Here is a 72,089-nt window from a genome sequence, read left to right as displayed (position 1 = left end):
GAACTACAATGCATGACACGGGTAGCTATGCTGCAAAAAAGCATGACATTATGGATTGATGTTTGTATCCCACATATCTTAACAGTAGGCTTCAAAGAGATTGTGGAAGTCCTTTCTGCTTTTGGCTCCGATGTATGCGCTAAAATGTCACGTAAACGTTAAAGCCCACAGAATTCAACTTCGCAAAACCATTTTAGAGGAGAGGCGCAGCAGAATGGAATGCAGATTGAGTTTCGATAACTCGTTAAGACTATATTTTCAGGGATCATTTCTATAGTTCTTTGCTTGGAAATGTGTTTCGAAAGTGCTTGTCTCCCAACCCACGATGAAGAATCATGATGCTCTTTTCTGGGTGTGAATTGGGTGCAGAGCAGCGACTTTGGTTGTGAGCTCTGCGTTGTTGATGAACGTTCTGTATTGCTTTTTGCAATATGGAAGAAAGGAGCATGTTCTGAGTGGTGTTTGGCATTTAAGTCTCATTTTGGAGTTCTTTTGATTTTGCATCTGTAGATCCAATGCAGCAAACTTTGTTGATATTCAGAACTTTTTGCAATGATGTGGGACTGTATGTTGTGTAAGACAGCAGTTGCAGAAAGTGGTTTTTATGGTAAAAAGTGCTCTGGATGTGTGCACATTTCGAGGTCAGCCATTGCAAGTTTTTTAAGAGCGCAATCAACGTCAAGTTGCAGAAATGCCTCCGTTAGCGTTTGTTGGCAGGTGCGTGACTTTTTCATTGGACGTCAGCTCTGTGTCGTTTATGAAGGTTCTGTATTGCTTTTGTCGATATGGAAGAAAGGGGTATGATCTGAGCGTTGTTAGACATTTGTGCCTTTTGAGAAAGTGGATTTTTTCAGGAGCTTTTCTGGAATGCCTTGTGGCAATCCAATAATGGAAAGAGGAGCCCAGGACCAATGGAGCAGGTCCCGGCTAGGAAAAGTCATCAAATGGCACGTAAACGTTAAAGCCCACAGAATTCAACTTCGCAAAACCATTTTAGAGGAGAGGCGCAGCAGAATGGAATGCAGATTGAGTTTCGATAAATAGTTAAGACTATATTTTCAGGGATCATTTCTATAGTTCTTTGCTTGGAAATGTGTTTCGAAAGTGCTTGTCTCCCAACCCACGATGAAGAATCATGATGCTCTTTTCTGGGTGTGAATTGGGCGCAGAGCAGCGACTTTGGTTGTGAGCTCTGCGTTGTTGATGAATGTTCTGTATTGCTTTTTGCAATATGGAAGAAAGGAGCATGTTCTGAGTGGTGTTTGACGTTTAAGTCTCATTTTGGAGTTCTTTTGATTTAGCATCTGTAGATCCTATACAGCAAACTTTGTTGAATTTCAGGACTGTTTGCAATGATGTGGGACTGTATGTTGTGTAAGACAGCAGTTGCAGAAAGTGGGTTTTATGGTAAAAAGTGCTCTGGATACGTGCTCATTTCGAGGTCAGCCATTGCAAGTTTTTTAAGAGCGCAATCAACGTCAAGTTGCAGAAATGCCTCCGTTAGCATTTGTTGGCAGGTGCGTGACTTTTTCGTTGGACGTCAGCTCTGTGTCGTTTATGAAGGTTCTGTATTGCTCTTGTCGATATGGAAGAAAGGGGTATGATCTGAGCGTTGTTAGACATTTGTGCCTTTTGAGAAAGTGGATTCCAATAATGGAAAGAGGAGCCCGGGACCAATGGAGCCGGTCCCGGCTAGGAAAAGTCATCCATCATGAGCATTTCCACCTTCTCACCCTCCAAACTTGGAACCACCCACATCTGTAGCCAATGATGGCCTAATGGAGGTCACCATAAAACTGGGAACTCTGCTTCACTCAAGGCTAGATGGTCCTAAATACAGAATCCTTCAGTATGAGGTGCTGAAGCACACGTTGGTCAAGAGAGAAACCGGCTGAAGAGTAAGAAGACAGAGATAGACTTGCAACATCTTCTTTAATGATTTCTGCCTTTCTTCAGTTCTGTCTTCCCCCTTTAAGGTGGCCTAGCGTTGAAACAGATGCAGGGAACAAAGCCGCCACGGATACCACAGCCCGGGAGGAACCTAAGTTCCAGTTTAAATTCCTAAGTTCTTGGCTAAATAAAAGATCATTTCTGTTAACCCGGCTCCCGTCTCTCTTGTGGTTGTGTTCTGTGGCAGCTTAAACCTCTCCTCGTCTTGGGGCCCGTGTCACAGCGTCCTTTGTATAAAGCCAACATGGTCTCATCCAAGATACAATACCACATCACTGCAAAAACTTGAAATGTTTGCAGCGATGTGGTATTGTATCTCGGATAAGACAGCAGATACGAAAATCAGGTTTTATGGAAAAAACGGGCCTGACACGGGTTCATTTCGCATTTCCAAGTCAGCCTTAGCACGTTTTCTAAGTGCGCAAACCGACGTCAAGTTTCTGAAATGTCTACATAAAGAATTGTTAATGTGCGTGTGACTTTTCTTCTAAAAGATTTTCTACATTTAGCTCCAACGAGTGAACTACAATGCATGACACGGGTAGCTATGCTGCAAAAAAGCATGACATTATGGATTGATGTTTGTATCCCACATATCTTAACAGTAGGCTTCAAAGAGATTGTGGAAGTCCTTTCTGCTTTTGGCTCCGATGTATGCGCTAAAATGTCACGTAAACGTTAAAGCCCACAGAATTCAACTTCGCAAAACCATTTTAGCGGAGAGGCGCAGCAGAATGGAATGCAGATTGAGTTTCGATAAATAGTTAAGACTATATTTTCAGGGATCATTTCTATAGTTCTTTGCTTGGAAATGTGTTTCGAAAGTGCTTGTCTCCCAACCCACGATGAAGAATCATGATGCTCTTTTCTGGGTGTGAATTGGGCGCAGAGCAGCGACTTTGGTTGTGAGCTCTGCGTTGTTGATAAATGTTCTGTATTGCTTTTTGCAATATGGAAGAAAGGAGCATGTTCTGAGTGGTGTTTGACGTTTAAGTCTCATTTTGGAGTTCTTTTGATTTAGCATCTGTAGATCCTATACAGCAAACTTTGTTGAATTTCAGGACTGTTTGCAATGATGTGGGACTGTATGTTGTGTAAGACAGCAGTTGCAGAAAGTGGGTTTTATGGTAAAAAGTGCTCTGGATACGTGCTCATTTCGAGGTCAGCCATTGCAAGTTTTTTAAGAGCGCAATCAACGTCAAGTTGCAGAAATGCCTCCGTTAGCATTTGTTGGCAGGTGCGTGACTTTTTCGTTGGACGTCAGCTCTGTGTCGTTTATGAAGGTTCTGTATTGCTCTTGTCGATATGGAAGAAAGGGGTATGATCTGAGCGTTGTTAGACATTTGTGCCTTTTGAGAAAGTGGATTCCAATAATGGAAAGAGGAGCCCGGGACCAATGGAGCCGGTCCCGGCTAGGAAAAGTCATCCATCATGAGCATTTCCACCTTCTCACCCTCCAAACTTGGAACCACCCACATCTGTAGCCAATGATGGCCTAATGGAGGTCACCATAAAACTGGGAACTCTGCTTCACTCAAGGCTAGATGGTCCTAAATACAGAATCCTTCAGTATGAGGTGCTGAAGCACACGTTGGTCAAGAGAGAAACCGGCTGAAGAGTAAGAAGACAGAGATAGACTTGCAACATCTTCTTTAATGATTTCTGCCTTTCTTCAGTTCTGTCTTCCCCCTTTAAGGTGGCCTAGCGTTGAAACAGATGCAGGGAACAAAGCCGCCACGGATACCACAGCCCGGGAGGAACCTAAGTTCCAGTTTAAATTCCTAAGTTCTTGGCTAAATAAAAGATCATTTCTGTTAACCCGGCTCCCGTCTCTCTTGTGGTTGTGTTCTGTGGCAGCTTAAACCTCTCCTCGTCTTGGGGCCCGTGTCACAGCGTCCTTTGTATAAAGCCAACATGGTCTCATCCAAGATACAATACCACATCACTGCAAAAACTTGAAATGTTTGCAGCGATGTGGTATTGTATCTCGGATAAGACAGCAGATACGAAAATCAGGTTTTATGGAAAAAACGGGCCTGACACGGGTTCATTTCGCATTTCCAAGTCAGCCTTAGCACGTTTTCTAAGTGCGCAAACCGACGTCAAGTTTCTGAAATGTCTACATAAAGAATTGTTAATGTGCGTGTGACTTTTCTTCTAAAAGATTTTCTACATTTAGCTCCAACGAGTGAACTACAATGCATGACACGGGTAGCTATGCTGCAAAAAAGCATGACATTATGGATTGATGTTTGTATCCCACATATCTTAACAGTAGGCTTCAAAGAGATTGTGGAAGTCCTTTCTGCTTTTGGCTCCGATGTATGCGCTAAAATGTCACGTAAACGTTAAAGCCCACAGAATTCAACTTCGCAAAACCATTTTAGAGGAGAGGCGCAGCAGAATGGAATGCAGATTGAGTTTCGATAACTCGTTAAGACTATATTTTCAGGGATCATTTCTATAGTTCTTTGCTTGGAAATGTGTTTCGAAAGTGCTTGTCTCCCAACCCACGATGAAGAATCATGATGTTCTTTTCTGGGTGTGAATTGGGTGCAGAGCAGCGACTTTGGTTGTGAGCTCTGCGTTGTTGATGAACATTCTGTATTGCTTTTTGCAATATGGAAGAAAGGAGCATGTTCTGAGTGGTGTTTGGCATTAAAGTCTCATTTTGGAGTTCTTTTGATTTTGCATCTGTAGATCCAATGCAGCAAACTTTGTTGATATTCAGAACTTTTTGCAATGATGTGGGACTGTATGTTGTGTAAGACAGCAGTTGCAGAAAGTGGTTTTTATGGTAAAAAGTGCTCTGGATGTGTGCACATTTCGAGGTCAGCCTTTGCAAGTTTTTTAAGAGCGCAATCAACGTCAAGTTGCAGAAATGCCTCCGTTAGCATTTGTTGGCAGGTGCGTGACTTTTTCATTGGACGTCAGCTCTGTGTCGTTTATGAAGGTTCTGTATTGCTTTTGTCGATATGGAAGAAAGGGGTATGATCTGAGCGTTGTTAGACATTTGTGCCTTTTGAGAAAGTGGATTTTTTCAGGAGCTTTTCTGGAATGCCTTGTGGCAATCCAATAATGGAAAGAGGAGCCCAGGACCAATGGAGCAGGTCCCGGCTAGGAAAAGTCATCAAATGGCACGTAAACGTTAAAGCCCACAGAATTCAACTTCGCAAAACCATTTTAGAGGAGAGGCGCAGCAGAATGGAATGCAGATTGAGTTTCGATAAATAGTTAAGACTATATTTTCAGGGATCATTTCTATAGTTCTTTGCTTGGAAATGTGTTTCGAAAGTGCTTGTCTCCCAACCCACGATGAAGAATCATGATGCTCTTTTCTGGGTGTGAATTGGGCGCAGAGCAGCGACTTTGGTTGTGAGCTCTGCGTTGTTGATGAATGTTCTGTATTGCTTTTTGCAATATGGAAGAAAGGAGCATGTTCTGAGTGGTGTTTGACGTTTAAGTCTCATTTTGGAGTTCTTTTGATTTAGCATCTGTAGATCCTATACAGCAAACTTTGTTGAATTTCAGGACTGTTTGCAATGATGTGGGACTGTATGTTGTGTAAGACAGCAGTTGCAGAAAGTGGGTTTTATGGTAAAAAGTGCTCTGGATACGTGCTCATTTCGAGGTCAGCCATTGCAAGTTTTTTAAGAGCGCAATCAACGTCAAGTTGCAGAAATGCCTCCGTTAGCATTTGTTGGCAGGTGCGTGACTTTTTCGTTGGACGTCAGCTCTGTGTCGTTTATGAAGGTTCTGTATTGCTCTTGTCGATATGGAAGAAAGGGGTATGATCTGAGCGTTGTTAGACATTTGTGCCTTTTGAGAAAGTGGATTCCAATAATGGAAAGAGGAGCCCGGGACCAATGGAGCCGGTCCCGGCTAGGAAAAGTCATCCATCATGAGCATTTCCACCTTCTCACCCTCCAAACTTGGAACCACCCACATCTGTAGCCAATGATGGCCTAATGGAGGTCACCATAAAACTGGGAACTCTGCTTCACTCAAGGCTAGATGGTCCTAAATACAGAATCCTTCAGTATGAGGTGCTGAAGCACACGTTGGTCAAGAGAGAAACCGGCTGAAGAGTAAGAAGACAGAGATAGACTTGCAACATCTTCTTTAATGATTTCTGCCTTTCTTCAGTTCTGTCTTCCCCCTTTAAGGTGGCCTAGCGTTGAAACAGATGCAGGGAACAAAGCCGCCACGGATACCACAGCCCGGGAGGAACCTAAGTTCCAGTTTAAATTCCTAAGTTCTTGGCTAAATAAAAGATCATTTCTGTTAACCCGGCTCCCGTCTCTCTTGTGGTTGTGTTCTGTGGCAGCTTAAACCTCTCCTCGTCTTGGGGCCCGTGTCACAGCGTCCTTTGTATAAAGCCAACATGGTCTCATCCAAGATACAATACCACATCACTGCAAAAACTTGAAATGTTTGCAGCGATGTGGTATTGTATCTCGGATAAGACAGCAGATACGAAAATCAGGTTTTATGGAAAAAACGGGCCTGACACGGGTTCATTTCGCATTTCCAAGTCAGCCTTAGCACGTTTTCTAAGTGCGCAAACCGACGTCAAGTTTCTGAAATGTCTACATAAAGAATTGTTAATGTGCGTGTGACTTTTCTTCTAAAAGATTTTCTACATTTAGCTCCAACGAGTGAACTACAATGCATGACACGGGTAGCTATGCTGCAAAAAAGCATGACATTATGGATTGATGTTTGTATCCCACATATCTTAACAGTAGGCTTCAAAGAGATTGTGGAAGTCCTTTCTGCTTTTGGCTCCGATGTATGCGCTAAAATGTCACGTAAACGTTAAAGCCCACAGAATTCAACTTCGCAAAACCATTTTAGCGGAGAGGCGCAGCAGAATGGAATGCAGATTGAGTTTCGATAAATAGTTAAGACTATATTTTCAGGGATCATTTCTATAGTTCTTTGCTTGGAAATGTGTTTCGAAAGTGCTTGTCTCCCAACCCACGATGAAGAATCATGATGCTCTTTTCTGGGTGTGAATTGGGCGCAGAGCAGCGACTTTGGTTGTGAGCTCTGCGTTGTTGATAAATGTTCTGTATTGCTTTTTGCAATATGGAAGAAAGGAGCATGTTCTGAGTGGTGTTTGACGTTTAAGTCTCATTTTGGAGTTCTTTTGATTTAGCATCTGTAGATCCTATACAGCAAACTTTGTTGAATTTCAGGACTGTTTGCAATGATGTGGGACTGTATGTTGTGTAAGACAGCAGTTGCAGAAAGTGGGTTTTATGGTAAAAAGTGCTCTGGATACGTGCTCATTTCGAGGTCAGCCATTGCAAGTTTTTTAAGAGCGCAATCAACGTCAAGTTGCAGAAATGCCTCCGTTAGCATTTGTTGGCAGGTGCGTGACTTTTTCGTTGGACGTCAGCTCTGTGTCGTTTATGAAGGTTCTGTATTGCTCTTGTCGATATGGAAGAAAGGGGTATGATCTGAGCGTTGTTAGACATTTGTGCCTTTTGAGAAAGTGGATTCCAATAATGGAAAGAGGAGCCCGGGACCAATGGAGCCGGTCCCGGCTAGGAAAAGTCATCCATCATGAGCATTTCCACCTTCTCACCCTCCAAACTTGGAACCACCCACATCTGTAGCCAATGATGGCCTAATGGAGGTCACCATAAAACTGGGAACTCTGCTTCACTCAAGGCTAGATGGTCCTAAATACAGAATCCTTCAGTATGAGGTGCTGAAGCACACGTTGGTCAAGAGAGAAACCGGCTGAAGAGTAAGAAGACAGAGATAGACTTGCAACATCTTCTTTAATGATTTCTGCCTTTCTTCAGTTCTGTCTTCCCCCTTTAAGGTGGCCTAGCGTTGAAACAGATGCAGGGAACAAAGCCGCCACGGATACCACAGCCCGGGAGGAACCTAAGTTCCAGTTTAAATTCCTAAGTTCTTGGCTAAATAAAAGATCATTTCTGTTAACCCGGCTCCCGTCTCTCTTGTGGTTGTGTTCTGTGGCAGCTTAAACCTCTCCTCGTCTTGGGGCCCGTGTCACAGCGTCCTTTGTATAAAGCCAACATGGTCTCATCCAAGATACAATACCACATCACTGCAAAAACTTGAAATGTTTGCAGCGATGTGGTATTGTATCTCGGATAAGACAGCAGATACGAAAATCAGGTTTTATGGAAAAAACGGGCCTGACACGGGTTCATTTCGCATTTCCAAGTCAGCCTTAGCACGTTTTCTAAGTGCGCAAACCGACGTCAAGTTTCTGAAATGTCTACATAAAGAATTGTTAATGTGCGTGTGACTTTTCTTCTAAAAGATTTTCTACATTTAGCTCCAACGAGTGAACTACAATGCATGACACGGGTAGCTATGCTGCAAAAAAGCATGACATTATGGATTGATGTTTGTATCCCACATATCTTAACAGTAGGCTTCAAAGAGATTGTGGAAGTCCTTTCTGCTTTTGGCTCCGATGTATGCGCTAAAATGTCACGTAAACGTTAAAGCCCACAGAATTCAACTTCGCAAAACCATTTTAGAGGAGAGGCGCAGCAGAATGGAATGCAGATTGAGTTTCGATAACTCGTTAAGACTATATTTTCAGGGATCATTTCTATAGTTCTTTGCTTGGAAATGTGTTTCGAAAGTGCTTGTCTCCCAACCCACGATGAAGAATCATGATGTTCTTTTCTGGGTGTGAATTGGGTGCAGAGCAGCGACTTTGGTTGTGAGCTCTGCGTTGTTGATGAACATTCTGTATTGCTTTTTGCAATATGGAAGAAAGGAGCATGTTCTGAGTGGTGTTTGGCATTAAAGTCTCATTTTGGAGTTCTTTTGATTTTGCATCTGTAGATCCAATGCAGCAAACTTTGTTGATATTCAGAACTTTTTGCAATGATGTGGGACTGTATGTTGTGTAAGACAGCAGTTGCAGAAAGTGGTTTTTATGGTAAAAAGTGCTCTGGATGTGTGCACATTTCGAGGTCAGCCTTTGCAAGTTTTTTAAGAGCGCAATCAACGTCAAGTTGCAGAAATGCCTCCGTTAGCATTTGTTGGCAGGTGCGTGACTTTTTCATTGGACGTCAGCTCTGTGTCGTTTATGAAGGTTCTGTATTGCTTTTGTCGATATGGAAGAAAGGGGTATGATCTGAGCGTTGTTAGACATTTGTGCCTTTTGAGAAAGTGGATTTTTTCAGGAGCTTTTCTGGAATGCCTTGTGGCAATCCAATAATGGAAAGAGGAGCCCAGGACCAATGGAGCAGGTCCCGGCTAGGAAAAGTCATCAAATGGCACGTAAACGTTAAAGCCCACAGAATTCAACTTCGCAAAACCATTTTAGAGGAGAGGCGCAGCAGAATGGAATGCAGATTGAGTTTCGATAAATAGTTAAGACTATATTTTCAGGGATCATTTCTATAGTTCTTTGCTTGGAAATGTGTTTCGAAAGTGCTTGTCTCCCAACCCACGATGAAGAATCATGATGCTCTTTTCTGGGTGTGAATTGGGCGCAGAGCAGCGACTTTGGTTGTGAGCTCTGCGTTGTTGATGAATGTTCTGTATTGCTTTTTGCAATATGGAAGAAAGGAGCATGTTCTGAGTGGTGTTTGACGTTTAAGTCTCATTTTGGAGTTCTTTTGATTTAGCATCTGTAGATCCTATACAGCAAACTTTGTTGAATTTCAGGACTGTTTGCAATGATGTGGGACTGTATGTTGTGTAAGACAGCAGTTGCAGAAAGTGGGTTTTATGGTAAAAAGTGCTCTGGATACGTGCTCATTTCGAGGTCAGCCATTGCAAGTTTTTTAAGAGCGCAATCAACGTCAAGTTGCAGAAATGCCTCCGTTAGCATTTGTTGGCAGGTGCGTGACTTTTTCGTTGGACGTCAGCTCTGTGTCGTTTATGAAGGTTCTGTATTGCTCTTGTCGATATGGAAGAAAGGGGTATGATCTGAGCGTTGTTAGACATTTGTGCCTTTTGAGAAAGTGGATTCCAATAATGGAAAGAGGAGCCCGGGACCAATGGAGCCGGTCCCGGCTAGGAAAAGTCATCCATCATGAGCATTTCCACCTTCTCACCCTCCAAACTTGGAACCACCCACATCTGTAGCCAATGATGGCCTAATGGAGGTCACCATAAAACTGGGAACTCTGCTTCACTCAAGGCTAGATGGTCCTAAATACAGAATCCTTCAGTATGAGGTGCTGAAGCACACGTTGGTCAAGAGAGAAACCGGCTGAAGAGTAAGAAGACAGAGATAGACTTGCAACATCTTCTTTAATGATTTCTGCCTTTCTTCAGTTCTGTCTTCCCCCTTTAAGGTGGCCTAGCGTTGAAACAGATGCAGGGAACAAAGCCGCCACGGATACCACAGCCCGGGAGGAACCTAAGTTCCAGTTTAAATTCCTAAGTTCTTGGCTAAATAAAAGATCATTTCTGTTAACCCGGCTCCCGTCTCTCTTGTGGTTGTGTTCTGTGGCAGCTTAAACCTCTCCTCGTCTTGGGGCCCGTGTCACAGCGTCCTTTGTATAAAGCCAACATGGTCTCATCCAAGATACAATACCACATCACTGCAAAAACTTGAAATGTTTGCAGCGATGTGGTATTGTATCTCGGATAAGACAGCAGATACGAAAATCAGGTTTTATGGAAAAAACGGGCCTGACACGGGTTCATTTCGCATTTCCAAGTCAGCCTTAGCACGTTTTCTAAGTGCGCAAACCGACGTCAAGTTTCTGAAATGTCTACATAAAGAATTGTTAATGTGCGTGTGACTTTTCTTCTAAAAGATTTTCTACATTTAGCTCCAACGAGTGAACTACAATGCATGACACGGGTAGCTATGCTGCAAAAAAGCATGACATTATGGATTGATGTTTGTATCCCACATATCTTAACAGTAGGCTTCAAAGAGATTGTGGAAGTCCTTTCTGCTTTTGGCTCCGATGTATGCGCTAAAATGTCACGTAAACGTTAAAGCCCACAGAATTCAACTTCGCAAAACCATTTTAGAGGAGAGGCGCAGCAGAATGGAATGCAGATTGAGTTTCGATAACTCGTTAAGACTATATTTTCAGGGATCATTTCTATAGTTCTTTGCTTGGAAATGTGTTTCGAAAGTGCTTGTCTCCCAACCCACGATGAAGAATCATGATGCTCTTTTCTGGGTGTGAATTGGGTGCAGAGCAGCGACTTTGGTTCTGAGCTCTGCGTTGTTGATGAACGTTCTGTATTGCTTTTTGCAATATGGAAGAAAGGAGCATGTTCTGAGTGGTGTTTGGCATTAAAGTCTCATTTTGGAGTTCTTTTGATTTTGCATCTGTAGATCCAATGCAGCAAACTTTGTTGATATTCAGAACTTTTTGCAATGATGTGGGACTGTATGTTGTGTAAGACAGCAGTTGCAGAAAGTGGTTTTTATGGTAAAAAGTGCTCTGGATGTGTGCACATTTCGAGGTCAGCCATTGCAAGTTTTTTAAGAGCGCAATCAACGTCAAGTTGCAGAAATGCCTCCGTTAGCATTTGTTGGCAGGTGCGTGACTTTTTCATTGGACGTCAGCTCTGTGTCGTTTATGAAGGTTCTGTATTGCTTTTGTCGATATGGAAGAAAGGGGTATGATCTGAGCGTTGTTAGACATTTGTGCCTTTTGAGAAAGTGGATTTTTTCAGGAGCTTTTCTGGAATGCCTTGTGGCAATCCAATAATGGAAAGAGGAGCCCAGGACCAATGGAGCAGGTCCCGGCTAGGAAAAGTCATCAAATGGCACGTAAACGTTAAAGCCCACAGAATTCAACTTCGCAAAACCATTTTAGAGGAGAGGCGCAGCAGAATGGAATGCAGATTGAGTTTCGATAAATAGTTAAGACTATATTTTCAGGGATCATTTCTATAGTTCTTTGCTTGGAAATGTGTTTCGAAAGTGCTTGTCTCCCAACCCACGATGAAGAATCATGATGCTCTTTTCTGGGTGTGAATTGGGCGCAGAGCAGCGACTTTGGTTGTGAGCTCTGCGTTGTTGATGAATGTTCTGTATTGCTTTTTGCAATATGGAAGAAAGGAGCATGTTCTGAGTGGTGTTTGACGTTTAAGTCTCATTTTGGAGTTCTTTTGATTTAGCATCTGTAGATCCTATACAGCAAACTTTGTTGAATTTCAGGACTGTTTGCAATGATGTGGGACTGTATGTTGTGTAAGACAGCAGTTGCAGAAAGTGGGTTTTATGGTAAAAAGTGCTCTGGATATGTGCTCATTTCGAGGTCAGCCATTGCAAGTTTTTTAAGAGCGCAATCAACGTCAAGTTGCAGAAATGCCTCCGTTAGCATTTGTTGGCAGGTGCGTGACTTTTTCGTTGGACGTCAGCTCTGTGTCGTTTATGAAGGTTCTGTATTGCTCTTGTCGATATGGAAGAAAGGGGTATGATCTGAGCGTTGTTAGACATTTGTGCCTTTTGAGAAAGTGGATTCCAATAATGGAAAGAGGAGCCCGGGACCAATGGAGCCGGTCCCGGCTAGGAAAAGTCATCCATCATGAGCATTTCCACCTTCTCACCCTCCAAACTTGGAACCACCCACATCTGTAGCCAATGATGGCCTAATGGAGGTCACCATAAAACTGGGAACTCTGCTTCACTCAAGGCTAGATGGTCCTAAATACAGAATCCTTCAGTATGAGGTGCTGAAGCACACGTTGGTCAAGAGAGAAACCGGCTGAAGAGTAAGAAGACAGAGATAGACTTGCAACATCTTCTTTAATGATTTCTGCCTTTCTTCAGTTCTGTCTTCCCCCTTTAAGGTGGCCTAGCGTTGAAACAGATGCAGGGAACAAAGCCGCCACGGATACCACAGCCCGGGAGGAACCTAAGTTCCAGTTTAAATTCCTAAGTTCTTGGCTAAATAAAAGATCATTTCTGTTAACCCGGCTCCCGTCTCTCTTGTGGTTGTGTTCTGTGGCAGCTTAAACCTCTCCTCGTCTTGGGGCCCGTGTCACAGCGTCCTTTGTATAAAGCCAACATGGTCTCATCCAAGATACAATACCACATCACTGCAAAAACTTGAAATGTTTGCAGCGATGTGGTATTGTATCTCGGATAAGACAGCAGATACGAAAATCAGGTTTTATGGAAAAAACGGGCCTGACACGGGTTCATTTCGCATTTCCAAGTCAGCCTTAGCACGTTTTCTAAGTGCGCAAACCGACGTCAAGTTTCTGAAATGTCTACATAAAGAATTGTTAATGTGCGTGTGACTTTTCTTCTAAAAGATTTTCTACATTTAGCTCCAACGAGTGAACTACAATGCATGACACGGGTAGCTATGCTGCAAAAAAGCATGACATTATGGATTGATGTTTGTATCCCACATATCTTAACAGTAGGCTTCAAAGAGATTGTGGAAGTCCTTTCTGCTTTTGGCTCCGATGTATGCGCTAAAATGTCACGTAAACGTTAAAGCCCACAGAATTCAACTTCGCAAAACCATTTTAGAGGAGAGGCGCAGCAGAATGGAATGCAGATTGAGTTTCGATAACTCGTTAAGACTATATTTTCAGGGATCATTTCTATAGTTCTTTGCTTGGAAATGTGTTTCGAAAGTGCTTGTCTCCCAACCCACGATGAAGAATCATGATGCTCTTTTCTGGGTGTGAATTGGGCGCAGAGCAGCGACTTTGGTTGTGAGCTCTGCGTTGTTGATAAATGTTCTGTATTGCTTTTTGCAATATGGAAGAAAGGAGCATGTTCTGAGTGGTGTTTGACGTTTAAGTCTCATTTTGGAGTTCTTTTGATTTAGCATCTGTAGATCCTATACAGCAAACTTTGTTGAATTTCAGGACTGTTTGCAATGATGTGGGACTGTATGTTGTGTAAGACAGCAGTTGCAGAAAGTGGGTTTTATGGTAAAAAGTGCTCTGGATACGTGCTCATTTCGAGGTCAGCCATTGCAAGTTTTTTAAGAGCGCAATCAACGTCAAGTTGCAGAAATGTCTCTGTTGGCAGGTGCGTGACTTTTTCGTTGGACGTCAGCTCTGTGTCATTTATGAAGGTTCTGTATTGCTCTTGTCGATATGGAAGAAAGGGGTATGATCTGAGCGTTGTTAGACATTTGTGCCTTTTGAGAAAGTGGATTCCAATAATGGAAAGAGGAGCCCGGGACCAATGGAGCCGGTCCCGGCTAGGAAAAGTCATCCATCATGAGCATTTCCACCTTCTCACCCTCCAAACTTGGAACCACCCACATCTGTAGCCAATGATGGCCTAATGGAGGTCACCATAAAACTGGGAACTCTGCTTCACTCAAGGCTAGATGGTCCTAAATACAGAATCCTTCAGTATGAGGTGCTGAAGCACACGTTGGTCAAGAGAGAAACCGGCTGAAGAGTAAGAAGACAGAGATAGACTTGCAACATCTTCTTTAATGATTTCTGCCTTTCTTCAGTTCTGTCTTCCCCCTTTAAGGTGGCCTAGCGTTGAAACAGATGCAGGGAACAAAGCCGCCACGGATACCACAGCCCGGGAGGAACCTAAGTTCCAGTTTAAATTCCTAAGTTCTTGGCTAAATAAAAGATCATTTCTGTTAACCCGGCTCCCGTCTCTCTTGTGGTTGTGTTCTGTGGCAGCTTAAACCTCTCCTCGTCTTGGGGCCCGTGTCACAGCGTCCTTTGTATAAAGCCAACATGGTCTCATCCAAGATACAATACCACATCACTGCAAAAACTTGAAATGTTTGCAGCGATGTGGTATTGTATCTCGGATAAGACAGCAGATACGAAAATCAGGTTTTATGGAAAAAACGGGCCTGACACGGGTTCATTTCGCATTTCCAAGTCAGCCTTAGCACGTTTTCTAAGTGCGCAAACCGACGTCAAGTTTCTGAAATGTCTACATAAAGAATTGTTAATGTGCGTGTGACTTTTCTTCTAAAAGATTTTCTACATTTAGCTCCAACGAGTGAACTACAATGCATGACACGGGTAGCTATGTTGCAAAAAAGCATGACATTATGGATTGATGTTTGTATCCCACATATCTTAACAGTAGGCTTCAAAGAGATTGTGGAAGTCCTTTCTGCTTTTGGCTCCGATGTATGCGCTAAAATGTCACGTAAACGTTAAAGCCCACAGAATTCAACTTCGCAAAACCATTTTAGAGGAGAGGCGCAGCAGAATGGAATGCAGATTGAGTTTCGATAACTCGTTAAGACTATATTTTCAGGGATCATTTCTATAGTTCTTTGCTTGGAAATGTGTTTCGAAAGTGCTTGTCTCCCAACCCACGATGAAGAATCATGATGCTCTTTTCTGGGTGTGAATTGGGTGCAGAGCAGCGACTTTGGTTGTGAGCTCTGCGTTGTTGATGAACGTTCTGTATTGCTTTTTGCAATATGGAAGAAAGGAGCATGTTCTGAGTGGTGTTTGGCATTTAAGTCTCATTTTGGAGTTCTTTTGATTTTGCATCTGTAGATCCAATGCAGCAAACTTTGTTGATATTCAGAACTTTTTGCAATGATGTGGGACTGTATGTTGTGTAAGACAGCAGTTGCAGAAAGTGGTTTTTATGGTAAAAAGTGCTCTGGATGTGTGCACATTTCGAGGTCAGCCATTGCAAGTTTTTTAAGAGCGCAATCAACGTCAAGTTGCAGAAATGCCTCCGTTAGCGTTTGTTGGCAGGTGCGTGACTTTTTCATTGGACGTCAGCTCTGTGTCGTTTATGAAGGTTCTGTATTGCTTTTGTCGATATGGAAGAAAGGGGTATGATCTGAGCGTTGTTAGACATTTGTGCCTTTTGAGAAAGTGGATTTTTTCAGGAGCTTTTCTGGAATGCCTTGTGGCAATCCAATAATGGAAAGAGGAGCCCAGGACCAATGGAGCAGGTCCCGGCTAGGAAAAGTCATCAAATGGCACGTAAACGTTAAAGCCCACAGAATTCAACTTCGCAAAACCATTTTAGAGGAGAGGCGCAGCAGAATGGAATGCAGATTGAGTTTCGATAAATAGTTAAGACTATATTTTCAGGGATCATTTCTATAGTTCTTTGCTTGGAAATGTGTTTCGAAAGTGCTTGTCTCCCAACCCACGATGAAGAATCATGATGCTCTTTTCTGGGTGTGAATTGGGCGCAGAGCAGCGACTTTGGTTGTGAGCTCTGCGTTGTTGATGAATGTTCTGTATTGCTTTTTGCAATATGGAAGAAAGGAGCATGTTCTGAGTGGTGTTTGACGTTTAAGTCTCATTTTGGAGTTCTTTTGATTTAGCATCTGTAGATCCTATACAGCAAACTTTGTTGAATTTCAGGACTGTTTGCAATGATGTGGGACTGTATGTTGTGTAAGACAGCAGTTGCAGAAAGTGGGTTTTATGGTAAAAAGTGCTCTGGATACGTGCTCATTTCGAGGTCAGCCATTGCAAGTTTTTTAAGTGCGCAATCAACGTCAAGTTGCAGAAATGCCTCCGTTAGCACTTGTTGGCAGGTGCGTGACTTTTTCGTTGGACGTCAGCTCTGTGTCGTTTATGAAGGTTCTGTATTGCTCTTGTCGATATGGAAGAAAGGGGTATGATCTGAGCGTTGTTAGACATTTGTGCCTTTTGAGAAAGTGGATTCCAATAATGGAAAGAGGAGCCCGGGACCAATGGAGCCGGTCCCGGCTAGGAAAAGTCATCCATCATGAGCATTTCCACCTTCTCACCCTCCAAACTTGGAACCACCCACATCTGTAGCCAATGATGGCCTAATGGAGGTCACCATAAAACTGGGAACTCTGCTTCACTCAAGGCTAGATGGTCCTAAATACAGAATCCTTCAGTATGAGGTGCTGAAGCACACGTTGGTCAAGAGAGAAACCGGCTGAAGAGTAAGAAGACAGAGATAGACTTGCAACATCTTCTTTAATGATTTCTGCCTTTCTTCAGTTCTGTCTTCCCCCTTTAAGGTGGCCTAGCGTTGAAACAGATGCAGGGAACAAAGCCGCCACGGATACCACAGCCCGGGAGGAACCTAAGTTCCAGTTTAAATTCCTAAGTTCTTGGCTAAATAAAAGATCATTTCTGTTAACCCGGCTCCCGTCTCTCTTGTGGTTGTGTTCTGTGGCAGCTTAAACCTCTCCTCGTCTTGGGGCCCGTGTCACAGCGTCCTTTGTATAAAGCCAACATGGTCTCATCCAAGATACAATACCACATCACTGCAAAAACTTGAAATGTTTGCAGCGATGTGGTATTGTATCTCGGATAAGACAGCAGATACGAAAATCAGGTTTTATGGAAAAAACGGGCCTGACACGGGTTCATTTCGCATTTCCAAGTCAGCCTTAGCACGTTTTCTAAGTGCGCAAACCGACGTCAAGTTTCTGAAATGTCTACATAAAGAATTGTTAATGTGCGTGTGACTTTTCTTCTAAAAGATTTTCTACATTTAGCTCCAACGAGTGAACTACAATGCATGACACGGGTAGCTATGCTGCAAAAAAGCATGACATTATGGATTGATGTTTGTATCCCACATATCTTAACAGTAGGCTTCAAAGAGATTGTGGAAGTCCTTTCTGCTTTTGGCTCCGATGTATGCGCTAAAATGTCACGTAAACGTTAAAGCCCACAGAATTCAACTTCGCAAAACCATTTTAGAGGAGAGGCGCAGCAGAATGGAATGCAGATTGAGTTTCGATAACTCGTTAAGACTATATTTTCAGGGATCATTTCTATAGTTCTTTGCTTGGAAATGTGTTTCGAAAGTGCTTGTCTCCCAACCCACGATGAAGAATCATGATGCTCTTTTCTGGGTGTGAATTGGGTGCAGAGCAGCGACTTTGGTTGTGAGCTCTGCGTTGTTGATGAACGTTCTGTATTGCTTTTTGCAATATGGAAGAAAGGAGCATGTTCTGAGTGGTGTTTGGCATTTAAGTCTCATTTTGGAGTTCTTTTGATTTTGCATCTGTAGATCCAATGCAGCAAACTTTGTTGATATTCAGAACTTTTTGCAATGATGTGGGACTGTATGTTGTGTAAGACAGCAGTTGCAGAAAGTGGTTTTTATGGTAAAAAGTGCTCTGGATGTGTGCACATTTCGAGGTCAGCCATTGCAAGTTTTTTAAGAGCGCAATCAACGTCAAGTTGCAGAAATGCCTCCGTTAGCGTTTGTTGGCAGGTGCGTGACTTTTTCATTGGACGTCAGCTCTGTGTCGTTTATGAAGGTTCTGTATTGCTTTTGTCGATATGGAAGAAAGGGGTATGATCTGAGCGTTGTTAGACATTTGTGCCTTTTGAGAAAGTGGATTTTTTCAGGAGCTTTTCTGGAATGCCTTGTGGCAATCCAATAATGGAAAGAGGAGCCCAGGACCAATGGAGCAGGTCCCGGCTAGGAAAAGTCATCAAATGGCACGTAAACGTTAAAGCCCACAGAATTCAACTTCGCAAAACCATTTTAGAGGAGAGGCGCAGCAGAATGGAATGCAGATTGAGTTTCGATAAATAGTTAAGACTATATTTTCAGGGATCGTTTCTATAGTTCTTTGCTTGGAAATGTGTTTCGAAAGTGCTTGTCTCCCAACCCACGATGAAGAATCATGATGCTCTTTTCTGGGTGTGAATTGGGCGCAGAGCAGCGACTTTGGTTGTGAGCTCTGCGTTGTTGATGAATGTTCTGTATTGCTTTTTGCAATATGGAAGAAAGGAGCATGTTCTGAGTGGTGTTTGACGTTTAAGTCTCATTTTGGAGTTCTTTTGATTTAGCATCTGTAGATCCTATACAGCAAACTTTGTTGAATTTCAGGACTGTTTGCAATGATGTGGGACTGTATGTTGTGTAAGACAGCAGTTGCAGAAAGTGGGTTTTATGGTAAAAAGTGCTCTGGATACGTGCTCATTTCGAGGTCAGCCATTGCAAGTTTTTTAAGAGCGCAATCAACGTCAAGTTGCAGAAATGCCTCCGTTAGCATTTGTTGGCAGGTGCGTGACTTTTTCGTTGGACGTCAGCTCTGTGTCGTTTATGAAGGTTCTGTATTGCTCTTGTCGATATGGAAGAAAGGGGTATGATCTGAGCGTTGTTAGACATTTGTGCCTTTTGAGAAAGTGGATTCCAATAATGGAAAGAGGAGCCCGGGACCAATGGAGCCGGTCCCGGCTAGGAAAAGTCATCCATCATGAGCATTTCCACCTTCTCACCCTCCAAACTTGGAACCACCCACATCTGTAGCCAATGATGGCCTAATGGAGGTCACCATAAAACTGGGAACTCTGCTTCACTCAAGGCTAGATGGTCCTAAATACAGAATCCTTCAGTATGAGGTGCTGAAGCACACGTTGGTCAAGAGAGAAACCGGCTGAAGAGTAAGAAGACAGAGATAGACTTGCAACATCTTCTTTAATGATTTCTGCCTTTCTTCAGTTCTGTCTTCCCCCTTTAAGGTGGCCTAGCGTTGAAACAGATGCAGGGAACAAAGCCGCCACGGATACCACAGCCCGGGAGGAACCTAAGTTCCAGTTTAAATTCCTAAGTTCTTGGCTAAATAAAAGATCATTTCTGTTAACCCGGCTCCCGTCTCTCTTGTGGTTGTGTTCTGTGGCAGCTTAAACCTCTCCTCGTCTTGGGGCCCGTGTCACAGCGTCCTTTGTATAAAGCCAACATGGTCTCATCCAAGATACAATACCACATCACTGCAAAAACTTGAAATGTTTGCAGCGATGTGGTATTGTATCTCGGATAAGACAGCAGATACGAAAATCAGGTTTTATGGAAAAAACGGGCCTGACACGGGTTCATTTCGCATTTCCAAGTCAGCCTTAGCACGTTTTCTAAGTGCGCAAACCGACGTCAAGTTTCTGAAATGTCTACATAAAGAATTGTTAATGTGCGTGTGACTTTTCTTCTAAAAGATTTTCTACATTTAGCTCCAACGAGTGAACTACAATGCATGACACGGGTAGCTATGCTGCAAAAAAGCATGACATTATGGATTGATGTTTGTATCCCACATATCTTAACAGTAGGCTTCAAAGAGATTGTGGAAGTCCTTTCTGCTTTTGGCTCCGATGTATGCGCTAAAATGTCACGTAAACGTTAAAGCCCACAGAATTCAACTTCGCAAAACCATTTTAGCGGAGAGGCGCAGCAGAATGGAATGCAGATTGAGTTTCGATAAATAGTTAAGACTATATTTTCAGGGATCATTTCTATAGTTCTTTGCTTGGAAATGTGTTTCGAAAGTGCTTGTCTCCCAACCCACGATGAAGAATCATGATGCTCTTTTCTGGGTGTGAATTGGGCGCAGAGCAGCGACTTTGGTTGTGAGCTCTGCGTTGTTGATAAATGTTCTGTATTGCTTTTTGCAATATGGAAGAAAGGAGCATGTTCTGAGTGGTGTTTGACGTTTAAGTCTCATTTTGGAGTTCTTTTGATTTAGCATCTGTAGATCCTATACAGCAAACTTTGTTGAATTTCAGGACTGTTTGCAATGATGTGGGACTGTATGTTGTGTAAGACAGCAGTTGCAGAAAGTGGGTTTTATGGTAAAAAGTGCTCTGGATACGTGCTCATTTCGAGGTCAGCCATTGCAAGTTTTTTAAGAGCGCAATCAACGTCAAGTTGCAGAAATGTCTCCGTTAGCATTTGTTGGCAGGTGCGTGACTTTTTCGTTGGACGTCAGCTCTGTGTCATTTATGAAGGTTCTGTATTGCTCTTGTCGATATGGAAGAAAGGGGTATGATCTGAGCGTTGTTAGACATTTGTGCCTTTTGAGAAAGTGGATTCCAATAATGGAAAGAGGAGCCCGGGACCAATGGAGCCGGTCCCGGCTAGGAAAAGTCATCCATCATGAGCATTTCCACCTTCTCACCCTCCAAACTTGGAACCACCCACATCTGTAGCCAATGATGGCCTAATGGAGGTCACCATAAAACTGGGAACTCTGCTTCACTCAAGGCTAGATGGTCCTAAATACAGAATCCTTCAGTATGAGGTGCTGAAGCACACGTTGGTCAAGAGAGAAACCGGCTGAAGAGTAAGAAGACAGAGATAGACTTGCAACATCTTCTTTAATGATTTCTGCCTTTCTTCAGTTCTGTCTTCCCCCTTTAAGGTGGCCTAGCGTTGAAACAGATGCAGGGAACAAAGCCGCCACGGATACCACAGCCCGGGAGGAACCTAAGTTCCAGTTTAAATTCCTAAGTTCTTGGCTAAATAAAAGATCATTTCTGTTAACCCGGCTCCCGTCTCTCTTGTGGTTGTGTTCTGTGGCAGCTTAAACCTCTCCTCGTCTTGGGGCCCGTGTCACAGCGTCCTTTGTATAAAGCCAACATGGTCTCATCCAAGATACAATACCACATCACTGCAAAAACTTGAAATGTTTGCAGCGATGTGGTATTGTATCTCGGATAAGACAGCAGATACGAAAATCAGGTTTTATGGAAAAAACGGGCCTGACACGGGTTCATTTCGCATTTCCAAGTCAGCCTTAGCACGTTTTCTAAGTGCGCAAACCGACGTCAAGTTTCTGAAATGTCTACATAAAGAATTGTTAATGTGCGTGTGACTTTTCTTCTAAAAGATTTTCTACATTTAGCTCCAACGAGTGAACTACAATGCATGACACGGGTAGCTATGCTGCAAAAAAGCATGACATTATGGATTGATGTTTGTATCCCACATATCTTAACAGTAGGCTTCAAAGAGATTGTGGAAGTCCTTTCTGCTTTTGGCTCCGATGTATGCGCTAAAATGTCACGTAAACGTTAAAGCCCACAGAATTCAACTTCGCAAAACCATTTTAGAGGAGAGGCGCAGCAGAATGGAATGCAGATTGAGTTTCGATAACTCGTTAAGACTATATTTTCAGGGATCATTTCTATAGTTCTTTGCTTGGAAATGTGTTTCGAAAGTGCTTGTCTCCCAACCCACGATGAAGAATCATGATGCTCTTTTCTGGGTGTGAATTGGGTGCAGAGCAGCGACTTTGGTTGTGAGCTCTGCGTTGTTGATGAACGTTCTGTATTGCTTTTTGCAATATGGAAGAAAGGAGCATGTTCTGAGTGGTGTTTGGCATTTAAGTCTCATTTTGGAGTTCTTTTGATTTTGCATCTGTAGATCCAATGCAGCAAACTTTGTTGATATTCAGAACTTTTTGCAATGATGTGGGACTGTATGTTGTGTAAGACAGCAGTTGCAGAAAGTGGTTTTTATGGTAAAAAGTGCTCTGGATGTGTGCACATTTCGAGGTCAGCCATTGCAAGTTTTTTAAGAGCGCAATCAACGTCAAGTTGCAGAAATGCCTCCGTTAGCGTTTGTTGGCAGGTGCGTGACTTTTTCATTGGACGTCAGCTCTGTGTCGTTTATGAAGGTTCTGTATTGCTTTTGTCGATATGGAAGAAAGGGGTATGATCTGAGCGTTGTTAGACATTTGTGCCTTTTGAGAAAGTGGATTTTTTCAGGAGCTTTTCTGGAATGCCTTGTGGCAATCCAATAATGGAAAGAGGAGCCCAGGACCAATGGAGCAGGTCCCGGCTAGGAAAAGTCATCAAATGGCACGTAAACGTTAAAGCCCACAGAATTCAACTTCGCAAAACCATTTTAGAGGAGAGGCGCAGCAGAATGGAATGCAGATTGAGTTTCGATAAATAGTTAAGACTATATTTTCAGGGATCATTTCTATAGTTCTTTGCTTGGAAATGTGTTTCGAAAGTGCTTGTCTCCCAACCCACGATGAAGAATCATGATGCTCTTTTCTGGGTGTGAATTGGGCGCAGAGCAGCGACTTTGGTTGTGAGCTCTGCGTTGTTTATGAATGTTCTGTATTGCTTTTTGCAATATGGAAGAAAGGAGCATGTTCTGAGTGGTGTTTGACGTTTAAGTCTCATTTTGGAGTTCTTTTGATTTAGCATCTGTAGATCCTATACAGCAAACTTTGTTGAATTTCTGGACTGTTTGCAATGATGTGGGACTGTATGTTGTGTAAGACAGCAGTTGCAGAAAGTGGGTTTTATGGTAAAAAGTGCTCTGGATACGTGCTCATTTCGAGGTCAGCCATTGCAAGTTTTTTAAGAGCGCAATCAACGTCAAGTTGCAGAAATGCCTCCGTTAGCATTTGTTGGCAGGTGCGTGACTTTTTCGTTGGACGTCAGCTCTGTGTCGTTTATGAAGGTTCTGTATTGCTCTTGTCGATATGGAAGAAAGGGGTATGATCTGAGCGTTGTTAGACATTTGTGCCTTTTGAGAAAGTGGATTCCAATAATGGAAAGAGGAGCCCGGGACCAATGGAGCCGGTCCCGGCTAGGAAAAGTCATCCATCATGAGCATTTCCACCTTCTCACCCTCCAAACTTGGAACCACCCACATCTGTAGCCAATGATGGCCTAATGGAGGTCACCATAAAACTGGGAACTCTGCTTCACTCAAGGCTAGATGGTCCTAAATACAGAATCCTTCAGTATGAGGTGCTGAAGCACACGTTGGTCAAGAGAGAAACCGGCTGAAGAGTAAGAAGACAGAGATAGACTTGCAACATCTTCTTTAATGATTTCTGCCTTTCTTCAGTTCTGTCTTCCCCCTTTAAGGTGGCCTAGCGTTGAAACAGATGCAGGGAACAAAGCCGCCACGGATACCACAGCCCGGGAGGAACCTAAGTTCCAGTTTAAATTCCTAAGTTCTTGGCTAAATAAAAGATCATTTCTGTTAACCCGGCTCCCGTCTCTCTTGTGGTTGTGTTCTGTGGCAGCTTAAACCTCTCCTCGTCTTGGGGCCCGTGTCACAGCGTCCTTTGTATAAAGCCAACATGGTCTCATCCAAGATACAATACCACATCACTGCAAAAACTTGAAATGTTTGCAGCGATGTGGTATTGTATCTCGGATAAGACAGCAGATACGAAAATCAGGTTTTATGGAAAAAACGGGCCTGACACGGGTTCATTTCGCATTTCCAAGTCAGCCTTAGCACGTTTTCTAAGTGCGCAAACCGACGTCAAGTTTCTGAAATGTCTACATAAAGAATTGTTAATGTGCGTGTGACTTTTCTTCTAAAAGATTTTCTACATTTAGCTCCAACGAGTGAACTACAATGCATGACACGGGTAGCTATGCTGCAAAAAAGCATGACATTATGGATTGATGTTTGTATCCCACATATCTTAACAGTAGGCTTCAAAGAGATTGTGGAAGTCCTTTCTGCTTTTGGCTCCGATGTATGCGCTAAAATGTCACGTTAAAGCCCACAGAATTCAACTTCGCAAAACCATTTTAGAGGAGAGGCGCAGCAGAATGGAATGCAGATTGAGTTTCGATAAATAGTTAAGACTATATTTTCAGGGATCATTTCTATAGTTCTTTGCTTGGAAATGTGTTTCGAAAGTGCTTGTCTCCCAACCCACGATGAAGAATCATGATGCTCTTATCTGGGTGTGAATTGGGCGCAGAGCAGCGACTTTGGTTGTGAGCTCTGCGTTGTTGATGAATGTTCTGTATTGCTTTTTGCAATATGGAAGAAAGGAGCATGTTCTGAGTGGTGTTTGACGTTTAAGTCTCATTTTGGAGTTCTTTTGATTTAGCATCTGTAGATCCTATACAGCAAACTTTGTTGAATTTCAGGACTGTTTGCAATGATGTGGGACTGTATGTTGTGTAAGACAGCAGTTGCAGAAAGTGGGTTTTATGGTAAAAAGTGCTCTGGATACGTGCTCATTTCGAGGTCAGCCATTGCAAGTTTTTTAAGAGCGCAATCAACGTCAAGTTGCAGAAATGCCTCCGTTAGCATTTGTTGGCAGGTGCGTGACTTTTTCGTTGGACGTCAGCTCTGTGTCGTTTATGAAGGTTCTGTATTGCTCTTGTCGATATGGAAGAAAGGGGTATGATCTGAGCGTTGTTAGACATTTGTGCCTTTTGAGAAAGTGGATTCCAATAATGGAAAGAGGAGCCCGGGACCAATGGAGCCGGTCCCGGCTAGGAAAAGTCATCCATCATGAGCATTTCCACCTTCTCACCCTCCAAACTTGGAACCACCCACATCTGTAGCCAATGATGGCCTAATGGAGGTCACCATAAAACTGGGAACTCTGCTTCACTCAAGGCTAGATGGTCCTAATACAGAATCCTTCAGTATGAGGTGCTGAAGCACACGTTGGTCAAGAGAGAAACCGGCTGAAGAGTAAGAAGACAGAGATAGACTTGCAACATCTTCTTTAATGATTTCTGCCTTTCTTCAGTTCTGTCTTCCCCCTTTAAGGTGGCCTAGCGTTGAAACAGATGCAGGGAACAAAGCCGCCACGGATACCACAGCCCGGGAGGAACCTAAGTTCCAGTTTAAATTCCTAAGTTCTTGGCTAAATAAAAGATCATTTCTGTTAACCCGGCTCCCGTCTCTCTTGTGGTTGTGTTCTGTGGCAGCTTAAACCTCTCCTCGTCTTGGGGCCCGTATCACAGCGTCCTTTGTATAAAGCCAACATGGTCTCATCCAAGATACAATACCACATCACTGCAAAAACTTGAAATGTTTGCAGCGATGTGGTATTGTATCTCGGATAAGACAGCAGATACGAAAATCAGGTTTTATGGAAAAAACGGGCCTGACACGGGTTCATTTCGCATTTCCAAGTCAGCCTTAGCACGTTTTCTAAGTGCGCAAACCGACGTCAAGTTTCTGAAATGTCTACATAAAGAATTGTTAATGTGCGTGTGACTTTTCTTCTAAAAGATTTTCTACATTTAGCTCCAACGAGTGAACTACAATGCATGACACGGGTAGCTATGCTGCAAAAAAGCATGACATTATGGATTGATGTTTGTATCCCACATATCTTAACAGTAGGCTTCAAAGAGATTGTGGAAGTCCTTTCTGCTTTTGGCTCCGATGTATGCGCTAAAATGTCACGTAAACGTTAAAGCCCACAGAATTCAACTTCGCAAAACCATTTTAGAGGAGAGGCGCAGCAGAATGGAATGCAGATTGAGTTTCGATAACTCGTTAAGACTATATTTTCAGGGATCATTTCTATAGTTCTTTGCTTGGAAATGTGTTTCGAAAGTGCTTGTCTCCCAACCCACGATGAAAAATCATGATGCTCTTTTCTGGGTGTGAATTGGGTGCAGAGCAGTGACTTTGGTTGTGAGCTCTGCATTGTTGATGAACGTTCTGTATTGCTTTTTGCAATATGGAAGAAAGGAGCATGTTCTGAGTGGTGTTTGGCATTTAAGTCTCATTTTGGAGTTCTTTTGATTTTGCATCTGTAGATCCAATGCAGCAAACTTTGTTGATATTCAGAACTTTTTGCAATGATGTGGGACTGTATGTTGTGTAAGACAGCAGTTGCAGAAAGTGGTTTTTATGGTAAAAAGTGCTCTGGATGTGTGCACATTTCGAGGTCAGCCATTGCAAGTTTTTTAAGAGCGCAATCAACGTCAAGTTGCAGAAATGCCTCCGTTACCATTTGTTGGCAGGTGCGTGACTTTTTCATTGGACGTCAGCTCTGTGTCGTTTATGAAGGTTCTGTATTGCTTTTGTCGATATGGAAGAAAGGGGTATGATCTGAGCGTTGTTAGACATTTGTGCCTTTTGAGAAAGTGGATTTTTTCAGGAGCTTTTCTGGAATGCCTTGTGGCAATCCAATAATGGAAAGAGGAGCCCAGGACCAATGGAGCAGGTCCCGGCTAGGAAAAGTCATCAAATGGCACGTAAACGTTAAAGCCCACAGAATTCAACTTCGCAAAACCATTTTAGAGGAGAGGCGCAGCAGAATGGAATGCAGATTGAGTTTCGATAAATAGTTAAGACTATATTTTCAGGGATCATTTCTATAGTTCTTTGCTTGGAAATGTGTTTCGAAAGTGCTTGTCTCCCAACCCACGATGAAGAATCATGATGCTCTTTTCTGGGTGTGAATTGGGCGCAGAGCAGCGACTTTGGTTGTGAGCTCTGCGTTGTTGATGAATGTTCTGTATTGCTTTTTGCAATATGGAAGAAAGGAGCATGTTCTGAGTGGTGTTTGACGTTTAAGTCTCATTTTGGAGTTCTTTTGATTTAGCATCTGTAGATCCTATACAGCAAACTTTGTTGAATTTCAGGACTGTTTGCAATGATGTGGGACTGTATGTTGTGTAAGACAGCAGTTGCAGAAAGTGGGTTTTATGGTAAAAAGTGCTCTGGATACGTGCTCATTTCGAGGTCAGCCATTGCAAGTTTTTTAAGAGCGCAATCAACGTCAAGTTGCAGAAATGCCTCCGTTAGCATTTGTTGGCAGGTGCGTGACTTTTTCGTTGGACGTCAGCTCTGTGTCATTTATGAAGGTTCTGTATTGCTCTTGTCGATATGGAAGAAAGGGGTATGATCTGAGCGTTGTTAGACATTTGTGCCTTTTGAGAAAGTGGATTCCAATAATGGAAAGAGGAGCCCGGGACCAATGGAGCCGGTCCCGGCTAGGAAAAGTCATCCATCATGAGCATTTCCACCTTCTCACCCTCCAAACTTGGAACCACCCACATCTGTAGCCAATGATGGCCTAATGGAGGTCACCATAAAACTGGGAACTCTGCTTCACTCAAGGCTAGATGGTCCTAAATACAGAATCCTTCAGTATGAGGTGCTGAAGCACACGTTGGTCAAGAGAGAAACCGGCTGAAGAGTAAGAAGACAGAGATAGACTTGCAACATCTTCTTTAATGATTTCTGCCTTTCTTCAGTTCTGTCTTCCCCCTTTAAGGTGGCCTAGCGTTGAAACAGATGCAGGGAACAAAGCCGCCACGGATACCACAGCCCGGGAGGAACCTAAGTTCCAGTTTAAATTCCTAAGTTCTTGGCTAAATAAAAGATCATTTCTGTTAACCCGGCTCCCGTCTCTCTTGTGGTTGTGTTCTGTGGCAGCTTAAACCTCTCCTCGTCTTGGGGCCCGTGTCACAGCGTCCTTTGTATAAAGCCAACATGGTCTCATCCAAGATACAATACCACATCACTGCAAAAACTTGAAATGTTTGCAGCGATGTGGTATTGTATCTCGGATAAGACAGCAGATACGAAAATCAGGTTTTATGGAAAAAACGGGCCTGACACGGGTTCATTTCGCATTTCCAAGTCAGCCTTAGCACGTTTTCTAAGTGCGCAAACCGACGTCAAGTTTCTGAAATGTCTACATAAAGAATTGTTAATGTGCGTGTGACTTTTCTTCTAAAAGATTTTCTACATTTAGCTCCAACGAGTGAACTACAATGCATGACACGGGTAGCTATGCTGCAAAAAAGCATGACATTATGGATTGATGTTTGTATCCCACATATCTTAACAGTAGGCTTCAAAGAGATTGTGGAAGTCCTTTCTGCTTTTGGCTCCGATGTATGCGCTAAAATGTCACGTAAACGTTAAAGCCCACAGAATTCAACTTCGCAAAACCATTTTAGAGGAGAGGCGCAGCAGAATGGAATGCAGATTGAGTTTCGATAACTCATTAAGACTATATTTTCAGGGATCATTTCTATAGTTCTTTGCTTGGAAATGTGTTTCGAAAGTGCTTGTCTCCCAACCCACGATGAAGAATCATGATGCTCTTATCTGGGTGTGAATTGGGTGCAGAGCAGCGACTTTGGTTGTGAGCTCTGCGTTGTTGATGAACGTTCTGTATTGCTTTTTGCAATATGGAAGAAAGGAGCATGTTCTGAGTGGTGTTTGGCATTTAAGTCTCATTTTGGAGTTCTTTTGATTTTGCATCTGTAGATCCAATGCAGCAAACTTTGTTGATATTCAGAACTTTTTGCAATGATGTGGGACTGTATGTTGTGTAAGACAGCAGTTGCAGAAAGTGGTTTTTATGGTAAAAAGTGCTCTGGATGTGTGCACATTTCGAGGTCAGCCATTGCAAGTTTTTTAAGAGCGCAATCAACGTCAAGTTGCAGAAATGCCTCCGTTAGCGTTTGTTGGCAGGTGCGTGACTTTTTCATTGGACGTCAGCTCTGTGTCGTTTATGAAGGTTCTGTATTGCTTTTGTCGATATGGAAGAAAGGGGTATGATCCGAGCGTTGTTAGACATTTGTGCCTTTTGAGAAAGTGGATTTTTTCAGGAGCTTTTCTGGAATGCCTTGTGGCAATCCAATAATGGAAAGAGGAGCCCAGGACCAATGGAGCAGGTCCCGGCTAGGAAAAGTCATCAAATGGCACGTAAACGTTAAAGCCCACAGAATTCAACTTCGCAAAACCATTTTAGAGGAGAGGCGCAGCAGAATGGAATGCAGATTGAGTTTCGATAAATAGTTAAGACTATATTTTCAGGGATCATTTCTATAGTTCTTTGCTTGGAAATGTGTTTCGAAAGTGCTTGTCTCCCAACCCACAATGAAGAATCATGATGCTCTTTTCTGGGTGTGAATTGGGTGCAGAGCAGCGACTTTGGTTGTGAGCTCTGCGTTGTTGATGAATGTTCTGTATTGCTTTTTGCAATATGGAAGAAAGGAGCATGTTCTGAGTGGTGTTTGACGTTTAAGTCTCATTTTGGAGTTCTTTTGATTTAGCATCTGTAGATCCTATACAGCAAACTTTGTTGAATTTCAGGATTGTTTGCAATGATGTGGGACTGTATGTTGTGTAAGACAGCAGTTGCAGAAAGTGGGTTTTATGGTAAAAAGTGCTCTGGATGCGTGCTCATTTCGAGGTCAGCCATTGCAAGTTTTTTAAGAGCGCAATCAACGTCAAGTTGCAGAAATGCCTCCGTTAGCATTTGTTGGCAGGTGCGTGACTTTTTCGTTGGACGTCACGCTGTGTTGTTTATGAAGGTTCTGTATTGCTCTTGTCGATATGGAAGAAAGGGGTATGATCTGAGCGTTGTTAGACATTTGTGCCTTTTGAGAAAGTGGATTCCAATAATGGAAAGAGGAGCCCGGGACCAATGGAGCCGGTCCCGGCTAGGAAAAGTCATCCATCATGAGCATTTCCACCTTCTCACCCTCCAAACTTGGAACCACCCACATCTGTAGCCAATGATGGCCTAATGGAGGTCACCATAAAACTGGGAACTCTGCTTCACTCAAGGCTAGATGGTCCTAAATACAGAATCCTTCAGTATGAGGTGCTGAAGCACACGTTGGTCAAGAGAGAAACCGGCTGAAGAGTAAGAAGACAGAGATAGACTTGCAACATCTTCTTTAATGATTTCTGCCTTTCTTCAGTTCTGTCTTCCCCCTTTAAGGTGGCCTAGCGTTGAAACAGATGCAGGGAACAAAGCCGCCACGGATACCACAGCCCGGGAGGAACCTAAGTTCCAGTTTAAATTCCTAAGTTCTTGGCTAAATAAAAGATCATTTCTGTTAACCCGGCTCCCGTCTCTCTTGTGGTTGTGTTCTGTGGCAGCTTAAACCTCTCCTCGTCTTGGGGCCCGTGTCACAGCGTCCTTTGTATAAAGCCAACATGGTCTCATCCAAGATACAATACCACATCACTGCAAAAACTTGAAATGTTTGCAGCGATGTGGTATTGTATCTCGGATAAGACAGCAGATACGAAAATCAGGTTTTATGGAAAAAACGGGCCTGACACGGGTTCATTTCGCATTTCCAAGTCAGCCTTAGCACGTTTTCTAAGTGCGCAAACCGACGTCAAGTTTCTGAAATGTCTACATAAAGAATTGTTAATGTGCGTGTGACTTTTCTTCTAAAAGATTTTCTACATTTAGCTCCAACGAGTGAACTACAATGCATGACACGGGTAGCTATGCTGCAAAAAAGCATGACATTATGGATTGATGTTTGTATCCCACATATCTTAACAGTAGGCTTCAAAGAGATTGTGGAAGTCCTTTCTGCTTTTGGCTCCGATGTATGCGCTAAAATGTCACGTAAACGTTAAAGCCCACAGAATTCAACTTCGCAAAACCATTTTAGAGGAGAGGCGCAGCAGAATGGAATGCAGATTGAGTTTCGATAACTCGTTAAGACTATATTTTCAGGGATCATTTCTATAGTTCTTTGCTTGGAAATGTGTTTCGAAAGTGCTTGTCTCCCAACCCACGATGAAGAATCATGATGCTCTTTTCTGGGTGTGAATTGGGTGCAGAGCAGCGACTTTGGTTGTGAGCTCTGCGTTGTTGATGAACGTTCTGTATTGCTTTTTGCAATATGGAAGAAAGGAGCATGTTCTGAGTGGTGTTTGGCATTTAAGTCTCATTTTGGAGTTCTTTTGATTTTGCATCTGTAGATCCAATGCAGCAAACTTTGTTGATATTCAGAACTTTTTGCAATGATGTGGGACTGTATGTTGTGTAAGACAGCAGTTGCAGAAAGTGGTTTTTATGGTAAAAAGTGCTCTGGATGTGTGCACATTTCGAGGTCAGCCATTGCAAGTTTTTTAAGAGCGCAATCAACGTCAAGTTGCAGAAATGCCTCCGTTAGCGTTTGTTGGCAGGTGCGTGACTTTTTCATTGGACGTCAGCTCTGTGTCGTTTATGAAGGTTCTGTATTGCTTTTGTCGATATGGAAGAAAGGGGTATGATCTGAGCGTTGTTAGACATTTGTGCCTTTTGAGAAAGTGGATTTTTTCAGGAGCTTTTCTGGAATGCCTTGTGGCAATCCAATAATGGAAAGAGGAGCCCAGGACCAATGGAGCAGGTCCCGGCTAGGAAAAGTCATCAAATGGCACGTAAACGTTAAAGCCCACAGAATTCAACTTCGCAAAACCATTTTAGAGGAGAGGCGCAGCAGAATGGAATGCAGATTGAGTTTCGATAAATAGTTAAGACTATATTTTCAGGGATCATTTCTATAGTTCTTTGCTTGGAAATGTGTTTCGAAAGTGCTTGTCTCCCAACCCACGATGAAGAATCATGATGCTCTTTTCTGGGTGTGAATTGGGCGCAGAGCAGCGACTTTGGTTGTGAGCTCTGCGTTGTTGATGAATGTTCTGTATTGCTTTTTGCAATATGGAAGAAAGGAGCATGTTCTGAGTGGTGTTTGACGTTTAAGTCTCATTTTGGAGTTCTTTTGATTTAGCATCTGTAGATCCTATACAGCAAACTTTGTTGAATTTCAGGACTGTTTGCAATGATGTGGGACTGTATGTTGTGTAAGACAGCAGTTGCAGAAAGTGGGTTTTATGGTAAAAAGTGCTCTGGATACGTGCTCATTTCGAGGTCAGCCATTGCAAGTTTTTTAAGAGCGCAATCAACGTCAAGTTGCAGAAATGCCTCCGTTAGCATTTGTTGGCAGGTGCGTGACTTTTTCGTTGGACGTCAGCTCTGTGTCATTTATGAAGGTTCTGTATTGCTCTTGTCGATATGGAAGAAAGGGGTATGATCTGAGCGTTGTTAGACATTTGTGCCTTTTGAGAAAGTGGATTCCAATAATGGAAAGAGGAGCCCGGGACCAATGGAGCCGGTCCCGGCTAGGAAAAGTCATCCATCATGAGCATTTCCACCTTCTCACCCTCCAAACTTGGAACCACCCACATCTGTAGCCAATGATGGCCTAATGGAGGTCACCATAAAACTGGGAACTCTGCTTCACTCAAGGCTAGATGGTCCTAAATACAGAATCCTTCAGTATGAGGTGCTGAAGCACACGTTGGTCAAGAGAGAAACCGGCTGAAGAGTAAGAAGACAGAGATAGACTTGCAACATCTTCTTTAATGATTTCTGCCTTTCTTCAGTTCTGTCTTCCCCCTTTAAGGTGGCCTAGCGTTGAAACAGATGCAGGGAACAAAGCCGCCACGGATACCACAGCCCGGGAGGAACCTAAGTTCCAGTTTAAATTCCTAAGTTCTTGGCTAAATAAAAGATCATTTCTGTTAACCCGGCTCCCGTCTCTCTTGTGGTTGTGTTCTGTGGCAGCTTAAACCTCTCCTCGTCTTGGGGCCCGTGTCACAGCGTCCTTTGTATAAAGCCAACATGGTCTCATCCAAGATACAATACCACATCACTGCAAAAACTTGAAATGTTTGCAGCGATGTGGTATTGTATCTCGGATAAGACAGCAGATACGAAAATCAGGTTTTATGGAAAAAACGGGCCTGACACGGGTTCATTTCGCATTTCCAAGTCAGCCTTAGCACGTTTTCTAAGTGCGCAAACCGACGTCAAGTTTCTGAAATGTCTACATAAAGAATTGTTAATGTGCGTGTGACTTTTCTTCTAAAAGATTTTCTACATTTAGCTCCAACGAGTGAACTACAATGCATGACACGGGTAGCTATGCTGCAAAAAAGCATGACATTATGGATTGATGTTTGTATCCCACATATCTTAACAGTAGGCTTCAAAGAGATTGTGGAAGTCCTTTCTGCTTTTGGCTCCGATGTATGCGCTAAAATGTCACGTAAACGTTAAAGCCCACAGAATTCAACTTCGCAAAACCATTTTAGAGGAGAGGCGCAGCAGAATGGAATGCAGATTGAGTTTCGATAACTCGTTAAGACTATATTTTCAGGGATCATTTCTATAGTTCTTTGCTTGGAAATGTGTTTCGAAAGTGCTTGTCTCCCAACCCACGATGAAGAATCATGATGCTCTTTTCTGGGTGTGAATTGGGTGCAGAGCAGCGACTTTGGTTGTGAGCTCTGCGTTGTTGATGAACGTTCTGTATTGCTTTTTGCAATATGGAAGAAAGGAGCATGTTCTGAGTGGTGTTTGGCATTTAAGTCTCATTTTGGAGTTCTTTTGATTTTGCATCTGTAGATCCAATGCAGCAAACTTTGTTGATATTCAGAACTTTTTGCAATGATGTGGGACTGTATGTTGTGTAAGACAGCAGTTGCAGAAAGTGGTTTTTATGGTAAAAAGTGCTCTGGATGTGTGCACATTTCGAGGTCAGCCATTGCAAGTTTTTTAAGAGCGCAATCAACGTCAAGTTGCAGAAATGCCTCCGTTAGCGTTTGTTGGCAGGTGCGTGACTTTTTCATTGGACGTCAGCTCTGTGTCGTTTATGAAGGTTCTGTATTGCTTTTGTCGATATGGAAGAAAGGGGTATGATCTGAGCGTTGTTAGACATTTGTGCCTTTTGAGAAAGTGGATTTTTTCAGGAGCTTTTCTGGAATGCCTTGTGGCAATCCAATAATGGAAAGAGGAGCCCAGGACCAATGGAGCAGGTCCCGGCTAGGAAAAGTCATCAAATGGCACGTAAACGTTAAAGCCCACAGAATTCAACTTCGCAAAACCATTTTAGAGGAGAGGCGCAGCAGAATGGAATGCAGATTGAGTTTCGATAAATAGTTAAGACTATATTTTCAGGAATCATTTCTATAGTTCTTTGCTTGGAAATGTGTTTCGAAAGTGCTTGTCTCCCAACCCACAATGAAGAATCATGATGCTCTTTTCTGGGTGTGAATTGGGTGCAGAGCAGCGACTTTGGTTGTGAGCTCTGCGTTGTTGATGAATGTTCTGTATTGCTTTTTGCAATATGGAAGAAAGGAGCATGTTCTGAGTGGTGTTTGACGTTTAAGTCTCATTTTGGAGTTCTTTTGATTTAGCATCTGTAGATCCTATACAGCAAACTTTGTTGAATTTCAGGATTGTTTGCAATGATGTGGGACTGTATGTTGTGTAAGACAGCAGTTGCAGAAAGTGGGTTTTATGGTAAAAAGTGCTCTGGATGCGTGCTCATTTCGAGGTCAGCCATTGCAAGTTTTTTAAGAGCGCAATCAACGTCAAGTTGCAGAAATGCCTCCGTTAGCATTTGTTGGCAGGTGCGTGACTTTTTCGTTGGACGTCACGCTGTGTTGTTTATGAAGGTTCTGTATTGCTCTTGTCGATATGGAAGAAAGGGGTATGATCTGAGCGTTGTTAGACATTTGTGCCTTTTGAGAAAGTGGATTCCAATAATGGAAAGAGGAGCCCGGGACCAATGGAGCCGGTCCCGGCTAGGAAAAGTCATCCATCATGAGCATTTCCACCTTCTCACCCTCCAAACTTGGAACCACCCACATCTGTAGCCAATGATGGCCTAATGGAGGTCACCATAAAACTGGGAACTCTGCTTCACTCAAGGCTAGATGGTCCTAAATACAGAATCCTTCAGTATGAGGTGCTGAAGCACACGTTGGTCAAGAGAGAAACCGGCTGAAGAGTAAGAAGACAGAGATAGACTTGCAACATCTTCTTTAATGATTTCTGCCTTTCTTCAGTTCTGTCTTCCCCCTTTAAGGTGGCCTAGCGTTGAAACAGATGCAGGGAACAAAGCCGCCACGGATACCACAGCCCGGGAGGAACCTAAGTTCCAGTTTAAATTCCTAAGTTCTTGGCTAAATAAAAGATCATTTCTGTTAACCCGGCTCCCGTCTCTCTTGTGGTTGTGTTCTGTGGCAGCTTAAACCTCTCCTCGTCTTGGGGCCCGTGTCACAGCGTCCTTTGTATAAAGCCAACATGGTCTCATCCAAGATACAATACCACATCACTGCAAAAACTTGAAATGTTTGCAGCGATGTGGTATTGTATCTCGGATAAGACAGCAGATACGAAAATCAGGTTTTATGGAAAAAACGGGCCTGACACGGGTTCATTTCGCATTTCCAAGTCAGCCTTAGCACGTTTTCTAAGTGCGCAAACCGACGTCAAGTTTCTGAAATGTCTACATAAAGAATTGTTAATGTGCGTGTGACTTTTCTTCTAAAAGATTTTCTACATTTAGCTCCAACGAGTGAACTACAATGCATGACACGGGTAGCTATGCTGCAAAAAAGCATGACATTATGGATTGATGTTTGTATCCCACATATCTTAACAGTAGGCTTCAAAGAGATTGTGGAAGTCCTTTCTGCTTTTGGCTCCGATGTATGCGCTAAAATGTCACGTAAACGTTAAAGCCCACAGAATTCAACTTCGCAAAACCATTTTAGAGGAGAGGCGCAGCAGAATGGAATGCAGATTGAGTTTCGATAACTCGTTAAGACTATATTTTCAGGGATCATTTCTATAGTTCTTTGCTTGGAAATGTGTTTCGAAAGTGCTTGTCTCCCAACCCACGATGAAGAATCATGATGCTCTTTTCTGGGTGTGAATTGGGTGCAGAGCAGCGACTTTGGTTGTGAGCTCTGCGTTGTTGATGAACGTTCTGTATTGCTTTTTGCAATATGGAAGAAAGGAGCATGTTCTGAGTGGTGTTTGGCATTTAAGTCTCATTTTGGAGTTCTTTTGATTTTGCATCTGTAGATCCAATGCAGCAAACTTTGTTGATATTCAGAACTTTTTGCAATGATGTGGGACTGTATGTTGTGTAAGACAGCAGTTGCAGAAAGTGGTTTTTATGGTAAAAAGTGCTCTGGATGTGTGCACATTTCGAGGTCAGCCATTGCAAGTTTTTTAAGAGCGCAATCAACGTCAAGTTGCAGAAATGCCTCCGTTAGCATTTGTTGGCAGGTGCGTGACTTTTTCATTGGACGTCAGCTCTGTGTCGTTTATGAAGGTTCTGTATTGCTTTTGTCGATATGGAAGAAAGGGGTATGATCTGAGCGTTGTTAGACATTTGTGCCTTTTGAGAAAGTGGATTTTTTCAGGAGCTTTTCTGGAATGCCTTGTGGCAATCCAATAATGGAAAGAGGAGCCCAGGACCAATGGAGCAGGTCCCGGCTAGGAAAAGTCATCAAATGGCACGTAAACGTTAAAGCCCACAGAATTCAACTTCGCAAAACCATTTTAGAGGAGAGGCGCAGCAGAATGGAATGCAGATTGAGTTTCGATAAATAGTTAAGACTATATTTTCAGGGATCATTTCTATAGTTCTTTGCTTGGAAATGTGTTTCGAAAGTGCTTGTCTCCCAACCCACGATGAAGAATCATGATGCTCTTTTCTGGGTGTGAATTGGGCGCAGAGCAGCGACTTTGGTTGTGAGCTCTGCGTTGTTGATGAATGTTCTGTATTGCTTTTTGCAATATGGAAGAAAGGAGCATGTTCTGAGTGGTGTTTGACGTTTAAGTCTCATTTTGGAGTTCTTTTGATTTAGCATCTGTAGATCCTATACAGCAAACTTTGTTGAATTTCAGGACTGTTTGCAATGATGTGGGACTGTATGTTGTGTAAGACAGCAGTTGCAGAAAGTGGGTTTTATGGTAAAAAGTGCTCTGGATACGTGCTCATTTCGAGGTCAGCCATTGCAAGTTTTTTAAGAGCGCAATCAACGTCAAGTTGCAGAAATGCCTCCGTTAGCATTTGTTGGCAGGTGCGTGACTTTTTCGTTGGACGTCAGCTCTGTGTCGTTTATGAAGGTTCTGTATTGCTCTTGTCGATATGGAAGAAAGGGGTATGATCTGAGCGTTGTTAGACATTTGTGCCTTTTGAGAAAGTGGATTCCAATAATGGAAAGAGGAGCCCGGGACCAATGGAGCCGGTCCCGGCTAGGAAAAGTCATCCATCATGAGCATTTCCACCTTCTCACCCTCCAAACTTGGAACCACCCACATCTGTAGCCAATGATGGCCTAATGGAGGTCACCATAAAACTGGGAACTCTGCTTCACTCAAGGCTAGATGGTCCTAAATACAGAATCCTTCAGTATGAGGTGCTGAAGCACACGTTGGTCAAGAGAGAAACCGGCTGAAGAGTAAGAAGACAGAGATAGACTTGCAACATCTTCTTTAATGATTTCTGCCTTTCTTCAGTTCTGTCTTCCCCCTTTAAGGTGGCCTAGCGTTGAAACAGATGCAGGGAACAAAGCCGCCACGGATACCACAGCCCGGGAGGAACCTAAGTTCCAGTTTAAATTCCTAAGTTCTTGGCTAAATAAAAGATCATTTCTGTTAACCCGGCTCCCGTCTCTCTTGTGGTTGTGTTCTGTGGCAGCTTAAACCTCTCCTCGTCTTGGGGCCCGTGTCACAGCGTCCTTTGTATAAAGCCAACATGGTCTCATCCAAGATACAATACCACATCACTGCAAAAACTTGAAATGTTTGCAGCGATGTGGTATTGTATCTCGGATAAGACAGCAGATACGAAAATCAGGTTTTATGGAAAAAACGGGCCTGACACGGGTTCATTTCGCATTTCCAAGTCAGCCTTAGCACGTTTTCTAAGTGCGCAAACCGACGTCAAGTTTCTGAAATGTCTACATAAAGAATTGTTAATGTGCGTGTGACTTTTCTTCTAAAAGATTTTCTACATTTAGCTCCAACGAGTGAACTACAATGCATGACACGGGTAGCTATGCTGCAAAAAAGCATGACATTATGGATTGATGTTTGTATCCCACATATCTTAACAGTAGGCTTCAAAGAGATTGTGGAAGTCCTTTCTGCTTTTGGCTCCGATGTATGCGCTAAAATGTCACGTAAACGTTAAAGCCCACAGAATTCAACTTCGCAAAACCATTTTAGAGGAGAGGCGCAGCAGAATGGAATGCAAATTGAGTTTCGATAACTCGTTAAGACTATATTTTCAGGGATCATTTCTATAGTTCTTTGCTTGGAAATGTGTTTCGAAAGTGCTTGTCTCCCAACCCACGATGAAGAATCATGATGCTCTTTTCTGGGTGTGAATTGGGTGCAGAGCAGCGACTTTGGTTGTAAGCTCTGCATTGTTGATGAACGTTCTGTATTGCTTTTTGCAATATGGAAGAAAGGAGCATGTTCTGAGTGGTGTTTGGCATTTAAGTCTCATTTTGGAGTTCTTTTGATTTTGCATCTGTAGATCCAATGCAGCAAACTTTGTTGATATTCAGAACTTTTTGCAATGATGTGGGACTGTATGTTGTGTAAGACAGCAGTTGCAGAAAGTGGTTTTTATGGTAAAAAGTGCTCTGGATGTGTGCACATTTCGAGGTCAGCCATTGCAAGTTTTTTAAGAGCGCAATCAACGTCAAGTTGCAGAAATGCCTCCGTTAGCATTTGTTGGCAGGTGCGTGACTTTTTCATTGGACGTCAGCTCTGTGTCGTTTATGAAGGTTCTGTATTGCTTTTGTCGATATGGAAGAAAGGGGTATGATCTGAGCGTTGTTAGACATTTGTGCCTTTTGAGAAAGTGGATTTTTTCAGGAGCTTTTCTGGAATGCCTTGTGGCAATCCAATAATGGAAAGAGGAGCCCAGGACCAATGGAGCAGGTCCCGGCTAGGAAAAGTCATCAAATGGCACGTACACGTTAAAGCCCACAGAATTCAACTTCGCAAAACCATTTTAGAGGAGAGGCGCAGCAGAATGGAATGCAGATTGAGTTTCGATAAATAGTTAAGACTATATTTTCAGGGATCATTTCTATAGTTCTTTGCTTGGAAATGTGTTTCGAAAGTGCTTGTCTCCCAACCCACGATGAAGAATCATGATGCTCTTTTCTGGGTGTGAATTGGGCGCAGAGCAGCGACTTTGGTTGTGAGCTCTGCGTTGTTGATGAATGTTCTGTATTGCTTTTTGCAATATGGAAGAAAGGAGCATGTTCTGAGTGGTGTTTGACGTTTAAGTCTCATTTTGGAGTTCTTTTGATTTAGCATCTGTAGATCCTATACAGCAAACTTTGTTGAATTTCAGGACTGTTTGCAATGATGTGGGACTGTATGTTGTGTAAGACAGCAGTTGCAGAAAGTGGGTTTTATGGTAAAAAGTGCTCTGGATACGTGCTCATTTCGAGGTCAGCCATTGCAAGTTTTTTAAGAGCGCAATCAACGTCAAGTTGCACAAATGCCTCCGTTAGCATTTGTTGACAGGTGCGTGACTTTTTCTTTGGACGTCAGCTCTGTGTTGTTTATGAAGGTTCTGTATTGCTCTTGTCGATATGGAAGAAAGGGGTATGATCTGAGCGTTGTTAGACATTTGTGCCTTTTGAGAAAGTGGATTCCAATAATGGAAAGAGGAGCCCGGGACCAATGGAGCCGGTCCCGGCTAGGAAAAGTCATCCATCATGAGCATTTCCACCTTCTCACCCTCCAAACTTGGAACCACCCACATCTGTAGCCAATGATGGCCTAATGGAGGTCACCATAAAACTGGGAACTCTGCTTCACTCAAGGCTAGATGGTCCTAAATACAGAATCCTTCAGTATGAGGTGCTGAAGCACACGTTGGTCAAGAGAGAAACCGGCTGAAGAGTAAGAAGACAGAGATAGACTTGCAACATCTTCTTTAATGATTTCTGCCTTTCTTCAGTTCTGTCTTCCCCCTTTAAGGTGGCCTAGCGTTGAAACAGATGCAGGGAACAAAGCCGCCACGGATACCAAAGCCCGGGAGGAACCTAAGTTCCAGTTTAAATTCCTAAGTTCTTGGCTAAATAAAAGATCATTTCTGTTAACCCGGCTCCCGTCTCTCTTGTGGTTGCAATCCAATAATGGAAAGAGGAGCCCAGGACCAATGGAGCAGGTCCCGGCTAGGAAAAGTCATCAAATGGCACGTAAACGTTAAAGCCCACAGAATTCAACTTCGCAAAACCATTTTAGAGGAGAGGCGCAGCAGAATGGAATGCAGATTGAGTTTCGATAAATAGTTAAGACTATATTTTCAGGGATCATTTCTATAGTTCTTTGCTTGGAAATGTGTTTCGAAAGTGCTTGTCTCCCAACCCACGATGAAGAATCATGATGCTCTTTTCTGGGTGTGAATTGGGCGCAGAGCAGCGACTTTGGTTGTGAGCTCTGCGTTGTTTATGAATGTTCTGTATTGCTTTTTGCAATATGGAAGAAAGGAGCATGTTCTGAGTGGTGTTTGACGTTTAAGTCTCATTTTGGAGTTCTTTTGATTTAGCATCTGTAAACTTTGTTGAATTTCAGGACTGTTTGCAATGATGTGGGACTGTATGTTGTGTAAGACAGCAGTTGCAGAAAGTGGGTTTTATGGTAAAAAGTGCTCTGGATACGTGCTCATTTCGAGGTCAGCCATTGCAAGTTTTTTAAGAGCGCAATCAACGTCAAGTTGCAGAAATGCCTCCGTTAGCATTTGTTGGCAGGTGCGTGACTTTTTCGTTGGACGTCAGCTCTGTGTCGTTTATGAAGGTTCTGTATTGCTCTTGTCGATATGGAAGAAAGGGGTATGATCTGAGCGTTGTTAGACATTTGTGCCTTTTGAGAAAGTGGATTCCAATAATGGAAAGAGGAGCCCGGGACCAATGGAGCCGGTCCCGGCTAGGAAAAGTCATCCATCATGAGCATTTCCACCTTCTCACCCTCCAAACTTGGAACCACCCACATCTGTAGCCAATGATGGCCTAATGGAGGTCACCATAAAACTGGGAACTCTGCTTCACTCAAGGCTAGATGGTCCTAAATACAGAATCCTTCAGTATGAGGTGCTGAAGCACACGTTGGTCAAGAGAGAAACCGGCTGAAGAGTAAGAAGACAGAGATAGACTTGCAACATCTTCTTTAATGATTTCTGCCTTTCTTCAGTTCTGTCTTCCCCCTTTAAGGTGGCCTAGCGTTGAAACAGATGCAGGGAACAAAGCCGCCACGGATACCACAGCCCGGGAGGAACCTAAGTTCCAGTTTAAATTCCTAAGTTCTTGGCTAAATAAAAGATCATTTCTGTTAACCCGGCTCCCGTCTCTCTTGTGGTTGTGTTCTGTGGCAGCTTAAACCTCTCCTCGTCTTGGGGCCCGTGTCACAGCGTCCTTTGTATAAAGCCAACATGGTCTCATCCAAGATACAATACCACATCACTGCAAAAACTTGAAATGTTTGCAGCGATGTGGTATTGTATCTCGGATAAGACAGCAGATACGAAAATCAGGTTTTATGGAAAAAACGGGCCTGACACGGGTTCATTTCGCATTTCCAAGTCAGCCTTAGCACGTTTTCTAAGTGCGCAAACCGACGTCAAGTTTCTGAAATGTCTACATAAAGAATTGTTAATGTGCGTGTGACTTTTCTTCTAAAAGATTTTCTACATTTAGCTCCAACGAGTGAACTACAATGCATGACACGGGTAGCTATGCTGCAAAAAAGCATGACATTATGGATTGATGTTTGTATCCCACATATCTTAACAGTAGGCTTCAAAGAGATTGTGGAAGTCCTTTCTGCTTTTGGCTCCGATGTATGCGCTAAAATGTCACGTAAACGTTAAAGCCCACAGAATTCAACTTCGCAAAACCATTTTAGAGGAGAGGCGCAGCAGAATGGAATGCAGATTGAGTTTCGATAACTCGTTAAGACTATATTTTCAGAGATCATTTCTATAGTTCTTTGCTTGGAAATGTGTTTCGAAAGTGCTTGTCTCCCAACCCACGATGAAGAATCATGATGCTCTTTTCTGGGTGTGAATTGGGTGCAGAGCAGCGACTTTGTTTGTGAGCTCTGCGTTGTTGATGAACGTTCTGTATTGCTTTTTGCAATATGGAAGAAAGGAGCATGTTCTGAGTGGTGTTTGGCATTTAAGTCTCATTTTGGAGTTCTTTTGATTTTGCATCTGTAGATCCAATGCAGCAAACTTTGTTGATATTCAGAACTTTTTGCAATGATGTGGGACTGTATGTTGTGTAAGACAGCAGTTGCAGAAAGTGGTTTTTATGGTAAAAAGTGCTCTGGATGTGTGCACATTTCGAGGTCAGCCATTGCAAGTTTTTTAAGAGCGCAATCAACGTCAAGTTGCAGAAATGCCTCCGTTAGCATTTGTTGGCAGGTGCGTGACTTTTTCATTGGACGTCAGCTCTGTGTCGTTTATGAAGGTTCTGTATTGCTTTTGTCGATATGGAAGAAAGGGGTATGATCTGAGCGTTGTTAGACATTTGTGCCTTTTGAGAAAGTGGATTTTTTCAGGAGCTTTTCTGGAATGCCTTGTGGCAATCCAATAATGGAAAGAGGAGCCCAGGACCAATGGAGCAGGTCCCGGCTAGGAAAAGTCATCAAATGGCACGTAAACGTTAAAGCCCACAGAATTCAACTTCGCAAAACCATTTTAGAGGAGAGGCGCAGCAGAATGGAATGCAGATTGAGTTTCGATAAATAGTTAAGACTATATTTTCAGGGATCATTTCTATAGTTCTTTGCTTGGAAATGTGTTTCGAAAGTGCTTGTCTCCCAACCCACGATGAAGAATCATGATGCTCTTTTCTGGGTGTGAATTGGGCGCAGAGCAGCGACTTTGGTTGTGAGCTCTGCGTTGTTGATGAATGTTCTGTATTGCTTTTTGCAATATGGAAGAAAGGAGCATGTTCTGAGTGGTGTTTGACGTTTAAGTCTCATTTTGGAGTTCTTTTGATTTAGCATCTGTAGATCCTATACAGCAAACTTTGTTGAATTTCAGGACTGTTTGCAATGATGTGGGACTGTATGTTGTGTAAGACAGCAGTTGCAGAAAGTGGGTTTTATGGTAAAAAGTGCTCTGGATATGTGCTCATTTCGAGGTCAGCCATTGCAAGTTTTTTAAGAGCGCAATCAACGTCAAGTTGCAGAAATGCCTCCGTTAGCATTTGTTGGCAGGTGCGTGACTTTTTCGTTGGACGTCAGCTCTGTGTCGTTTATGAAGGTTCTGTATTGCTCTTGTCGATATGGAAGAAAGGGGTATGATCTGAGCGTTGTTAGACATTTGTGCCTTTTGAGAAAGTGGATTCCAATAATGGAAAGAGGAGCCCGGGACCAATGGAGCCGGTCCCGGCTAGGAAAAGTCATCCATCATGAGCATTTCCACCTTCTCACCCTCCAAACTTGGAACCACCCACATCTGTAGCCCATAGAGTGCCGAAGTAATGACGTCACTTTGTAGGCCAACCCGGAAGTTAGCGGCGCATGGGTTCCCTCGATCAAAATGCAATGCATTTTCCCCATAGACTTTTGGAAAATCGCAAAAAATAAGATCTGTGTTCAACAAAGAGTTGTGACCCTTACACGTTTTGTCTATCAAGATAATCTTTACAAGTTAATCCAAAATGTATACATTTTGAAGCCTAAATAAAGCAGTCGGATATAAAATGCTAACGGTAGGCTATCAACGGACTACAGCACACCATGGTCGCGGATCAACGTCATCATCAAGCTTCCTCAAACTCGCTCACTCGCTCGCTCATTATGATCTGCACTGTGTATGAACCTATGTTTTGAAGTCTATGGTATGAACCTATTTTTACAGTCTATGGTATGAACACTTATCCACTTTTTCATGAGAAATACTGCCCCTTCTGTTTTTCAAAAAATGTTAGAAACTAATTTTGTTTATGCGTGCCTCTCTGAGATTTTTTAAATCTTTTGTTAATGTTTTATTTATTCGTTTATTATTTTGTTAGTTTATATAAACCTTAATATTATTTTCTTTGTGATTAAGATTATTATGCCTGATCATTGTGCCCCAAATAAACTTTAAAGATTATCTTTCACTGTATTATGTTTGATTGTATGTTTGCATACCATTTGCTAATTCGCCAGGAAAAAAAACGCGCTTTAACCATCTCAGAAGCACTAACGTTAGCTATGGCCGTATCAATTTCCATGTCCTTTTTCTTAGACGATAGAAAAACCATAGATCGAAGAGAGAACAACTATAAATCTGGACATGAACAGTGCAGCTTAGATGCTGGTTTACTTGCCGGTATTGTAAGGGCCAGCATGAGGTACAAGGTTAATCGAGTAAGTAAAACTAGGGAGAGATAGAGGAGTTATAATATGTATTTAAGATAACTATGTATTTAAGATAACTATACAAATAATCTCTGAACAAGCATAACGCAGTTCAATTCCAAACATTTAATATAATAGTTGTATATAATTATATATGTTGAATTTAAAGAGAATTGTCAATAGCAAATGCTTATTATAATATATTATAATTAAACCATATATGTTCCCTAAATAAACCATATATACTCATTTTGTTAACATTTTCTATTTTTACATGGTAATCCACAAGCCCCAATGTGAGAGCCTGTGTAGTAAATGTTATCTCACATTCACATTCCTGTGAGCTGACTGGAGTGTAGTTACAATAGTATACAAGTAGTATGCAATAGTTTAACATTTAATTTGTGTATTTGTCAGACAGTCAACTTACAGTGCATTAAGGCTATACATATCAGCGTGTTCTCTGGGAATTGTCCACGTTTATATAGCACATTAAATATAGTTAACATTTACTACTAAAATAACAAAGATTAATATCATTGCCTGCTTTAACTACCGGCAATGCTGTTTACAAATACAATCATATTATTATAGGTGGGTAAAAGCCAAGTTCACAAGGTGCAGGACCCACCCTTTCTATAATTATATCCTGAAACAAGTTACAATAAAAGTCAATAAACCAGGTATTATTTTGAATATTTTAATTAAACACATTTCTCAACGTAACGTTAGCCTTTTATAAAACTGCAGCGGATCTAATCTATTAAACAGTGGAAAAGTAAACAAGCTTTTAGATATTTTAAGAGAAAGACAAAAGGTATTTTAGCTGTTGATTTGGTTATGAAAAACGTTTATTCTTGCTACTGCTAGCCTTTTTTACTCCATCTGGCACGAACCCAGAGTCTCCGCTGGATAACATCGGACGGAAAACAAACGAGATTTCATTCGATGACTTGTGGTTGCATCTCGGGACAAAACAAAAATAACGTTATGTAGGCTATATTAACTGAAAGGTAAACTTCTAAGAACGTGAAGCTGAAACGCGGGCTAGTGAGAGATTTCATGTTTGTCATGATGACGTCTAAAGTCTCCGCCAAAGGATGTAGTCCCTTTTAGCAACTTGTTAGCAACCACCGTTTTTAAGACACAATAAAGTTTTAAAAAATCACAAGCAGGTTATAACTGGTGTGTTTTATGTCATAGATCAAAACGTGAAAATATTTAGAGGCTTTGTTAACCACAGACCTTATTTCAGGCGATTTAGCAAAAACCCATTCAAAAAACCCATAGACTTTAGGGCGAGGGAACCCGTAGTGCTAAAATGCTAACTCACTTCCGCGTTTTGGCCTACAAAGTGACGTCATAACTTCGGCACTCTATGATGGCCTAATGGAGGTCACCATAAAACTGGGAACTCTGCTTCACTCAAGGCTAGATGGTCCTAAATACAGAATCCTTCAGTATGAGGTGCTGAAGCACACGTTGGTCAAGAGAGAAACCGGCTGAAGAGTAAGAAGACAGAGATAGACTTGCAACATCTTCTTTAATGATTTCTGCCTTTCTTCAGTTCTGTCTTCCCCCTTTAAGGTGGCCTAGCGTTGAAACAGATGCAGGGAACAAAGCCGCCACGGATACCACAGCCCGGGAGGAACCTAAGTTCCAGTTTAAATTCCTAAGTTCTTGGCTAAATAAAAGATCATTTCTGTTAACCCGGCTCCCGTCTCTCTTGTGGTTGTGTTCTGTGGCAGCTTAAACCTCTCCTCGTCTTGGGGCCCGTGTCACAGCGTCCTTTGTATAAAGCCAACATGGTCTCATCCAAGATACAATACCACATCACTGCAAAAACTTGAAATGTTTGCAGCGATGTGGTATTGTATCTCGGATAAGACAGCAGATACGAAAATCAGGTTTTATGGAAAAAACGGGCCTGACACGGGTTCATTTCGCATTTCCAAGTCAGCCTTAGCACGTTTTCTAAGTGCGCAAACCGACGTCAAGTTTCTGAAATGTCTACATAAAGAATTGTTAATGTGCGTGTGACTTTTCTTCTAAAAGATTTTCTACATTTAGCTCCAACGAGTGAACTACAATGCATGACACGGGTAGCTATGCTGCAAAAAAGCATGACATTATGGATTGATGTTTGTATCCCACATATCTTAACAGTAGGCTTCAAAGAGATTGTGGAAGTCCTTTCTGCTTTTGGCTCCGATGTATGCGCTAAAATGTCACGTAAACGTTAAAGCCCACAGAATTCAACTTCGCAAAACCATTTTAGAGGAGAGGCGCAGCAGAATGGAATGCAGATTGAGTTTCGATAACTCGTTAAGACTATATTTTCAGGGATCATTTCTATAGTTCTTTGCTTGGAAATGTGTTTCGAAAGTGCTTGTCTCCCAACCCACGATGAAGAATCATGATGCTCTTTTCTGGGTGTGAATTGGGTGCAGAGCAGCGACTTTGGTTGTGAGCTCTGCGTTGTTGATGAACGTTCTGTATTGCTTTTTGCAATATGGAAGAAAGGAGCATGTTCTGAGTGGTGTTTGGCATTAAAGTCTCATTTTGGAGTTCTTTTGATTTTGCATCTATAGATCCAATGCAGCAAACTTTGTTGATATTCAGAACTTTTTGCAATGATGTGGGACTGTATGTTGTGTAAGACAGCAGTTGCAGAAAGTGGTTTTTATGGTAAAAAGTGCTCTGGATGTGTGCACATTTCGAGGTCAGCCATTGCAAGTTTTTTAAGAGCGCAATCAACGTCAAGTTGCAGAAATGCCTCCGTTAGCATTTGTTGGCAGGTGCGTGACTTTTTCATTGGACGTCAGCTCTGTGTCGTTTATGAAGGTTCTGTATTGCTTTTGTCGATATGGAAGAAAGGGGTATGATCTGAGCGTTGTTAGACATTTGTGCCTTTTGAGAAAGTGGATTTTTTCAGGAGCTTTTCTGGAATGCCTTGTGGCAATCCAATAATGGAAAGAGGAGCCCAGGACCAATGGAGCAGGTCCCGGCTAGGAAAAGTCATCAAATGGCACGTAAACGTTAAAGCCCACAGAATTCAACTTCGCAAAACCATTTTAGAGGAGAGGCGCAGCAGAATGGAATGCAGATTGAGTTTCGATAAATAGTTAAGACTATATTTTCAGGGATCATTTCTATAGTTCTTTGCTTGGAAATGTGTTTCGAAAGTGCTTGTCTCCCAACCCACGATGAAGAATCATGATGCTCTTTTCTGGGTGTGAATTGGGCGCAGAGCAGCGACTTTGGTTGTGAGCTCTGCGTTGTTGATGAATGTTCTGTATTGCTTTTTGCAATATGGAAGAAAGGAGCATGTTCTGAGTGGTGTTTGACGTTTAAGTCTCATTTTGGAGTTCTTTTGATTTAGCATCTGTAGATCCTATACAGCAAACTTTGTTGAATTTCAGGACTGTTTGCAATGATGTGGGACTGTATGTTGTGTAAGACAGCAGTTGCAGAAAGTGGGTTTTATGGTAAAAAGTGCTCTGGATACGTGCTCATTTCGAGGTCAGCCATTGCAAGTTTTTTAAGAGCGCAATCAACGTCAAGTTGCAGAAATGCCTCCGTTAGCATTTGTTGGCAGGTGCGTGACTTTTTCGTTGGACGTCAGCTCTGTGTCGTTTATGAAGGTTCTGTATTGCTCTTGTCGATATGGAAGAAAGGGGTATGATCTGAGCGTTGTTAGACATTTGTGCCTTTTGAGAAAGTGGATTCCAATAATGGAAAGAGGAGCCCGGGACCAATGGAGCCGGTCCCGGCTAGGAAAAGTCATCCATCATGAGCATTTCCACCTTCTCACCCTCCAAACTTGGAACCACCCACATCTGTAGCCAATGATGGCCTAATGGAGGTCACCATAAAACTGGGAACTCTGCTTCACTCAAGGCTAGATGGTCCTAAATACAGAATCCTTCAGTATGAGGTGCTGAAGCACACGTTGGTCAAGAGAGAAACCGGCTGAAGAGTAAGAAGACAGAGATAGACTTGCAACATCTTCTTTAATGATTTCTGCCTTTCTTCAGTTCTGTCTTCCCCCTTTAAGGTGGCCTAGCGTTGAAACAGATGCAGGGAACAAAGCCGCCACGGATACCACAGCCCGGTAGGAACCTAAGTTCCAGTTTAAATTCCTAAGTTCTTGGCTAAATAAAAGATCATTTCTGTTAACCCGGCTCCCGTCTCTCTTGTGGTTGTGTTCTGTGGCAGCTTAAACCTCTCCTCGTCTTGGGGCCCGTGTCACAGCGTCCTTTGTATAAAGCCAACATGGTCTCATCCAAGATACAATACCACATCACTGCAAAAACTTGAAATGTTTGCAGCGATGTGGTATTGTATCTCGGATAAGACAGCAGATACGAAAATCAGGTTTTATGGAAAAAACGGGCCTGACACGGGTTCATTTCGCATTTCCAAGTCAGCCTTAGCACGTTTTCTAAGTGCGCAAACCGACGTCAAGTTTCTGAAATGTCTACATAAAGAATTGTTAATGTGCGTGTGACTTTTCTTCTAAAAGATTTTCTACATTTAGCTCCAACGAGTGAACTACAATGCATGACACGGGTAGCTATGCTGCAAAAAAGCATGACATTATGGATTGATGTTTGTATCCCACATATCTTAACAGTAGGCTTCAAAGAGATTGTGGAAGTCCTTTCTGCTTTTGGCTCCGATGTATGCGCTAAAATGTCACGTAAACGTTAAAGCCCACAGAATTCAACTTCGCAAAACCATTTTAGAGGAGAGGCGCAGCAGAATGGAATGCAGATTGAGTTTCGATAACTCATTAAGATTATATTTTCAGGGATCATTTCTATAGTTCTTTGCTTGGAAATGTGTTTCGAAAGTGCTTGTCTCCCAACCCACGATGAAGAATCATGATGCTCTTTTCTGGATGTGAATTGGGTGCAGAGCAGCGACTTTGGTTGTGAGCTCTGCGTTGTTGATGAATGTTCTGTATTGCTTTTTGCAATATGGAAGAAAGGAGCATGTTCTGAGTGGTGTTTGACGTTTAAGTCTCATTTTGGAGTTCTTTTGATTTAGCATCTGTAGATCCTATACAGCAAACTTTGTTGAATTTCAGGACTGTTTGCAATGATGTGGGACTGTATGTTGTGTAAGACCGCAGTTGCAGAAAGTGGGTTTTATGGTAAAAAGTGCTCTGGATACGTGCTCATTTCGAGGTCAGCCATTGCAAGTTTTTTAAGAGCGCAATCAACGTCAAGTTGCAGAAATGCCTCCGTTAGCATTTGTTGGCAGGTGCGTGACTTTTTCGTTGGACGTCAGCTCTGTGTCGTTTATGAAGGTTCTGTATTGCTCTTGTCGATATGGAAGAAAGGGGTATGATCTGAGCGTTGTTAGACATTTGTGCCTTTTGAGAAAGTGGATTCCAATAATGGAAAGAGGAGCCCGGGACCAATGGAGCCGGTCCCGGCTAGGAAAAGTCATCCATCATGAGCATTTCCACCTTCTCACCCTCCAAACTTGGAACCACCCACATCTGTAGCCAATGATGGCCTAATGGAGGTCACCATAAAACTGGGAACTCTGCTTCACTCAAGGCTAGATGGTCCTAAATACAGAATCCTTCAGTATGAGGTGCTGAAGCACACGTTGGTCAAGAGAGAAACCGGCTGAAGAGTAAGAAGACAGAGATAGACTTGCAACATCTTCTTTAATGATTTCTGCCTTTCTTCAGTTCTGTCTTCCCCCTTTAAGGTGGCCTAGCGTTGAAACAGATGCAGGGAACAAAGCCGCCACGGATACCACAGCCCGGGAGGAACCTAAGTTCCAGTTTAAATTCCTAAGTTCTTGGCTAAATAAAAGATCATTTCTGTTAACCCGGCTCCCGTCTCTCTTGTGGTTGTGTTCTGTGGCAGATTAAACCTCTCCTCGTCTTGGGGCCCGTGTCACAGCGTCCTTTGTATAAAGCCAACATGGTCTCATCCAAGATACAATACCACATCACTGCAAAAACTTGAAATGTTTGCAGCGATGTGGTATTGTATCTCGGATAAGACAGCAGATACGAAAATCAGGTTTTATGGAAAAAACGGGCCTGACACGGGTTCATTTCGCATTTCCAAGTCAGCCTTAGCACGTTTTCTAAGTGCGCAAACCGACGTCAAGTTTCTGAAATGTCTACATAAAGAATTGTTAATGTGCGTGTGACTTTTCTTCTAAAAGATTTTCTACATTTAGCTCCAACGAGTGAACTACAATGCCTGACACGGGTAGCTATGCTGCAAAAAAGCATGACATTATGGATTGATGTTTGTATCCCACATATCTTAACAGTAGGCTTCAAAGAGATTGTGGAAGTCCTTTCTGCTTTTGGCTCCGATGTATGCGCTAAAATGTCACGTAAACGTTAAAGCCCACAGAATTCAACTTCGCAAAACCATTTTAGAGGAGAGGCGCAGCAGAATGGAATGCAGATTGAGTTTCGATAACTCGTTAAGACTATATTTTCAGGGATCATTTCTATAGTTCTTTGCTTGGAAATGTGTTTCGAAAGTGCTTGTCTCCCAACCCACGATGAAGAATCATGATGCTCTTTTCTGGGTGTGAATTGGGTGCAGAGCAGCGACTTTGGTTGTGAGCTCTGCGTTGTTGATGAATGTTCTGTATTGCTTTTTGCAATATGGAAGAAAGGAGCATGTTCTGAGTGGTGTTTGACGTTTAAGTCTCATTTTGGAGTTCTTTTGATTTAGCATCTGTAGATCCTATACAGCAAACTTTGTTGAATTTCAGGACTGTTTGCAATGATGTGGGACTGTATGTTGTGTAAGACCGCAGTTGCAGAAAGTGGGTTTTATGGTAAAAAGTGCTCTGGATACGTGCTCATTTCGAGGTCAGCCATTGCAAGTTTTTTAAGAGCGCAATCAACGTCAAGTTGCAGAAATGCCTCCGTTAGCATTTGTTGGCAGGTGCGTGACTTTTTCGTTGGACGTCAGCTCTGTGTCGTTTATGAAGGTTCTGTATTGCTCTTGTCGATATGGAAGAAAGGGGTATGATCTGAGCGTTGTTAGACATTTGTGCCTTTTGAGAAAGTGGATTCCAATAATGGAAAGAGGAGCCCGGGACCAATGGAGCCGGTCCCGGCTAGGAAAAGTCATCCATCATGAGCATTTCCACCTTCTCACCCTCCAAACTTGGAACCACCCAGATCTGTAGCCAATGATGGCCTAATGGAGGTCACCATAAAACTGGGAACTCTGCTTCACTCAAGGCTAGATGGTCCTAAATACAGAATCCTTCAGTATGAGGTGCTGAAGCACACGTTGGTCAAGAGAGAAACCGGCTGAAGAGTAAGAAGACAGAGATAGACTTGCAACATCTTCTTTAATGATTTCTGCCTTTCTTCAGTTCTGTCTTCCCCCTTTAAGGTGGCCTAGCGTTGAAACAGATGCAGGGAACAAAGCCGCCACGGATACCACAGCCCGGGAGGAACCTAAGTTCCAGTTTAAATTCCTAAGTTCTTGGCTAAATAAAAGATAATTTCTGTTAACCCGGCTCCCGTCTCTCTTGTGGTTGTGTTCTGTGGCAGCTTAAACCTCTCCTCGTCTTGGGGCCCGTGTCACAGCGTCCTTTGTATAAAGCCAACATGGTCTCATCCAAGATACAATACCACATCACTGCAAAAACTTGAAATGTTTGCAGCGATGTGGTATTGTATCTCGGATAAGACAGCAGATACGAAAATCAGGTTTTATGGAAAAAACGGGCCTGACACGGGTTCATTTCGCATTTCCAAGTCAGCCGTAGCACGTTTTCTAAGTGCGCAAACCGACGTCAAGTTTCTGAAATGTCTACATAAAGAATTGTTAATGTGCGTGTGACTTTTCTTCTAAAAGATTTTCTACATTTAGCTCCAACGAGTGAACTACAATGCATGACACGGGTAGCTATGCTGCAAAAAAGCATGACATTATGGATTGATGTTTGTATCCCACATATCTTAACAGTAGGCTTCAAAGAGATTGTGGAAGTCCTTTCTGCTTTTGGCTCCGATGTATGCGCTAAAATGTCACGTAAACGTTAAAGCCCACAGAATTCAACTTCGCAAAACCATTTTAGAGGAGAGGCGCAGCAGAATGGAATGCAGATTGAGTTTCGATAACTCGTTAAGACTATATTTTCAGGGATCATTTCTATAGTTCTTTGCTTGGAAATGTGTTTCGAAAGTGCTTGTCTCCCAACCCACAATGAAGAATCATGATGCTCTTTTCTGGGTGTGAATTGGGTGCAGAGCAGCGACTTTGGTTCTGAGCTCTGCGTTGTTGATGAACGTTCTGTATTGCTTTTTGCAATATGGAAGAAAGGAGCATGTTCTGAGTGGTGTTTGGCATTTAAGTCTCATTTTGGAGTTCTTTTGATTTTGCATCTGTAGATCCAATGCAGCAAACTTTGTTGATATTCAGAACTTTTTGCAATGATGTGGGACTGTATGTTGTGTAAGACAGCAGTTGCAGAAAGTGGTTTTTATGGTAAAAAGTGCTCTGGATGTGTGCACATTTCGAGGTCAGCCATTGCAAGTTTTTTAAGAGCGCAATCAACGTCAAGTTGCAGAAATGCCTCCATTAGCATTTGTTGGCAGGTGCGTGACTTTTTCATTGGACGTCAGCTCTGTGTCGTTTATGAAGGTTCTGTATTGCTTTTGTCGATATGGAAGAAAGGGGTATGATCTGAGCGTTGTTAGACATTTGTACCTTTTGAGAAAGTGGATTTTTTCAGGAGCTTTTCTGGAATGCCTTGTGGCAATCCAATAATGGAAAGAGGAGCCCAGGACCAATGGAGCAGGTCCCGGCTAGGAAAAGTCATCAAATGGCACGTAAACGTTAAAGCCCACAGAATTCAACTTCGCAAAACCATTTTAGAGGAGAGGCGCAGCAGAATGGAATGCAGATTGAGTTTCGATAAATAGTTAAGACTATATTTTCAGGGATCATTTCTATAGTTCTTTGCTTGGAAATGTGTTTCGAAAGTGCTTGTCTCCCAACCCACGATGAAGAATCATGATGCTCTTTTTTGGGTGTGAATTGGGCGCAGAGCAGCGACTTTGGTTGTGAGCTCTGCGTTGTTGATGAATGTTCTGTATTGCTTTTTGCAATATGGAAGAAAGGAGCATGTTCTGAGTGGTGTTTGACGTTTAAGTCTCATTTTGGAGTTCTTTTGATTTAGTATCTGTAGATCCTATACAGCAAACTTTGTTGAATTTCAGGACTGTTTGCAATGATGTGGGACTGTATGTTGTGTAAGACAGCAGTTGCAGAAAGTGGGTTTTATGGTAAAAAGTGCTCTGGATACGTGCTCATTTCGAGGTCAGCCATTGCAAGTTTTTTAAGAGCGCAATCAACGTCAAGTTGCAGAAATGCCTCCGTTAGCATTTGTTGGCAGGTGCGTGACTTTTTCGTTGGACGTCAGCTCTGTGTCGTTTATGAAGGTTCTGTATTGCTCTTGTCGATATGGAAGAAAGGGGTATGATCTGAGCGTTGTTAGACATTTGTGCCTTTTGAGAAAGTGGATTCCAATAATGGAAAGAGGAGCCCGGGACCAATGGAGCCGGTCCCGGCTAGGAAAAGTCATCCATCATGAGCATTTCCACCTTCTCACCCTCCAAACTTGGAACCACCCACATCTGTAGCCAATGATGGCCTAATGGAGGTCACCATAAAACTGGGAACTCTGCTTCACTCAAGGCTAGATGGTCCTAAATACAGAATCCTTCAGTATGAGGTGCTGAAGCACACGTTGGTCAAGAGAGAAACCGGCTGAAGAGTAAGAAGACAGAGATAGACTTGCAACATCTTCTTTAATGATTTCTGCCTTTCTTCAGTTCTGTCTTCCCCCTTTAAGGTGGCCTAGCGTTGAAACAGATGCAGGGAACAAAGCCGCCACGGATACCACAGCCCGGGAGGAACCTAAGTTCCAGTTTAAATTCCTAAGTTCTTGGCTAAATAAAAGATCATTTCTGTTAACCCGGCTCCCGTCTCTCTTGTGGTTGTGTTCTGTGGCAGCTTAAACCTCTCCTCGTCTTGGGGCCCGTGTCACAGCGTCCTTTGTATAAAGCCAACATGGTCTCATCCAAGATACAATACCACATCACTGCAAAAACTTGAAATGTTTGCAGCGATGTGGTATTGTATCTCGGATAAGACAGCAGATACGAAAATCAGGTTTTATGGAAAAAACGGGCCTGACACGGGTTCATTTCGCATTTCCAAGTCAGCCGTAGCACGTTTTCTAAGTGCGCAAACCGACGTCAAGTTTCTGAAATGTCTACATAAAGAATTGTTAATGTGCGTGTGACTTTTCTTCTAAAAGATTTTCTACATTTAGCTCCAACGAGTGAACTACAATGCATGACACGGGTAGCTATGCTGCAAAAAAGCATGACATTATGGATTGATGTTTGTATCCCACATATCTTAACAGTAGGCTTCAAAGAGATTGTGGAAGTCCTTTCTGCTTTTGGCTCCGATGTATGCGCTAAAATGTCACGTAAACGTTAAAGCCCACAGAATTCAACTTCGCAAAACCATTTTAGAGGAGAGGCGCAGCAGAATGGAATGCAGATTGAGTTTCGATAACTCGTTAAGACTATATTTTCAGGGATCATTTCTATAGTTCTTTGCTTGGAAATGTGTTTCGAAAGTGCTTGTCTCCCAACCCACGATGAAGAATCATGATGCTCTTTTCTGGGTGTGAATTGGGTGCAGAGCAGCGACTTTGGTTGTGAGCTCTGCGTTGTTGATGAACGTTCTGTATTGCTTTTTGCAATATGGAAGAAAGGAGCATGTTCTGAGTGGTGTTTGGCATTTAAGTCTCATTTTGGAGTTCTTTTGATTTTGCATCTGTAGATCCAATGCAGCAAACTTTGTTGATATTCAGAACTTTTTGCAATGATGTGGGACTGTATGTTGTGTAAGACAGCAGTTGCAGAAAGTGGTTTTTATGGTAAAAAGTGCTCTGGATGTGTGCACATTTCGAGGTCAGCCATTGCAAGTTTTTTAAGAGCGCAATCAACGTCAAGTTGCAGAAATGCCTCCGTTAGCATTTGTTGGCAGGTGCGTGACTTTTTCATTGGACGTCAGCTCTGTGTCGTTTATGAAGGTTCTGTATTGCTTTTGTCGATATGGAAGAAAGGGGTATGATCTGAGCGTTGTTAGACATTTGTGCCTTTTGAGAAAGTGGATTTTTTCAGGAGCTTTTCTGGAATGCCTTGTGGCAATCCAATAATGGAAAGAGGAGCCCAGGACCAATGGAGCAGGTCCCGGCTAGGAAAAGTCATCAAATGGCACGTAAACGTTAAAGCCCACAGAATTCAACTTCGCAAAACCATTTTAGAGGAGAGGCGCAGCAGAATGGAATGCAGATTGAGTTTCGATAAATAGTTAAGACTATATTTTCAGGGATCATTTCTATAGTTCTTTGCTTGGAAATGTGTTTCGAAAGTGCTTGTCTCCCAACCCACGATGAAGAATCATGATGCTCTTTTCTGGGTGTGAATTGGGCGCAGAGCAGCGACTTTGGTTGTGAGCTCTGCGTTGTTGATGAATGTTCTGTATTGCTTTTTGCAATATGGAAGAAAGGAGCATGTTCTGAGTGGTGTTTGACGTTTAAGTCTCATTTTGGAGTTCTTTTGATTTAGCATCTGTAGATCCTATACAGCAAACTTTGTTGAATTTCAGGACTGTTTGCAATGATGTGGGACTGTATGTTGTGTAAGACAGCAGTTGCAGAAAGTGGGTTTTATGGTAAAAAGTGCTCTGGATATGTGCTCATTTCGAGGTCAGCCATTGCAAGTTTTTTAAGAGCGCAATCAACGTCAAGTTGCAGAAATGCCTCCGTTAGCATTTGTTGGCAGGTGCGTGACTTTTTCGTTGGACGTCAGCTCTGTGTCGTTTATGAAGGTTCTGTATTGCTCTTGTCGATATGGAAGAAAGGGGTATGATCTGAGCGTTGTTAGACATTTGTGCCTTTTGAGAAAGTGGATTCCAATAATGGAAAGAGGAGCCCGGGACCAATGGAGCCGGTCCCGGCTAGGAAAAGTCATCCATCATGAGCATTTCCACCTTCTCACCCTCCAAACTTGGAACCACCCACATCTGTAGCCCATAGAGTGCCGAAGTAATGACGTCACTTTGTAGGCCAACCCGGAAGTTAGCGGCGCATGGGTTCCCTCGATCAAAATGCAATGCATTTTCCCCATAGACTTTTGGAAAATCGCAAAAAATAAGATCTGTGTTCAACAAAGAGTTGTGACCCTTACACGTTTTGTCTATCAAGATAATCTTTACAAGTTAATCCAAAATGTATACATTTTGAAGCCTAAATAAAGCCGTCGGATATAAAATGCTAACGGTAGGCTATCAACGGACTACAGCACACCATGGTCGCGGATCAACGTCATCATCAAGCTTCCTCAAACTCGCTCACTCGCTCGCTCATTATGATCTGCACTGTGTATGAACCTATGTTTTGAAGTCTATGGTATGAACCTATTTTTACAGTCTATGGTATGAACACTTATCCACTTTTTCATGAGAAATACTGCCCCTTCTGTTTTTCAAAAAATGTTAGAAACTAATTTTGTTTATGCGTGCCTCTCTGAGATTTTTTAAATCTTTTGTTAATGTTTTATTTATTCGTTTATTATTTTGTTAGTTTATATAAACCTTAATATTATTTTCTTTGTGATTAAGATTATTATGCCTGATCATTGTGCCCCAAATAAACTTTAAAGATTATCTTTCACTGTATTATGTTTGATTGTATGTTTGCATACCATTTGCTAATTCGCCAGGAAAAAAAACGCGCTTTAACCATCTCAGAAGCACTAACGTTAGCTATGGCCGTATCAATTTCCATGTCCTTTTTCTTAGACGATAGAAAAACCATAGATCGAAGAGAGAACAACTATAAATCTGGACATGAACAGTGCAGCTTAGATGCTGGTTTACTTGCCGGTATTGTAAGGGCCAGCATGAGGTACAAGGTTAATCGAGTAAGTAAAACTAGGGAGAGATAGAGGAGTTATAATATGTATTTAAGATAACTATGTATTTAAGATAACTATACAAATAATCTCTGAACAAGCATAACGCAGTTCAATTCCAAACATTTAATATAATAGTTGTATATAATTATATATGTTGAATTTAAAGAGAATTGTCAATAGCAAATGCTTATTATAATATATTATAATTAAACCATATATGTTCCCTAAATAAACCATATATACTCATTTTGTTAACATTTTCTATTTTTACATGGTAATCCACAAGCCCCAATGTGAGAGCCTGTGTAGTAAATGTTATCTCACATTCACATTACTGTGAGCTGACTGGAGTGTAGTTACAATAGTATACAAGTAGTATGCAATAGTTTAACATTTAATTTGTGTATTTGTCAGACAGTCAACTTACAGTGCATTAAGGCTATACATATCAGCGTGTTCTCTGGGAATTGTCCACGTTTATATAGCACATTAAATATAGTTAACATTTACTACTAAAATAACAAAGATTAATATCATTGCCTGCTTTAACTACCGGCAATGCTGTTTACAAATACAATCATATTATTATAGGTGGGTAAAAGCCAAGTTCACAAGGTGCAGGACCCACCCTTTCTATAATTATATCCTGAAACAAGTTACAATAAAAGTCAATAAACCAGGTATTATTTTGAATATTTTAATTAAACACATTTCTCAACGTAACGTTAGCCTTTTATAAAACTGCAGCGGATCTAATCTATTAAACAGTGGAAAAGTAAACAAGCTTTTAGATATTTTAAGAGAAAGACAAAAGGTATTTTAGCTGTTGATTTGGTTATGAAAAACGTTTATTCTTGCTACTGCTAGCCTTTTTTACTCCATCTGGCACGAACCCAGAGTCTCCGCTGGATAACATCGGACGGAAAACAAACGAGATTTCATTCGATGACTTGTGGTTGCATCTCGGGACAAAACAAAAATAACGTTATGTAGGCTATATTAACTGAAAGGTAAACTTCTAAGAACGTGAAGCTGAAACGCGGGCTAGTGAGAGATTTCATGTTTGTCATGATGACGTCTAAAGTCTCCGCCAAAGGATGTAGTCCCTTTTAGCAACTTGTTAGCAACCACCGTTTTTAAGACACAATAAAGTTTTAAAAAATCACAAGCAGGTTATAACTGGTGTGTTTTATGTCATAGATCAAAACGTGAAAATATTTAGAGGCTTTGTTAACCACAGACCTTATTTCAGGCGATTTAGCAAAAACCCATTCAAAAAACCCATAGACTTTAGGGCGAGGGAACCCGTAGTGCTAAAATGCTAACTCACTTCCGCGTTTTGGCCTACAAAGTGACGTCATAACTTCGGCACTCTATGATGGCCTAATGGAGGTCACCATAAAACTGGGAACTCTGCTTCACTCAAGGCTAGATGGTCCTAAATACAGAATCCTTCAGTATGAGGTGCTGAAGCACACGTTGGTCAAGAGAGAAACCGGCTGAAGAGTAAGAAGACAGAGATAGACTTGCAACATCTTCTTTAATGATTTCTGCCTTTCTTCAGTTCTGTCTTCCCCCTTTAAGGTGGCCTAGCGTTGAAACAGATGCAGGGAACAAAGCCGCCACGGATACCACAGCCCGGGAGGAACCTAAGTTCCAGTTTAAATTCCTAAGTTCTTGGCTAAATAAAAGATCATTTCTGTTAACCCGGCTCCCGTCTCTCTTGTGGTTGTGTTCTGTGGCAGCTTAAACCTCTCCTCGTCTTGGGGCCCGTGTCACAGCGTCCTTTGTATAAAGCCAACATGGTCTCATCCAAGATACAATACCACATCACTGCAAAAACTTGAAATGTTTGCAGCGATGTGGTATTGTATCTCGGATAAGACAGCAGATACGAAAATCAGGTTTTATGGAAAAAACGGGCCTGACACGGGTTCATTTCGCATTTCCAAGTCAGCCTTAGCACGTTTTCTAAGTGCGCAAACCGACGTCAAGTTTCTGAAATGTCTACATAAAGAATTGTTAATGTGCGTGTGACTTTTCTTCTAAAAGATTTTCTACATTTAGCTCCAACGAGTGAACTACAATGCATGACACGGGTAGCTATGCTGCAAAAAAGCATGACATTATGGATTGATGTTTGTATCCCACATATCTTAACAGTAGGCTTCAAAGAGATTGTGGAAGTCCTTTCTGCTTTTGGCTCCGATGTATGCGCTAAAATGTCACGTAAACGTTAAAGCCCACAGAATTCAACTTCGCAAAACCATTTTAGAGGAGAGGCGCAGCAGAATGGAATGCAGATTGAGTTTCGATAACTCGTTAAGACTATATTTTCAGGGATCATTTCTATAGTTCTTTGCTTGGAAATGTGTTTCGAAAGTGCTTGTCTCCCAACCCACGATGAAGAATCATGATGCTCTCTTCTGGGTGTGAATTGGGTGCAGAGCAGCGACTTTGGTTGTGAGCTCTGCGTTGTTGATGAACGTTCTGTATTGCTTTTTGCAATATGGAAGAAAGGAGCATGTTCTGAGTGGTGTTTGGCATTTAAGTCTCATTTTGGAGTTCTTTTGATTTTGCATCTGTAGATCCAATGCAGCAAACTTTGTTGATATTCAGAACTTTTTGCAATGATGTGGGACTGTATGTTGTGTAAGACAGCAGTTGCAGAAAGTGGTTTTTATGGTAAAAAGTGCTCTGGATGTGTGCACATTTCGAGGTCAGCCATTGCAAGTTTTTTAAGAGCGCAATCAACGTCAAGTTGCAGAAATGCCTCCGTTAGCATTTGTTGGCAGGTGCGTGACTTTTTCATTGGACGTCAGCTCTGTGTCGTTTATGAAGGTTCTGTATTGCTTTTGTCGATATGGAAGAAAGGGGTATGATCTGAGCGTTGTTAGACATTTGTGCCTTTTGAGAAAGTGGATTTTTTCAGGAGCTTTTCTGGAATGCCTTGTGGCAATCCAATAATGGAAAGAGGAGCCCAGGACCAATGGAGCAGGTCTCGGCTAGGAAAAGTCATGAAATGGCACGTAAACGTTAAAGCCCACAGAATTCAACTTCGCAAAACCATTTTAGAGGAGAGGCGCAGCAGAATGGAATGCAGATTGAGTTTCGATAAATAGTTAAGACTATATTTTCAGGGATCATTTCTATAGTTCTTTGCTTGGAAATGTGTTTCGAAAGTGCTTGTCTCCCAACCCACGATGAAGAATCATGATGCTCTTTTCTGGGTGTGAATTGGGCGCAGAGCAGCGACTTTGGTTGTGAGCTCTGCGTTGTTGATGAATGTTCTGTATTGCTTTTTGCAATATGGAAGAAAGGAGCATGTTCTGAGTGGTGTTTGACGTTTTAAGTCTCATTTTGGAGTTCTTTTGATTTAGCATCTGTTGATCCTATACAGCAAACTTTGTTGAATTTCAGGACTGTTTGCAATGATGTGGGACTGTATGTTGTGTAAGACAGCAGTTGCAGAAAGTGGGTTTTATGGTAAAAAGTGCTCTGGATACGCGCTCATTTCGAGGTCAGCCATTGCAAGTTTTTTAAGAGCGCAGTCAACGTCAAGTTGCAGAAATGCCTCCGTTAGCATTTGTTGGCAGGTGCGTGACTTTTTCGTTGGACGTCAGCTCTGTGTCGTTTATGAAGGTTCTGTATTGCTCTTGTCGATATGGAAGAAAGGGGTATGATCTGAGCGTTGTTAGACATTTGTGCCTTTTGAGAAAGTGGATTCCAATAATGGAAAGAGGAGCCCGGGACCAATGGAGCCGGTCCCGGCTAGGAAAAGTCATCCATCATGAGCATTTCCACCTTCTCACCCTCCAAACTTGGAACCACCCACATCTGTAGCCAATGATGGCCTAATGGAGGTCACCATAAAACTGGGAACTCTGCTTCACTCAAGGCTAGATGGTCCTAAATACAGAATCCTTCAGTATGAGGTGCACACGTTGGTCAAGAGAGAAACCGGCTGAAGAGTAAGAAGACAGAGATAGACTTGCAACATCTTCTTTAATGATTTCTGCCTTTCTTCAGTTCTGTCTTCCCCCTTTAAGGTGGCCTAGCGTTGAAACAGATGCAGGGAACAAAGCCGCCACGGATACCACAGCCCGGGAGGAACCTAAGTTCCAGTTTAAATTCCTAAGTTCTTGGCTAAATAAAAGATCATTTCTGTTAACCCGGCTCCCGTCTCTCTTGTGGTTGTGTTCTGTGGCAGATTAAACCTCTCCTCGTCTTGGGGCCCGTGTCACAGCGTCCTTTGTATAAAGCCAACATGGTCTCATCCAAGATACAATACCACATCACTGCAAAAACTTGAAATGTTTGCAGCGATGTGGTATTGTATCTCGGATAAGACAGCAGATACGAAAATCAGGTTTTATGGAAAAAACGGGCCTGACACGGGTTCATTTCGCATTTCCAAGTCAGCCTTAGCACGTTTTCTAAGTGTGCAAACCGACGTCAAGTTTCTGAAATGTCTACATAAAGAATTGTTAATGTGCGTGTGACTTTTCTTCTAAAAGATTTTCTACATTTAGCTCCAACGAGTGAACTACAATGCATGACACGGGTAGCTATGCTGCAAAAAAGCATGACATAATGGATTGATGTTTGTATCCCACATATCTTAACAGTAGGCTTCAAAGAGATTGTGGAAGTCCTTTCTGCTTTTGGCTCCGATGTATGCGCTAAAATGTCACGTAAACGTTAAAGCCCACAGAATTCAACTTCGCAAAACCATTTTAGAGGAGAGGCGCAGCAGAATGGAATGCAGATTGAGTTTCGATAACTCGTTAAGACTATATTTTCAGGGATCATTTCTATAGTTCTTTGCTTGGAAATGTGTTTCGAAAGTGCTTGTCTCCCAACCCACGATGAAGAATCATGATGCTCTTTTCTGGGTGTGAATTGGGTGCAGAGCAGCGACTTTGGTTGTGAGCTCTGCGTTCTTGATGAACGTTCTGTATTGCTTTTTGCAATATGGAAGAAAGGAGCATGTTCTGAGTGATGTTTGGCATTTAAGTCTCATTTTGGAGTTCTTTTGATTTTGCATCTGTAGATCCAATGCAGCAAACTTTGTTGATATTCAGAACTTTTTGCAATGATGTGGGACTGTATGTTGTGTAAGACAGCAGTTGCAGAAAGTGGTTTTTATGGTAAAAAGTGCTCTGGATGTGTGCACATTTCGAGGTCAGCCATTGCAAGTTTTTTAAGAGCGCAATCAACGTCAAGTTGCAGAAATGCCTCTGTTAGCATTTGTTGGCAGGTGCGTGACTTTTTCATTGGACGTCAGCTCTGTGTCGTTTATGAAGGTTCTGTATTGCTTTTGTCGATATGGAAGAAAGGGGTATGATCTGAGCGTTGTTAGACATTTGTGCCTTTTGAGAAAGTGGATTTTTTCAGGAGCTTTTCTGGAATGCCTTGTGGCAATCCAATAATGGAAAGAGGAGCCCAGGACCAATGGAGCAGGTCCCGGCTAGGAAAAGTCATCAAATGGCACGTAAACGTTAAAGCCCACAGAATTCAACTTCGCAAAACCATTTTAGAGGAGAGGCGCAGCAGAATGGAATGCAGATTGAGTTTCGATAAATAGTTAAGACTATATTTTCAGGGATCATTTCTATAGTTCTTTGCTTGGAAATGTGTTTCGAAAGTGCTTGTCTCCCAACCCACGATGAAGAATCATGATGCTCTTTTCTGGGTGTGAATTGGGCGCAGAGCAGCGACTTTGGTTGTGAGCTCTGCGTTGTTGATGAATGTTCTGTATTGCTTTTTGCAATATGGAAGAAAGGAGCATGTTCTGAGTGGTGTTTGACGTTTAAGTCTCATTTTGGAGTTCTTTTGATTTAGCATCTGTAGATCCTATACAGCAAACTTTGTTGAATTTCAGGACTGTTTGCAATGATGTGGGACTGTATGTTGTGTAAGACAGCAGTTGCAGAAAGTGGGTTTTATGGTAAAAAGTGCTCTGGATACGTGCTCATTTCGAGGTCAGCCATTGCAAGTTTTTTAAGAGCGCAATCAACGTCAAGTTGCAGAAATGCCTCCGTTAGCATTTGTTGGCAGGTGCGTGACTTTTTCGTTGGACGTCAGCTCTGTGTCATTTATGAAGGTTCTGTATTGCTCTTGTCGATATGGAAGAAAGGGGTATGATCTGAGCGTTGTTAGACATTTGTGCCTTTTGAGAAAGTGGATTCCAATAATGGAAAGAGGAGCCCGGGACCAATGGAGCCGGTCCCGGCTAGGAAAAGTCATCCATCATGAGCATTTCCACCTTCTCACCCTCCAAACTTGGAACCACCCACATCTGTAGCCAATGATGGCCTAATGGAGGTCACCATAAAACTGGGAACTCTGCTTCACTCAAGGCTAGATGGTCCTAAATACAGAATCCTTCAGTATGAGGTGCTGAAGCACACGTTGGTCAAGAGAGAAACCGGCTGAAGAGTAAGAAGACAGAGATAGACTTGCAACATCTTCTTTAATGATTTCTGCCTTTCTTCAGTTCTGTCTTCCCCCTTTAAGGTGGCCTAGCGTTGAAACAGATGCAGGGAACAAAGCCGCCACGGATACCACAGCCCGGGAGGAACCTAAGTTCCAGTTCAAATTCCTAAGTTCTTGGCTAAATAAAAGATCATTTCTGTTAACCCGGCTCCCGTCTCTCTTGTGGTTGTGTTCTGTGGCAGCTTAAACCTCTCCTCGTCTTGGGGCCCGTGTCACAGCGTCCTTTGTATAAAGCCAACATGGTCTCATCCAAGATACAATACCACATCACTGCAAAAACTTGAAATGTTTGCAGCGATGTGGTATTGTATCTCGGATAAGACAGCAGATACGAAAATCAGGTTTTATGGAAAAAACGGGCCTGACACGGGTTCATTTCGCATTTCCAAGTCAGCCTTAGCACGTTTTCTAAGTGCGCAAACCGACGTCAAGTTTCTGAAATGTCTACATAAAGAATTGTTAATGTGCGTGTGACTTTTCTTCTAAAAGATTTTCTACATTTAGCTCCAACGAGTGAACTACAATGCATGACACGGGTAGCTATGCTGCAAAAAAGCATGACATTATGGATTGATGTTTGTATCCCACATATCTTAACAGTAGGCTTCAAAGAGATTGTGGAAGTCCTTTCTGCTTTTGGCTCCGATGTATGCGCTAAAATGTCACGTAAACGTTAAAGCCCACAGAATTCAACTTCGCAAAACCATTTTAGAGGAGAGGCGCAGCAGAATGGAATGCAGATTGAGTTTCGATAACTCGTTAAGACTATATTTTCAGGGATCATTTCTATAGTTCTTTGCTTGGAAATGTGTTTCGAAAGTGCTTGTCTCCCAACTCACGATGAAGAATCATGATGCTCTTTTCTGGGTGTGAATTGGGTGCAGAGCAGCGACTTTGGTTGTGAGCTCCGCGTTGTTGATGAACGTTCTGTATTGCTTTTTGCAATATGGAAGAAAGGAGCATGTTCTGAGTGGTGTTTGGCATTTAAGTCTCATTTTGGAGTTTTTTTGATTTTGCATCTGTAGATCCAATGCAGCAAACTTTGTTGATATTCAGAACTTTTTGCAATGATGTGGGACTGTATGTTGTGTAAGACAGCAGTTGCAGAAAGTGGTTTTTATGGTAAAAAGTGCTCTGGATGTGTGCACATTTCGAGGTCAGCCATTGCAAGTTTTTTAAGAGCGCAATCAACGTCAAGTTGCAGAAATGCCTCCGTTAGCATTTGTTGGCAGGTGCGTGACTTTTTCATTGGACGTCAGCTCTGTGTCGTTTATGAAGGTTCTGTATTGCTTTTGTCGATATGGAAGAAAGGGGTATGATCTGAGCGTTGTTAGACATTTGTGCCTTTTGAGAAAGTGGATTTTTTCAGGAGCTTTTCTGGAATGCCTTGTGGCAATCCAATAATGGAAAGAGGAGCCCAGGACCAATGGAGCAGGTCCCGGCTAGGAAAAGTCATCAAATGGCACGTAAACGTTAAAGCCCACAGAATTCAACTTCGCAAAACCATTTTAGAGGAGAGGCGCAGCAGAATGGAATGCAGATTGAGTTTCGATAAATAGTTAAGACTATATTTTCAGGGATCATTTCTATAGTTCTTTACTTGGAAATGTGTTTCGAAAGTGCTTGTCTCCCAACCCACGATGAAGAATCATGATGCTCTTTTCTGGGTGTGAATTGGGCGCAGAGCAGCGACTTTGGTTGTGAGCTCTGCGTTGTTGATGAATGTTCTGTATTGCTTTTTGCAATATGGAAGAAAGGAGCATGTTCTGAGTGGTGTTTGACGTTTTAAGTCTCATTTTGGAGTTCTTTTGATTTAGCATCTGTAGATCCTATACAGCAAACTTTGTTGAATTTCAGGACTGTTTGCAATGATGTGGGACTGTATGTTGTGTAAGACAGCAGTTGCAGAAAGTGGGTTTTATGGTAAAAAGTGCTCTGGATACGCGCTCATTTTGAGGTCAGCCATTGCAAGTTTTTTAAGAGCGCAGTCAACGTCAAGTTGCAGAAATGCCTCCGTTAGCATTTGTTGGCAGGTACGTGACTTTTTCGTTGGACGTCAGCTCTGTGTCGTTTATGAAGGTTCTGTATTGCTCTTGTCGATATGGAAGAAAGGGGTATGATCTGAGCGTTGTTAGACATTTGTGCCTTTTGAGAAAGTGGATTCCAATAATGGAAAGAGGAGCCCGGGACCAATGGAGCCGGTCCCGGCTAGGAAAAGTCATCCATCATGAGCATTTCCACCTTCTCACCCTCCAAACTTGGAACCACCCACATCTGTAGCCAATGATGGCCTAATGGAGGTCACCATAAAACTGGGAACTCTGCTTCACTCAAGGCTAGATGGTCCTAAATACAGAATCCTTCAGTATGAGGTGCTGAAGCACACGTTGGTCAAGAGAGAAACCGGCTGAAGAGTAAGAAGACAGAGATAGACTTGCAACATCTTCTTTAATGATTTCTGCCTTTCTTCAGTTCTGTCTTCCCCCTTTAAGGTGGCCTAGCGTTGAAACAGATGCAGGGAACAAAGCCGCCACGGATACCACAGCCCGGGAGGAACCTAAGTTCCAGTTTAAATTCCTAAGTTCTTGGCTAAATAAAAGATCATTTCTGTTAACCCGGCTCCCGTCTCTCTTGTGGTTGTGTTCTGTGGCAGCTTAAACCTCTCCTCGTCTTGGGGCCCGTGTCACAGCGTCCTTTGTATAAAGCCAACATGGTCTCATCCAAGATACAATACCACATCACTGCAAAAACTTGAAATGTTTGCAGCGATGTGGTATTGTATCTCGGATAAGACAGCAGATACGCAAATCAGGTTTTATGGAAAAAACGGGCCCGACACGGGTTCATTTCGCATTTCCAAGTCAGCCTTAGCACGTTTTCTAAGTGCGCAAACCGACGTCAAGTTTCTGAAATGTCTACATAAAGAATTGTTAATGTGCGTGTGACTTTTCTTCTAAAAGATTTTCTACATTTAGCTCCAACGAGTGAACTACAATGCATGACACGGGTAGCTATGCTGCAAAAAAGCATGACATTATGGATTGATGTTTGTATCCCACATATCTTAACAGTAGGCTTCAAAGAGATTGTGGAAGTCCTTTCTGCTTTTGGCTCCGATGTATGCGCTAAAATGTCACGTAAACGTTAAAGCCCACAGAATTCAACTTCGCAAAACCATTTTAGAGGAGAGGCGCAGCAGAATGGAATGCAGATTGAGTTTCGATAAATAGTTAAGACTATATTTTCAGGGATCATTTCTATAGTTCTTTGCTTGGAAATGTGTTTCGAAAGTGCTTGTCTCCCAACCCACGATGAAGAATCATGATGCTCTTTTCTGGGTGTGAATTGGGCGCAGAGCAGCGACTTTGGTTGTGAGCTCTGCGTTGTTGATGAATGTTCTGTATTGCTTTTTGCAATATGGAAGAAAGGAGCATGTTCTGAGTGGTGTTTGACGTTTTAAGTCTCATTTTGGAGTTCTTTTGATTTAGCATCTGTAGATCCTATACAGCAAACTTTGTTGAATTTCAGGACTGTTTGCAATGATGTGGGACTGTATGTTGTGTAAGACAGCAGTTGCAGAAAGTGGGTTTTATGGTAAAAAGTGCTCTGGATACGCGCTCATTTCGAGGTCAGCCATTGCAAGTTTTTTAAGAGCGCAGTCAACGTCAAGTTGCAGAAATGCCTCCGTTAGCATTTATTGGCAGGTGCGTGACTTTTTCGTTGGACGTCAGCTCTGTGTCGTTTATGAAGGTTCTGTATTGCTCTTGTCGATATGGAAGAAAGGGGTATGATCTGAGCGTTGTTAGACATTTGTGCCTTTTGAGAAAGTGGATTCCAATAATGGAAAGAGGAGCCCGGGACCAATGGAGCCGGTCCCGGCTAGGAAAAGTCATCCATCATGAGCATTTCCACCTTCTCACCCTCCAAACTTGGAACCACCCACATCTGTAGCCAATGATGGCCTAATGGAGGTCACCATAAAACTGGGAACTCTGCTTCACTCAAGGCTAGATGGTCCTAAATACAGAATCCTTCAGTATGAGGTGCTGAAGCACACGTTGGTCAAGAGAGAAACCGGCTGAAGAGTAAGAAGACAGAGATAGACTTGCAACATCTTCTTTAATGATTTCTGCCTTTCTTCAGTTCTGTCTTCCCCCTTTAAGGTGGCCTAGCGTTGAAACAGATGCAGGGAACAAAGCCGCCACGGATACCACAGCCCGGGAGGAACCTAAGTTCCAGTTTAAATTCCTAAGTTCTTGGCTAAATAAAAGATCATTTCTGTTAACCCGGCTCCCGTCTCTCTTGTGGTTGTGTTCTGTGGCAGCTTAAACCTCTCCTCGTCTTGGGGCCCGTGTCACAGCGTCCTTTGTATAAAGCCAACATGGTCTCATCCAAGATACAATACCACATCACTGCAAAAACTTGAAATGTTTGCAGCGATGTGGTATTGTATCTCGGATAAGACAGCAGATACGCAAATCAGGTTTTATGGAAAAAACGGGCCTGACACGGGTTCATTTCGCATTTCCAAGTCAGCCTTAGCACGTTTTCTAAGTGCGCAAACCGACGTCAAGTTTCTGAAATGTCTACATAAAGAATTGTTAATGTGCGTGTGACTTTTCTTCTAAAAGATTTTCTACATTTAGCTCCAACGAGTGAACTACAATGCATGACACGGGTAGCTATGCTGCAAAAAAGCATGACATTATGGATTGATGTTTGTATCCCACATATCTTAACAGTAGGCTTCAAAGAGATTGTGGAAGTCCTTTCTGCTTTTGGCTCCGATGTATGCGCTAAAATGTCACGTAAACGTTAAAGCCCACAGAATTCAACTTCGCAAAACCATTTTAGAGGAGAGGCGCAGCAGAATGGAATGCAGATTGAGTTTCGATAACTCGTTAAGACTATATTTTCAGGGATCATTTCTATAGTTCTTTGCTTGGAAATGTGTTTCGAAAGTGCTTGTCTCCCAACCCACGATGAAGAATCATGATGCTCTTTTCTGGGTGTGAATTGGGTGCAGAGCAGCGACTTTGGTTGTGAGCTCTGCGTTGTTGATGAACGTTCTGTATTGCTTTTTGCAATATGGAAGAAAGGAGCATATTCTGAGTGGTGTTTGGCATTTAAGTCTCATTTTGGAGTTCTTTTGATTTTGCATCTGTAGATCCAATGCAGCAAACTTTGTTGATATTCAGAACTTTTTGCAATGATGTGGGACTGTATGTTGTGTAAGACAGCAGTTGCAGAAAGTGGTTTTTATGGTAAAAAGTGCTCTGGATGTGTGCACATTTTGAGGTCAGCCATTGCAAGTTTTTTAAGAGCGCAATCAACGTCAAGTTGCAGAAATGCCTCCGTTAGCATTTGTTGGCAGGTGCGTGACTTTTTCATTGGACGTCAGCTCTGTGTCGTTTATGAAGGTTCTGTATTGCTTTTGTCGATATGGAAGAAAGGGGTATGATCTGAGCGTTGTTAGACATTTGTGCCTTTTGAGAAAGTGGATTTTTTCAGGAGCTTTTCTGGAATGCCTTGTGGCAATCCAATAATGGAAAGAGGAGCCCAGGACCAATGGAGCAGGTCTCGGCTAGGAAAAGTCATCAAATGGCACGTAAACGTTAAAGCCCACAGAATTCAACTTCGCAAAACCATTTTAGAGGAGAGGCGCAGCAGAATGGAATGCAGATTGAGTTTCGATAACTCGTTAAGACTATATTTTCAGGGATCATTTCTATAGTTCTTTGCTTGGAAATGTGTTTCGAAAGTGCTTGTCTCCCAACCCACGATGAAGAATCATGATGCTCTTTTCTGGGTGTGAATTGGGCGCAGAGCAGCGACTTTGGTTGTGAGCTCTGCGTTGTTGATGAATGTTCTGTATTGCTTTTTGCAATATGGAAGAAAGGAGCATGTTCTGAGTGGTGTTTGACGTTTTAAGTCTCATTTTGGAGTTCTTTTGATTTAGCATCTGTAGATCCTATACAGCAAACTTTGTTGAATTTCAGGACTGTTTGCAATGATGTGGGACTGTATGTTGTGTAAGACAGCAGTTGCAGAAAGTGGGTTTTATGGTAAAAAGTGCTCTGGATACGCGCTCATTTCGAGGTCAGCCATTGCAAGTTTTTTAAGAGCGCAGTCAACGTCAAGTTGCAGAAATGCCTCCGTTAGCATTTATTGGCAGGTGCGTGACTTTTTCGTTGGACGTCAGCTCTGTGTCGTTTATGAAGGTTCTGTATTGCTCTTGTCGATATGGAAGAAAGGGGTATGATCTGAGCGTTGTTAGACATTTGTGCCTTTTGAGAAAGTGGATTCCAATAATGGAAAGAGGAGCCCGGGACCAATGGAGCCGGTCCCGGCTAGGAAAAGTCATCCATCATGAGCATTTCCACCTTCTCACCCTCCAAACTTGGAACCACCCACATCTGTAGCCAATGATGGCCTAATGGAGGTCACCATAAAACTGGGAACTCTGCTTCACTCAAGGCTAGATGGTCCTAAATACAGAATCCTTCAGTATGAGGTGCTGAAGCACACGTTGGTCAAGAGAGAAACCGGCTGAAGAGTAAGAAGACAGAGATAGACTTGCAACATCTTCTTTAATGATTTCTGCCTTTCTTCAGTTCTGTCTTCCCCCTTTAAGGTGGTCTAGCGTTGAAACAGATGCAGGGAACAAAGCCGCCACGGATACCACAGCCCGGGAGGAACCTAAGTTCCAGTTTAAATTCCTAAGTTCTTGGCTAAATAAAAGATCATTTCTGTTAACCCGGCTCCCGTCTCTCTTGTGGTTGTGTTCTGTGGCAGCTTAAACCTCTCCTCGTCTTGGGGCCCGTGTCACAGCGTCCTTTGTATAAAGCCAACATGGTCTCATCCAAGATACAATACCACATCACTGCAAAAACTTGAAATGTTTGCAGCGATGTGGTATTGTATCTCGGATAAGACAGCAGATACGAAAATCAGGTTTTATGGAAAAAACGGGCCTGACACGGGTTCATTTCGCATTTCCAAGTCAGCCTTAGCACGTTTTCTAAGTGCGCAAACCGACGTCAAGTTTCTGAAATGTCTACATAAAGAATTGTTAATGTGCGTGTGACTTTTCTTCTAAAAGATTTTCTACATTTAGCTCCAACGAGTGAACTACAATGCATGACACGGGTAGCTATGCTGCAAAAAAGCATGACATTATGGATTGATGTTTGTATCCCACATATCTTAACAGTAGGCTTCAAAGAGATTGTGGAAGTCCTTTCTGCTTTTGGCTCCGATGTATGCGCTAAAATGTCACGTAAACGTTAAAGCCCACAGAATTCAACTTCGCAAAACCATTTTAGAGGAGAGGCGCAGCAGAATGGAATGCAGATTGAGTTTCGATAACTCGTTAAGACTATATTTTCAGGGATCATTTCTATAGTTCTTTGCTTGGAAATGTGTTTCGAAAGTGCTTGTCTCCCAACTCACGATGAAGAATCATGATGCTCTTTTCTGGGTGTGAATTGGGTGCAGAGCAGCGACTTTGGTTGTGAGCTCCGCGTTGTTGATGAACGTTCTGTATTGCTTTTTGCAATATGGAAGAAAGGAGCATGTTCTGAGTGGTGTTTGGCATTTAAGTCTCATTTTGGAGTTTTTTTGATTTTGCATCTGTAGATCCAATGCAGCAAACTTTGTTGATATTCAGAACTTTTTGCAATGATGTGGGACTGTATGTTGTGTAAGACAGCAGTTGCAGAAAGTGGTTTTTATGGTAAAAAGTGCTCTGGATGTGTGCACATTTCGAGGTCAGCCATTGCAAGTTTTTTAAGAGCGCAATCAACGTCAAGTTGCAGAAATGCCTCCGTTAGCATTTGTTGGCAGGTGCGTGACTTTTTCATTGGACGTCAGCTCTGTGTCGTTTATGAAGGTTCTGTATTGCTTTTGTCGATATGGAAGAAAGGGGTATGATCTGAGCGTTGTTAGACATTTGTGCCTTTTGAGAAAGTGGATTTTTTCAGGAGCTTTTCTGGAATGCCTTGTGGCAATCCAATAATGGAAAGAGGAGCCCAGGACCAATGGAGCAGGTCCCGGCTAGGAAAAGTCATCAAATGGCACGTAAACGTTAAAGCCCACAGAATTCAACTTCGCAAAACCATTTTAGAGGAGAGGCGCAGCAGAATGGAATGCAGATTGAGTTTCGATAAATAGTTAAGACTATATTTTCAGGGATCATTTCTATAGTTCTTTACTTGGAAATGTGTTTCGAAAGTGCTTGTCTCCCAACCCACGATGAA

Source organism: Leuciscus leuciscus (assembly GCF_965113295.1).
Source record: "Leuciscus leuciscus genome assembly, chromosome: 19".
Lineage (NCBI taxonomy): Eukaryota > Metazoa > Chordata > Actinopteri > Cypriniformes > Leuciscidae > Leuciscus > Leuciscus leuciscus.
This window is presented reverse-complemented; position numbering follows the sequence as displayed.